At 33.4% G+C, this 72,089-nt stretch overlaps 4 protein-coding genes across 6 annotated transcripts in view; 3 read left to right on the top strand and 1 right to left on the bottom strand.

Annotated features, from left to right (window-relative positions):
• The first annotated feature begins 21,412 nt into the window (after positions 1-21,412).
• Positions 21,413-32,988, top strand: LOC136221707 (SNF1-related protein kinase regulatory subunit beta-3). Of its 2 annotated transcripts, none has more exons than XM_066009134.1 (4): positions 21,413-21,661; positions 21,919-22,004; positions 32,200-32,292; positions 32,360-32,988. In XM_066009134.1, the coding sequence occupies exons 3-4, from the start codon at positions 32,266-32,268 to the stop codon at positions 32,684-32,686; spliced, it is 354 nt and encodes a 117-aa protein (XP_065865206.1). In that variant the 5' UTR covers positions 21,413-21,661; positions 21,919-22,004; positions 32,200-32,265; the 3' UTR covers positions 32,687-32,988. The 2 variants fall into 2 exon arrangements, with proteins under 2 accessions (XP_065865206.1, XP_065865207.1); XM_066009135.1 differs by lacking the exon at positions 21,413-21,661 and adding an exon at positions 21,709-21,774.
• A 25,458-nt stretch (positions 32,989-58,446) lies between these two features.
• LOC136223845 (high-affinity nitrate transporter 2.1-like) lies at positions 58,447-60,897 on the top strand. Its single transcript, XM_066012012.1, has 3 exons — positions 58,447-59,448; positions 59,540-59,655; positions 59,748-60,897. The coding sequence occupies exons 1-3, from the start codon at positions 58,639-58,641 to the stop codon at positions 60,415-60,417; spliced, it is 1,596 nt and encodes a 531-aa protein (XP_065868084.1). The 5' UTR covers positions 58,447-58,638; the 3' UTR covers positions 60,418-60,897.
• A 3,588-nt stretch (positions 60,898-64,485) lies between these two features.
• LOC136223807 (high-affinity nitrate transporter 2.1-like) lies at positions 64,486-66,681 on the bottom strand. The gene is made up of 3 exons (XM_066011980.1): positions 65,772-66,681; positions 65,577-65,692; positions 64,486-65,495 (listed from the first exon to the last, which is right to left on the bottom strand). The coding sequence occupies exons 1-3, from the start codon at positions 66,579-66,581 to the stop codon at positions 64,826-64,828; spliced, it is 1,596 nt and encodes a 531-aa protein (XP_065868052.1). The 5' UTR covers positions 66,582-66,681; the 3' UTR covers positions 64,486-64,825.
• A 4,426-nt stretch (positions 66,682-71,107) lies between these two features.
• The window catches only part of LOC136222268 (dolichol kinase EVAN), an 8,086-nt gene continuing 7,104 nt past the window's right edge, over positions 71,108-72,089 (top strand). Inside the window, exons 1-2 of one of the 2 annotated variants that reach the window (XM_066009849.1) lie at positions 71,108-71,530; positions 71,841-71,953. In XM_066009849.1, the coding sequence (XP_065865921.1) occupies positions 71,337-71,530; positions 71,841-71,953 (307 nt within the window). In that variant the 5' untranslated portion in view covers positions 71,108-71,336. The remainder of the gene's footprint in view (positions 71,531-71,840; positions 71,954-72,089) is intronic. The other variant, XM_066009848.1, reaches the window with a different exon arrangement.

The raw sequence follows: 72,089 nt of genomic DNA, 5'->3' as shown, positions 1-72,089 counted from the left end.
CCTTTAAACTCTAATGCATCTGAAATCAACTTTGAGTGTTCTTGTTCTTAATTTTCTTCTTAATCGTTCAAATTCGTAAGCGTTGAGTCTGTTCTTTTTATTGTTCTCCATGCAAATAGCTTCTTCTTCTAAATTGGATTACTCTTCTGAAGTTTGAAGGTAAATAGTAAAGGGTAATTTAGTCATTTTCGAAGTCATAAACGGTAAAAAATGTAACAAACAGACGGAAGGACTAAACAGTTCACTGAGAAAAAGGTTAGGGACCTTACCATGTGTTTTTGAAAATACAGGGACTAAACAGTATGTTTTGTCAAAATATAGAGACTAATAAATTAATTACCCTTTTCTTTAACCAGAACATACTTTTATGTATGCATCTCTCTCATCTACGCCGCTTCCTCTCATTTCTCACTCATTTAATGCTTTTAATAATTAATAACAAAAATATCAATACACATTCCACCATACAAAAAAAAAAAAAACTAACATTTTCAGAAACAATAAAATATAATCATAAATTACCTATTTAATATTTTGTTATCAAATTTTGTAGTAATAAATTGTTTATGAATTAAAATTTGTAAAAAATTGATAGTTTATGTTAGAAGATAAAGATAAAACTAATTGTTTATAAATTCAAATTTATAATTTGACTTAAAGTGTTATTTAGTTCACAATCTTTTTAAAACTTTGTTAATTGACTACCGTTTTATTATTTAATCACATTTGACCCTTGAATTATTTCAATATATGAAATTTATTCAATTTTGTTGGAGAATTGACAAAATCGTTATTCCTCTGATATATGATGATATTTTGACATATGAATTTGACACGTCGCATGTCTTAAAGTTTATTTAACACATAGATTTTCATAAACGAAAATAATTAATTAGATTACAGCAAGAAAAAAAATTAAAAAATCTCTAAACTAAAATTTATTAAGCCTAATTGTTAAAATATCGTTACGTGCCAATAGAATAACATTTCTATCAAGTTTTGATCCAAATTGGGTGAAATTTTACCAATTAGGATAAGTTAGAGGCCAAATGACAAAAATTTGGATAAATCGATGGCCAAATAGTAGTTTATGCCATGTAATTCATAATAAATGCACGACTCAACCAATCTCTAATCACCAAGATAAATTTTTCTCTTTCTCTCTATAGAATATTGCGATTAGGTTCGTGTTCAACCGGATTAGTACTTTATCGTCTGCTTGCTGCTCTCCTAACTGGTGAGAAGAAATTTGATTCTATACATATAAAAATAGAAGAATAACAATTTCTTAGCTTTAGGTTATTATTATTTGATTTTGATTGTTAAAATTAATATATAATTTGAATTGTAGTTAATAATATATTGATTTTAGTATTTGGTATTTATTATTTCTAAAAATAAGATTAAAATTAGATGTGAAAAAAATACAAAAATTGCCTAGGGCCTCCAAAATATCGGAGACGACCATGGAATGGAGGTTTCTAGCATGTGGGAGCTTTGTAACGGGGATATTGAAGATAATTGACATATGTTTAGTCAGATTGGCATGGTTTGTTAGGACTGATCGAAGCAAGGCAGTGAACATGAACAACTTCTTAGCATTTTTGTTCTTTTTTTTTTTTGGTGTAGAGTCTCGGCTGATCACTGGAAATTTCTTGATGTTGTTGTGGAATATTTGGCATAAGAGGAATGACAAGCTTTGGAACAGTGTGGTTGTTTCTCATACTCGAATTGCCACAATAGTGTAATGTTTGTGCCATCAGTCTCAGCCAAGCAACTAAAGTTCATGCTCTCCTCCTCCATTGTTATTGTCCTATGTCACTTATGGCATATCCCCCATGTTGATTACTTAAAGTGTAATATGGATGCAAGAAGTTTTTCAGTCTTCACGTGAGGGTATTATTATTGTTTTCGTGACTCCTTTGGGGTGTTCATTGTTACACGTATTTTCAAAATTGATGGAACACCCACTGTTCGTGAATGCAAGATCCTCACACTCCTTGGAGCTATTTTTTTAAAGTGCAGCTTATGCGTATCAACCAGATACTTTAGAATTAGATGTGAAGCTTGGGGTTGATGCAATTCAGTCTTCTCAAGTGGATGATATTATTAAACAATGTCGTTTTCTTCTCCATGATCGTAACTCCTATTTGGTCATTTTTACTCGATAAGCTAACTTACTCATACTTTAGTTAGAGAATCATGTTTTGCTACTTTCCCGTACTTTTTCCTATCATACTCTAATTTTTTTTGTGATGTGATGATTTTTTTTTTATATATTTTTGATGGCTCATTAATGCGATATACTTAAAAAAAAAAAACGTAAACAGAATAAATTCCAAAAGAGCTAATAAATAATAATGAGATTAAAAATACATGGGCCAATTTGGCACAATGGATATTTATAATGGATTAGAAAGCTAACTCACTGCAAATTTGTCTGTACCGCCCCATTACTGCATTGTAAAATCATACTTAATTGTCGTTGTGACATTTCCCTTTTCCATTTAATTGATTTTGTCTTATTTTAAATAAACATCGAATATTTGGTGCTATAAATTATCTTGAATAATGGCTGAAGATTTTGATCAATAAAAGAAAAATTGATTGATAGAAATTCAAGTTGCTTGTAGTTCCAGAAATTACATTAGTGTGTCACACATTATGCTATTACTAGTGTTGAATGCAGGGCCGGCTCTGCCATAGATTAAGAGTCCGTTTGTTTTACCTACTGTTTGTCGTTGCTATTTGCTGTTATGGTTTGCTATTTGATGTTGCTGTTTGTTGTTTGTTGTTGGAAAAAGCTGATTTTTCAAAAAGCAGAGATTCTCTGCTTTTGTAAAAGGCTGCTTTTCGGATGTAAAAGGCAAACAGGAGGTCACTAATCAAATACCTAACGCTACTTTTCAGACATAAAAGACAAACAAGAAATCACTAACCAAACACCTAAAATCCTCCTTTTTGAAGTGGAAAAGCAAAAATGAGCATGAAAAGTAGCAACCAAACATCCTCTAAGAGTGCGGCCACTTAAGATCTAGGGTTAAAGGAGACCCAAATTTATTTTTTTAATATATATATAGTTATTTTTTTATATTATAAAGATAGTTATAATACCAATTCAAATCTAAAAGGTGATCACGATATTTTAGATTTAAAAAATATAAACTTTTAAATACAATTGTTTTTTTATTAAGGGAAAATTATAAAACTAGGTCAAATGGGAGGCCCATTTACATATTTAATCCATTTACTCAACCTACTACATATCTAGACTAATTTTGTGTGACTTTCCCGTAATACCCCTAACCTTCCCACTTCCCACCACAACGCGAACGGCCGCTCCCCCCATCTCCTTGGTTACACAAAAAGTTGGCTCCTCCATTAATGATTTCAAGACTTTTGATCTTCGTTTCTTCCTTTAAATTGCACAAAATCTGCACCATCTCGCCAAATCACAATGAATTTCTCTTTTTCCTCTCTTCATCTCTTTATTCTGCAACTTTCTAATCCTAGAAAACGAAGCCATGGTTCTTCATCTTCATGTTCGTTACTTGGTTTCTTTCTTCTTGTTATCATCAAAGAAATGATTATTCTACGTTATTTCCTTCGTTTTCCCTAGTTTATCATATTGTTATTGTCGCTTTTAAGGGTGAAATGCGCGAAAAATGTAAGTATCTGTTGTTTTTTCTGCGTTTTTTCATGAATACACTTCGTGAATCGATGATTTCGCGAAGATTTGCAAAGAGAAAGAGCCTGGAACGTGACGATCTACTTCGTGAATCGATGATTTCGCGAAGCTCTGCGAAGAGAAAGAGCCTGAAAAGTGTGGATCTGCTTCGCGAATCGATTATTTCGCGAAGTCTGTGAGTAGAAAAGTTCATGATTTGACTCGCAGACTTCGCGAAAGCATCGATATGCGACGTAGATCGTCACGTTTCAGACCTCGCATACCTCGCGAAAACATCGATTAGCGAAGTAAAATCACCTCTTTCCCTGCACATTTACATTCGCATGCTTCGCTAATCCGCATTTCGTGAAGCCAAAATCGTCTTTTTCCTTGTCTAACACGATTAATTTTTTCTGAAGGTGGTTGATTACATAACATCCCTTTCTAGAAGGCGGCGTCCTCGGATACAGGGGAGATAACTTTCCTTCTTGTACAGGGAGAAATTCCCCTCAAGATTGACACATTCACTCCTAAAATGGTTGGTTAGGAGAGATGGTGCCAATAATCCGGTACCAATTCTGAAGCGAGTAATCTTGGTGTGCACCATGGGACACATTCATCCCAAAAGGTCTGGACTTCCATTTCTCATCCCAAAAGGTCTGGAAGTCCATACCTTTTGGGATGGATGTGTCTCACAGTTCACACCAAGATTACTCATCCGCTTCAAAATTGGTACCAGATTATTGTCACAATCTCTACTAACCAACCATTTTAGGAGTGAATGTGCTTTGTTAGGAGTTTATTGCGGCAATCTTGTTGTAAATTTTGATGTTGTTATTGTGGCAATATTGTTGTAAATTTTGATAATGTTATGATTTTAATGTTGTTATTGTGGCAATCTTGTTGTAAATTTTGATAATGTTATGATTTTAATGTTAGAATTCGTTGTTGTTTGCCATTTTTTGTTATATACCACTTCGCGAATTAGCTTCAAAACACATCCAGGTTTCGCATATGCGAACTAAATTCATCAAGTAAACCAAACTTTAGCTTCGCAGGCTTCGCATATTGCGGGTAAATTCATCAAGTAAACCAAAGATTAGATTCACAGGCTTCGCATATAAACCCAAACATTAGCTTCGTAGGCTTCACATAATATGGAATCTGCGAAGTCAGACGGGAGGGGGCGAGACGCGCGTAAATATTGAGGGTATTATGGGAAAGTCACACAAAATCAGTCTAGATATGTAGTAGGTTGAGTAAATGGGTTAAATATGTAAATGAACCTCCCATTTGACCCATTTTTATAATTAACCCTTTCATTAAAAGTCTCTTTAACTTTTAATTAAATTTAGAGTGTTAATATTTTATGGCAAAGAGGATCAAATTCTTGATCAATTATTTTTCCACATTGAGTCATTGCTATTGATTTTGTTATGAATTTAGTCTTTATTTATTTTCTCCGTCGAGTTTAGGACATGAGAAAATCGATTTGGCGATTCTGGTGTTGAAAATCAGAAAATGGGAGAGGAGAAAATCGAGTTTCGAAGAATATACTGGAAATTAATTTCTATAATTTCGTTTTAGTTTTTAATTTTTTTTTATCTCTCCTAGTCAAGGAATTATTATTTTTATTTATCCATATCAATAAACCGAATCGCCCTAACGATATATGTAGTCCAAACTCGATGAAAAAGTTAAATAAAAAACTAATCCATAAATGGAAAAAAACAATATTGGATAAAATGTAAACAGCATATATATGACCAAAGAGCAATTGAATATAAATTGTATGAGAAAGTACTATTCACCTCTGTTTTTGCAGACAATATGTTAAGAAAAAAGGTCAAGAAAATCACAGCAGCTGCTATATGGCCATTGACGGAGGCAGCCAGGTAATAATATGAATTTTATAAATTCATAATTTTTGTTCAATATTTAGTATTTAATTTTGGTAATTTAAGTGTTTATTAGGTGATTGATTAGTATTTTATCTTTATTTTATTATTATATTTTGTGTAGGAAAATTGCCGAATCAATGCATGAAAAATCATATTTTGAGGTGAAAATCAGCTGAAACGTGCTCGTGGGAAAAAACACGCTCGCGTTATAGGATTGGGAAAGAAAAAGAGCTTGGATTTTAGGAATTTTCAGAACGCACTCACAGAAAAGATACCCTTGCAAAAAATTTCAAAATTGCTGAAAAGTTATGTCTTTTTGTCAAAAGTTTTTGGGCATCGATTAACCCCATTACCTCATAAAATTACTCTACCTCACTCCCACCACTTCAATGTGTAGATTAGGAGTAGGGATGTAAATGGAGCGGGGCGGGGCGGGGATTTGGTTTCCCATCCCCGTCCCTGCCTAAACGGGGATTCCCCGTCCCTGCCCCCGTCAGCTAAACGGGGACAAACTTGTCCCCGTCCCTCGGGGAAACCGCGGGTATGGGGAATCCCAGTTTATCCGTTTACCCCTTTATACCTAAATTCCAATTATAGAAGCAGTAGTTTCTAAATTCTAAATCACCTAAAAATTGAAATGTATCATATTCATAATTTCATAATTCCATTAAAAAAATACCAAATCACATAATCACCTAAAAATACCAACAAAATTATCCATAACTAGTTGAAAACCCGTGCGATGCACAGGATATGAAACTTTTATATAATTTAAATAAATAAATAAATTGACATATTTTATTTCGAAGTAATTTTATGTCATGCTATAAATTTTTTTATATTATGTATATATGAAACTAATATATATGTTTTATTAATAATTCAAATCAAATTAAATTAATTTAAAAAATATTCGATTAATTTTTTTATATAATTTTAATTAAAGGTGAATGATTTATTTGTTTTTTCAAAATTCAATGATTTGTACTTTTTAATAATTTTATTACATTTTCATTTTTTATAACTGGAATTCTGTGAAACAATAATAATAAAATAGGAGATTAATTAAAAAATATATATTAATACAATGAAAAACCAAAAATTGAATTAAACGATAACTAAAATTAAATATTATATCTATGATATAAAAAAATTACAATCTATGTTAAAATGGAAGCAACATCAATATATTATGCTATAAACTATTAGAATCAATACTTTTCTAATGTTGCACATGAAGAAACTATATCAATTCAATATATTACATAAAAAACTTCAATTACATATAAAAAAAATAAAATTCATAAGAATTAGTCACAAAATTCATGTTGATGATAATCATTTTTGCTTGATGGAATTTCATGATCACAAGTATTCGAATTCAATTATTCATTAGACTACAATAACCCATATATCCAATTGAATCAGCTTAATGTGATCATTTCTCCTATTTTCATCTCGTAACATCCCATCAAGACATTCAATCAATTTGATCTTCATTCTTTCACTGCATAGAATATCAGTCACGCTCGTAGATATCACTTCTTTGACTTCATTAATATTTTCTAATAATTATATATTCTTGAATTTCGTAAGCAATAACATGAAACAAATAAAGGAATAAAAAGCAATAATGAAGGGACAAAAAAGTTAATTAGGAGAGAACTATCTTCATTTTTTTCGAAAATAAGAGAGAATGTCAAGATATAGACATATAAACAAGAGAGTGAAAATATTTTTTTGTCCATGTCTCTTTTATTTCCATCAAATTTCTTCAATTGTAGATATCAAAATCTAAATTCTGACATTTCCGGAAGAAAATGCTATTAATATAGTTTGTTAATGGAAATCGCTCCTAAATATATCTGAACCTCTTAATGAAGTAAAAAAAATTATAAGACTAAGAACAAAACTAATAGATAATCAAAATTAAAGGTTGATGAGGACTTTGATTTTCGATGGGCAATGAATGATGGAATACTATTATATTATCTATCATGTTTTATATATATGTATTTTTGTGACTTTTGGATTTCCTTCGCTTTGTGTTTTTTCATCTTCCTGTAACTCTTACTTTTTTTTTTACTTTAATTGATGGCCTATTAATTTTACCTTGGAATTGCAGTCCTTGATAATCACAGATCGTACCCATAATTCATCATCTCGGGATCTACTTTCTTTCGTTTCTTTTCACTAACATCGATCTCATTGGTCGAGTTTATTGCTGTGATTCTTCCAACAACATCTGCAAAATTAATATCTTAAAATCAATTGAAATTAATATTTAATTTGAAACCGAATTAAATTATAAAACTATATTTCAAATATCTCACCAGTTAGAACAAAATTGTTTTCACATCTATCAATAAGCTTGTTAAAAGTAACAAACTCAAACTTTTTGAGAGCAATTTCGCAATCAATCTCATCTACTTGTGTTACTTTAGTTGTTAGAAGAAACACAATCTTATGCTCATTAGGAATAGGCCTATAGCTTTGCGAAGCTGTTATAATTTTGAAGTTCTCAATAATATGAATTTTGCCTTCATGTAATTTGCTTCGAAATCTATCAATTTGAGCTTTACGGATAATTCCATGAATGGTGCTACCCTATTTTGCAACAAAAAATTATATCAATGAATTTTCAGTTTTAATGAATATATAAAAATATTACATAAATACCTCTTCATCTAGCAATATCATATCCAAACTCATTACGGAATTTGCTTTCTTTTGAGTGCTTCCCATAACCTAATAACTCTGACTCTTATTCTCCACGTGTCTTTTTCGGTAGAGAGGTAAATAATTTGGTTGAAGCGAGCCTTAATTTGCAACATTGCCATACTGCATGAAAATATATTCATTCAAAAACAATTCATAAAAAAATCATATAATTCTAACAAAATTCATCATAGCCGTACTTGAAGATTTAAGTTTGTGGGGATGTAAATTTGTGAAGAAAAAAAGCACAAGCTCCTTACATTATATAGTACAATAAATTGTAACAGTTGATGTAATAATAATACTTATTAAATACAATTAATTAATGCAATATCTCTTTACCTACCCTGAATTATTATATGATTAAATTTACAATTATTACTTAATTAATTAAATGAGTATCATTACTTTATTATTATATTTAAGTATACAAATTCTCTACATATTGTAATTGGTAATGACCATTAATATACATCCAATAACTATACAAATTTACAATTATTACTCGAATTTCATATGCATTAATATAACTATACAAATTCTAATTGTAATGACCATTAATGTACATCCAATAACTCGAATTTCATATGCATTAATATACATCCAATAACTCGAATTTCATATTTCATATCTAATGAATTATATTATTTTATTAAATATAAAATTTTAATTAATTAAAATCATTTTTAATCTAGATTTTTAAATGTTTGACAACTAATGAAATAAGCCTCTAAAACACTTCTCTCATTTTCTCTCTGCTTCCGCTATTATATATAGTATAGATTCATAATTCCATAATCACCTAAAAATACCAACAAAATTATCCATAATTCCATTAAAAAAAGTACCAATTTACATAAAAAAAAACATTCATCCATAATTTCATTGCTTCTTGATCATTCTCATTCATTCTTCAAGATTGACTTTTTGTTGTAATCTGTTGGTTTAAAACTTCTAATATTTGTTACTTAATTAGTAAATTGTTAACAAGAAGCAGAATGGGTCCAAATGGTTAAAGTGATTGATGGTGTTTCATTTGGTTGGAGGTTCGATTCTCCATATCTCAATCCAAGTAAAAAAATTTCATTTAATTCTTATATATATATATAGGGATTAATCGGCATCCAAGTGAAATTCGTGCATCATTGTCGAAGAAAATGGCATAACAAATGCCATTAAAATAGTTGTTCGTGAGTTGGATTTTGTGTTTTCTAGTGCAACTTCAAAACTTCATATCTCCTTCGATACAATTCCATTTTAGCTCCATAAATAGTCTCTAGATTCATTGGCACATATAGTTTCAGAATTCTTTGATGTCGTTCCAAAATTCGATCCTCTAGTACCTCAAATATACTTGTTTTTATTGGACGAATATGTAACGTCCAAAAAAAAACAAATATATATATATATATATATATATATATATATATATATATATATATATATATATATATATATATGTACAGTTATTAAGTTTATGCGAATTTATTAAAGTTAGAAAATAATAACAATAGTTATGATAATTAAAATAGATATAGGGATGATAATTTATTTTAATTAATATTATTGTATATAATCAGATTTTATACTTCCTTTTTATAAATAATTTCCGAAAAAAAAGGAATATAGAAAAAGTGGGGAGCAGTTATTACTATTTGAGTTTAAGTAGGTCTCCTTCCTATAAACACATAGATAATTAAAGAAAACCTCCTTTCTATTCTATTAGCCGCAAAAGCAAAAAGACACCAGTTGAGGGTTCTTCTTTCAAGGTCAGTAAATATTTTTTTTCAAGTAATATGATTTTACAAGTTCTTTCTTTCAGTAAGGTTTTTGCCAAATTTTAAAATATAATCAACTGACATTGTGGCAGAGACCCAATTCCTAGGTTGCATACTAAAACCCAATTTTGGTTTTTATCAATTCATGATGATTCTTACTATTTAAACTTTTTATTATTCTTATATGAACAAAAGAAAAAGAAACATGATTTGATATGTAGACTTTTATCAAACCAAGTTCCAGGATACATGAGTTTTTGTCATTTTCTTCTTTTAACTTATACATGTTTATACTTTACAATTTAATCAAATAATGTTTATACTTTACATTTTAACCTTACATTTGTATTGTACATATTTACAGGTTTACGTGTGTATATATATATATATATATATATATATATATATATATATATATATATATATATATAAATAGTTACAGTGAACTTGAACCTATGATAGATTAATAGATGATAATTATATAGGAATACCTTACCACTGATGAATATTGTGAACACGTGAAATATAAACACCGGGTATTTGTTACGACAGGGTGTTAAGGTACCGGGTATTTGTTACGACAGGGTACCTAGAGATATGAGACGGGATACCGGGTATTTGTTACGATAGGGTATCCCAGGATATGATTTTGTTGGCCAAGCAACCATTGGGTATTACTAGACTAGAGTAAGCAGGGCCCTTTGAATAAATTAATAGTAATTAATAAATTATTGGATCGTTTGCTTGATAACTAGTATATTTTTTTTAAATACTAGAAGATCATTGTATGCGTATGTGATTGCACTGTGTATTTAAATAACTATTTACTGAATCGGCAGCTCACCCCTTGCCATCACCACCTTACAAGAATAAGAGTTTAGGGACGCTCGTTGGGATCGTCAGTACATGGAACAGTTATTCTTAGAAATTTATCTTTTGCTAGAACTATTCTTGTTTTTAATTTAATGTTTGGAGGTTTGGTTTGTGGAATTTTAATGCATCAGATTCCTTTGTAATTTTGTAATTTGGAGTTAAGGAAAATTAATATTATTTCAACAGGTTGTTGTTGGAAGTTTTTCATGAATTTAATTCTATATTAATAGGTTGTGAAAAGATCTTCCTTATACCCTTATGTGTACAAATATATATAAAGTGGTACACAGCAAAACCAAAAGCTTCATTATTTTATATATATATAAATGTTGCTACCACTTTCATGTTATTATTGTATATATATTTTCTTTTTATTATAATCTACAAACTTTCTGTGGCACATAGGTATAATATATATATACATTATTCTTAATATTATTATTTTCATAAGTATTATTAGAAGCTTATGTTTGGTATTAAAAAAAAAAGGGTGTTACAGAATATATTTCATTCATTTTATTTAGAAAATACTTCTTAGTGTGATTAAAAGAACAAAATTTCTAGTTGAGAGTTTTTTTTTATAATATGTTATTAATTTTCTTTGAAAAAAAAAGAATTTAATTTTGTTTGTATTGCCTTTTATTTTTGTTTTGGTCAAAAAGAGTTTATTATTTTCTGATTCTAACTTAATGTGTTTGAGTTTCAGAAAATGGTTGAAATTAGAGAAATATCTTGTTGTAAGAATAATTCTGACAAACAGATTAAAAACACGGCAACTATAGAGACTCACTACAAGAAAACAGCTAGTTAGCTACCGCAATTCTGGTAGCTAAAGTGGTTTACCGACTGAATTTATTGGTGAATGAAAGGTCAAAAAATTCATTGGAATTAAAACATGGCAGCATAAGATGTTTATCTAACAAATCCTAATTTGGCTAAGTTCTTGAAGGATGATCCTCTTGCTATAAGAGAGTATGAGGTGGATGCTACTACCACCTTCAATGAAACTGAGGCTTGGAGGCATTCTGACTTCTTATGTCTTAACTATAATTTAAACATGTTGATTGGTGCACTTTACCATGTTTATCAAGCTAAACAATAAGGAGCCGTGGGAATCTCTAGATCATAAGTACAAATAAGAGGATGTAGGGGCTAAGAAATTATTAGTTGAGCAATTCTTGAATTTTGCTATGGTAGATTCCAAAAAGGTTGTAAGTCAAGTGCAGGAATTACAACCCATATCCATGAGATTCATGCTGAACGTATGGAAATTAGTGAACCTTTTCAATCGGCTGCATAATAGAAAAATCTCCACTAAGATGGAAAGACTTCAAAAATTACTTAAGCACAAGCAAAATGAAATGACCGTTGAGAAGCTTATTATTAAAATCTGAATTGAGGAAGATAATAGAGGCATATAGAAGAAAATATCCAATGTGGCAAGTTAGTTAGTGGCTATGCTAATATGGCGGAGGTAAAAAAAGACCGAAGAGAGGCAATCAACCTTAATATGGGTCCAAATTGGGTCTTGATGGTGGAATTTCCAAGAAGCCAAAATTCAATGCGAAATGCTATAACTGTAATAAGAGTGGCCATAAGTCATCTGATAGTAGGCTACCATAGAGGGTCAAGCCAAACGAAGCAAATGTCTGTTTGACATCGATCTATATGATGTGGTCTCGTAAGTAAACATGGTTGATTCCAACCCAAAGGAATGGTGGATGGATACTAGTTTCGCACGTCACTTTTGTTGTGACAAGTAGTGCTTTGTTGAACTGGCTCCTAATACTGAAGAGAAGCTCTCTATGAGAATTTTTGCTACATCTAAGAGAAAGGAGACCAAAGTTGTGATTCTAAATATGATTTATAGGAAAGAAGTGAAGCTGCAGAAATGTCATGTACGTGCCTGCCATTCAGAAGAACATTGTTTCAAGAAGCCTCCTTAATACTCACGGCTTTAAGATGGTTTCAAGTTTTTTTTTCTAGAGGGGGGATGTATGTGGGTAAGGGTTATGTATCCAATGGGATGTGAAAATTCAACGTAATTACTTGTAAGTCAAATTCAATGAATATTAATAAGAATACCATTCCTTTTATTTATATCATTGAGTCATTTAACTTATGATATGGTAGACTTGAACATGTTAAATATGACACATTATGTAGATTGATTAATTTAGAATATATCCTTTCATTCCAAATTGATTATAAATAAAAATGTGAAATTTGTGTTGAGATAAAATTAACGAGGTTTTCATTCCATACAATGGAAAGAAAAACAAAACCGTTTGATAAGATATAAGTGATATTTGTAACTTAAAGTTATTCAAACTAGAGGAGGTAATAATAGTTTATTACTTTCATTGACAATATTACAAAATATTGCTATGTATATCTGCTTAAAACCAAAGACGAGGTTATAGAGAAATTTATTCTTTATAAATAAGAAGTAGAAAACCAACTTAATAAAAAGATTAAAGTGGTTAGAAGCGACCGTGTTGGTGAATATGTTGAACCATTTGGCAAATCTTGCTCCCAACATGAAATTATTCATGAGGTAATACCACCGTATTCTCCTTAGTGAAATGGAGTAGTAGAGCGTAAGAATCGCACCTTGAAGGAAATGGCGAACAATATGCTAAATAGTTTTGGGTTGCCACAAAACATGTGAGGGGAAGCTATTTTTATCAGCTAATCACCTTTTAAAATGGGAGCGCCCTATGAGAAATTAGACAAGACATCACATGCATTATGAAAAGAAAGGAAACCTTTCTATAATTACTTGAAAGTGTGGGGGTGTCTTGTAAAGTAATGACTCCATTCTTAAAGAGAATGAAAATAGGACCAAATATGATGGATTGTATTTTCATTGGCTATGTACTTCATAGTAATACATATTGATTTTGTGTGTATGAATTTAAGAATTCCAAGATTCATAAGAACACCTTCATTGAGTTAAGGAATCCCTCATTCTTTTAAAAAGTATTTATATTCAACAAAAATGAGGGTGGTTTGACCCTAATAGAATCTAGAAACTGTTGATGAAAACAATCAAGACTTTTAATAAAAGTTAAGGTTGAAGTTGAGGGAGATATGGGTGGACAAAAAACCGAACAAACCAAAAACCGAAAAATTAAACCGAAAAAATGGTTAACCGAACTGACGGTTTCGGTTTCAGTTTATAGATTTAAGTATTTTCGGTTTTCGGTTTCGATTTTCAACCTAAAAAACCGTCGGTTAACCGAACCGTATATATCTAATATTTAAATTTTTTATATGTATAATATTTAATATTTAGTATATACTGTACTATATTATATCATATTGCTTTTTCTCTCAAACCCTAAATCTCACACAACAGCCGCACACTCACCACATCCTTTCTCTCTCTCTCGATTCCTCTCTTCCTCATCTTTGCGGATCTCCATCTCCTTCCTCTAGATGTTTTTTTTTGCCGGAAGTTCTCGATCTCCTTCCTCACGTTCAATCTGGATATCCTCTGCTTCCTTTAGGAAACCCTATTAGATCGTCCTTCAAACACCAGGTGGGCTCTGCTCTTCGGCTGGTCCTCCGATGGAATTCACAATTGATTATATGAATCCTGAATCGGAAGTAGATCGACCTAGATCTAAGTTCTCATTGGTTTGCTTCACAAAAGAGAAAGCGAAGCAACTCCATTTATGAAGGTTTATGTATAGAATAGATTTGTAACTATGATGATGTTTTGGGTGTTTTATTATAACTATGAAGTTCTTAAAATAGAATATATCTGTAACTATTCTTTGTGTTTTTTAGACCATGAATGTTTATTGTTTGTAATTTTGTTGTGCAAGTTTGAGTAGAGATCTATGCTTGATCTGTTGCATGGGGGTGTAAAAATTGATATGGCTGATCTATTTCGAGTTATAAAAATTATGGTTATGGTTAAAAACTGTTAACCGAAAAATCTAACCGAAAATAACGGTTAACCGATTTAAATGGGCTGGTTTTGATTTTAGTATATGAAAAACCGATATGTTCGGTTCGGTTAATAAATATGCCTAATGGACCGGTTAACCGAACCGTGTCCACCCCTAGAGGGAGAGGTAGAGCCTAGTAGGAGTAAAATATCAGGGTGGAAAAATATTTAGGAGTATATTTTCTAGCCTAAATGATAGAGGTTGAACATTAAACTTATAAAGAAGTTGTAAGCTCAACAGAAAGCCCTTCATGAAAATAGGCTATAAGGAATGAAATTAATTCCATCTCGCATACTAATATGTGGAAATTAGTGAACCTCCCTCTAGGAACGAAACCACTAAGTTCTAAATGGATTTTCAAATGAAAAATGAAAGAAAATGGAACAATTTATAAGTATAGGCAATATTAGTTATAAAATTTTATATACGAAAGGATGGCTTTGATTACTTTGACACATACTCTATCGTGTCCATGATAATGTTTTATTAGGATGGTACTTGTAATCGTCACTTTGCAGAATCTTGAAGTACATCAGATGGATATGAAAACAACTTTGCTGAATAGAGATCTCGATGAAGAGATCTATAAGGAGGAACCTGAAGATTGTGTAGCCCCATGTCAGGAAAGAAAAGTATGTAAATTGGTGAAATCCTTATATGGATTAAGGAAGCACCAAAACAATGGCATATATAAGATGTTGATATGAATTGGGAATTTAACTATCAGCTTAAGATTTTATTTTAATTAGTTTCATGACATGATATGAGAGCCTCTTTGACCAAGTGACCAAGGGTTCAAATCCTTACAACCATATTTGTTATTTAATTGCACGACATGGTAATATGGGCCTATGTTGTGCAAGCTTCAAGTCTAGTTGGTATTCACATGCAGAGATGTGTCAGATATTAATATGAATTAGGCCTTTAACTGCCAACTTAAGCTTTTAGTTCAATTGGTTCAATGACGACATAAAAAGTTTGATGATGTCATGATGGCTAACGACTATCAAATAAACAAGTGTATTTATGCAAAAACTACAAACAAAGGATATATCGTTTTGTGTTTATATGTTGAGGACATACTCATTGTGGGAAGTAATGACAAGATGGTGAAGTGTACCAATGGCATCTTAAACTCGCGGTTTGATATAAAAGATATAGGACTCGCATACGTGATTTTAGGCATCAAAATCAAACATTCGCCTAACGGTCTAATCTTGATTTAGTCACACTACATGGACAATATACTTGGAAAGTTTAGTAAGGATGATTTTAGTAAAGCCAAAACTCCAACCGATACTAGCCAACATCTATATAAAAATAAAGGTGAAAGCATTGACCAAGTGGAATATGCAAGGATCATAATTAGTTAGATGTATCTCATGAGTTGTACAAGGTCTGATATTGCTTTTACTATCAGAAGTTTAAGTAGATATACGAGTAATCCAATGGATAACCATTAAAAAGCCATTAAAAGAATACTTAGATATTTATGGTACACTTAAGATTTAAAATTGCACTATGCAAGAGAAGTTGATGTATTAGAAGGACTCTATGATGCTTGTTGGATATCTGATAAAAGATTCCAAAGGCATGAGCGGATACATGTTTACTCTAGCAAGAGGAGTAGTGTCATGTAAATCCTCTAGACAAATGATTATAACCAGGTCCACTACAGAGTGTGAGTTTTTAGCCTTGGATAAAACTGAAGAAGAAATCGAATAGCTACAAAACTTCTTGAAGGATATTCTAGTATGGAAAAATATTGTACCTTCAATTTGTATACATTGTGATAATCAAACAATGATTAATAACAAGGATGGAAAGATTTGATGGTGGGGGATTTGAGTTTGGAGGTTAGGAATGATTGAATTGTTACTCTTTTAGAGGAGGTCTTCGATCCAATTGATGACAATGACATTTTTACTATTTTAGAGGGTAACTTGGAGTTAGAGGATATATTGATTTGGCACTTAGAAAAGAAAGGTTGTTATTCGGTCCGTTCGGGTTGCATGATTGCATTTAAACAATGTTTTATAGATGGTGCTTCTGATTTGGCTGGGGATTGGGCTGAGGTTTGGGGTCTTACCATTCCTCCTAAAGTTAAGAGCTTATTGTGGTATATTTGCAATGATTTTCTTCCAAGTAGACAAACGTTGCCAATGAGTGTGAGTTAAGTGGAGCTTTAGGGGAGCATAATTTCCACTTATTCGTGGACTGCCCTTACACGATTGATTACTAGAGAGTGGTGAAACTGAATCCGGCCTCATCCATTCGAAAGCTACTCCCTTAGTTTTTGTCCTTTTTTGAAATAATGATTCTGATCTTGCCAAGGAAAAAATATGCATGGTTTTGTGGAATATTTGATTTTAGAGAGGTAACAAGTTGTGGAACCAAAACCATATCCCACGTCGAGCTCTATACGCAACTATATAGTATTGCTACATGGTTTTCAAAGCTGTAATGCGTAGTAATGACTACTACACGCCAATCATATGAGGGAGCCTATCATTTCCAACCATTGGCTAGGTAAAGGTCAATGTAGACAATGTGCTTAATTTTATTGGTCAAAGATAGGGATGGCAACGGGTAGGGTACCCGCGGGTAGTGCCAATCCCAAACCCTTACCCTTTTATTTTTTAATTACTCGTATCCGTCCCATTACCCTAACGGGTATACTTTTTGCATCCCATATCCTTCCCATTTAATTCGCGGGTATCCGCGGGTACCCTTACCCGTTAAGAATTAATAAGTAAAATAAAAAATATTACAAATTTAACATAGTATAAATTTAATAAATCATCAATCTAAAAATTGAACAAATTGAACCTTAATCAATAAGAATAAAATAATTTAGTGGTATCACTCAATGGTTGAAAAACAAAAGTTTGAGGTTCAAATATCACATCTTACGTCTAAAAAATAATAATCTTCCTTAATATATAAAAACGTTATAACGGGTAACGGATACCGGGTACCCTAGGGGGTATTCCCATACCCGTCCCATTACCCTAACGTGTCACATCCGTGTCCCTAATTGTAGCTATTATACCCTAATATAGGGTTAAATTATAGTTGTTTATTGTTTGGAGAGTTAATTGAATATTATGTATATAGTTTGGAGGTTAATTTCGTGCTCTAAGTGTAAAATTAAAAGTTTAAGATAATTTTTAAATGATTATAAAAAGATGGAGGACCAAACCTGATATTTTCTATATTGATATATATATATATCTCAAATCTTTCGGTTGATCATTATCTATTATTTTATTTTCCTTTTCTTTTCTTTTTCTAATCTTTTCAGATTCATCAATTTTCTTTGAACCGTTTTTCCACCGTTTCTTTAATTTACGAAGATTTCACCGTCCGAATCACTCGAAATTGAAACCATAGCATCTTTATGCATAGATCTAAATCCTAACCGAAGAGTTTTTGAGTTTTGGAAGTGTTTGGAGGGGAAACGTCTTAGACAGAATTTAGAAGGGAATCGATCCGGTGTATTTTCTTCAATTAATAGCAAAGGTAAGTAACTATCAACTATATTTCGAGTTTTATGTACATGGATATATATATATATATATATATATAATCAAAGAATTTTCAGACAGTGATATTTTAAGGTTATGCAGGAATTTTGTAAATTTGGGGTTTTTCACGATTTTGCATTTTATTGTGAAATTACGGTTCAAATGAAGCTATTGATTATGCTTTTACGTGAATTTCAGATTTTACTTGATTATGTTGATTTAAGGCTTAATTTAGTTGATTTACATATATACATATATGTTTTTGGTTTCAATATATATCTATATTGAACAAAATGAATTTGATGATTTCTTACGAATTGTTTTTGGATTGAGAAATCTATTGCGATTATTGTTGTTATTATTTTGGATTGAAGTTCAAATATAATTTTTATGATACAAAAGGGCTAATTGAAGCCAAATGATTTATGGTTATGAAATAGTTTGGAATTTGATTGTGAAAGGAAATTTGAGCACGTTATGATTTTATGATTTTATATCCATCGAGAGTTATCCGGATCGGTGGTTTTATATTTGAAGACCATGTTCAGCGAGGGACATGGCCTGTGTACACAGTTTGAAAGACCTATTGGGTAGGGCAAAGAAGTGTTGGGTAAGACCATATGGGATAGGCAATGTTAAGAGACGTCTCGACTATATATGTGGTTATGGATTGATACTTAAGGGGAGAAACTCGAGGATGGATACAATGTTTTAAGTTCATTTGGATTATGTTTTCGGTTACGATTGATTTTGATATAAGGTTTTACGTTTGATTGATTACGAGTTGGTTTGATAAAATATTTATTTGATTACAAGTTGGTTTGATAAAACATCCATTTGATTATGAATTGGTTTGATGAAACGTTTATTTGTTTTGATTTGTTTTGACAAGATGCTTTATATATATAAAGTTATATGAACTTAAGTTCTGAGTAGATTTTATAAGATTTTGATTAAATCCCTTTAGAAATGTATATATGTAGCTATGTTAAGTAAAGTTGGTTTTTATGGCTGATAGTTTCTTACTAAGATTTTTGTCTCACGTTTTTAAATGTTTTAATGTTTTTAGGTGAGAAAGTACAGGATATATAGAAGGTTACCGACCGTTTAGGCGGGATTTGGAAGTTGGCTGCTTATTGTGAGAATTATGGTTAGAACTTTGATAGTTCAATTGTAATATAATGACATTGGATAATTTGGAGACTCTTAAGTATTGATTATGATCTTTCTATTTCACGTCCGATACCGATTGAAGTCGTCTAGGGTCGGGTGTGACATAACGGGTAATGGTTTTGATCTCATACCTGTCCCATACCCTTTTATACAGGGTGTGGGTAGTCCCATTAGAGTCGGGTAGTGCCGGATAGGGCTGCACAAAACTAACCAGAAAACCGAAAAACCGATTTCCGAAACCGAAACCAAACCGAAAAATAGGTTAACCGTAACCGATGGATTAGTTTACGGTTTTTATTTTAAAAACCGATGGTTAACCGAAACCGAAAAATAAACCGATTATGTATTAATATACATAAAACTAGTTTAAATATATGTAGAAATTTAATTATCAATCTATAAATATACATATTTATATTTAATTTTTAAATTAAAAATATCAAAATAACTTAAAACTTATTTGTTTTGGCAATTTTGTAAATTAAATTTGAAGTTGCATATTTTTATTTAATATTTAAATAATTATATATTTATTTTAAAATGAATAATTAAAGATGTAAAGTGATATTTGCTACGAAAAATCACTAATGGTTAACCGACCGAAATATAGGTTAACCGACCGAAATTTAGATTAACCGAAATATGGTTAACCGAATTAAATGGACTGGTTAATGGTTTTTGTTAATGGACTGGTTAACCGACCATGTGCACCCCTAGTGCCGGATACCCGCGGGTATAGTACCCGTTGCCATCCCTAGTCAAAGAGTTGGACTGGGTATGGTGTGACATGTCTCTGTTGGTCGGATTGTTGCTTGCCAAACAAAGCTTTTCCCAGGTACTTGGATTGTGGATATGGTAGAGGCTATTGGCTAAAGGAAGCATTGAGGTTTGAATAATGTAAAGATTGAAATGGATGCTATAGGAATTATGCACAACTTCTCCAAGACCATTTATTTTTCTGAGTTGGGTGGTGTCATAGATTCTTAGGCTGTGTCATGAATTCTTGTCGAAGACCGGCTAAACATTACATAAGTTTTTACCTCTTTCCTAGCCCATCATTTTGGGACTGAACCCCTTAAAGTACGAGGTCTCTTATTATCTTTTATGTAAATTCTGCTATTTTTTTTATAAATATCTTCCCTTTTTCAAACAAAAAAAAGACAACCTCAATTTATAAGTTAATTTGTATAATTTCAATTCTGATAATTAATCTAAATACTAGATCAAATAAAAAATTAATCGGAAATAGTTGACCGAAAAAGAGAGGCCAGTGGCCAAAAGAGTCGACGGGAGGGAGGAGGGCGACTGGCGCTAGACCAACAATAGTTAGGTGGTGCGAACTGCAAAGATAAAGGAAGGAAGGGTGAGACTATTAAGGGCCAAACAATGTGATTTGTTCCTTGGTAGGCAAATCTTTTTTATGGGACAAAGCCACATTGTTTGGCTCTTGTTTAGCCTCTTATTGGATTAATATTTTAGATAGCTTACTCTAGGGTTGGGCTGCCTCAACCCTTTATGTTGGGAGTGTAATATTTTTTAACTCTCAACTCTGTCACAAGAGGGCTGAACCATCAGAACCAGGGATAGTTTTGGTGGCCGGAGGTGCTCCCGCACCCGACCTCCTGTTTCCGCCCCTATTAAGACTCTTTATTCCTTTATGCAATGTATTTACGAGAACTCAATCTCATATCACAAACTCATTCTGCATTAATCAACCCTTTTTTTCATTTATATAGAGGAAGGAAAAACCATCATTTTATTTGTTTTTAATTACATATTGACCCAAAAAGGAAAAGCAAAAAAAAAAAAAAAAAGGGTTCAACTTTGTGGTCTCTCCACAGATAATCGCTTTATATTTACCATGTCCATGTCCAGCTTCAATTGGTTTTAATAGCGGGACACTTGAAGTTACCTTCTCACTGGCAAGCTGCATGTCAGATTCTGTTGACGGATTCCCCTAGAAAGAAAAAAACACTCTCTTCTTCCTCATATTCTTCTTTTTGTTTTCTTCTTTTCTTCTTCCCCCTTTTTCCCCTTTTCATATTTAAAATCGAAACAATTTCAGGTATGCTGCTTCTTTTTCTTTTTTATTTATTAATCTATTATCTTCAAACTCATATCATGACTTCTCTCATTTTTTACAACCGAATTCTTGTTTAATCCCCGTTTGGTTAAAAGGTATTGAGTGTTTAATTTCTCCTTTTGATAATTTGAAGATTCAGACTGCTATTGATAGGGTTTATGTGTTTAGGTAGGTATTTTTGTTCAACTAGATGTCGAAATTGCATTTGATTTCATCTGGGTTTCTTTTACTTCTTGTAGTGAGAACGAATCAAGGATTTTTCCGTTGCTGGGTGGCACTGAGGAACCTTAATTGGTAGTTCGAGCTGGAGCTGTTGCTCAATCAGGTCAGTGTCTTCTTCAGAGGTTTCGGGTGTATTTAGAGTTTAATTCAGAGTTTTCACTTGAGAATGCATTGTGGCTTTGGCCCCTAAGGATGTTCTATTTTACTTGGCTCTCAGATGTTGACTACAATTGCATTAGCCTCTTCAGAATATCTATGCTTGATTTGTTTTTCCTTCTGTTTTGAGATTTTGGGTAATGTTTTGTCAATGAATTCTATTAAGGTTGAAATCCTCTTAGCAGGATATCAATTTGTTTTGAAGGTTTTCTTGTTTGGGTTGGACTGTTTGCATATCCTTCAGAAGAAGCATTAACATCTTTATGCTGTACACAAGCCCTGTGTTATTTGTAGTTATCATTTCTTTCAATTTATAAGAATAGTTTTGTGTCTGTGTAATTGTTATTCCTCACACTTATTTTTCATTGGAAGGTTGAAGGTTTTTTGGATCTGTGTATAACCATATACAATAAATGGTATTATCACTCAGCAATAATATATATTTTTGTCATGGATATGCATATAAGCATAATTTGATCTTCTCAATTGTTTGTGGAGTTATTATCAGATGGTCATATTGGTTGTGTTGGTTGAAACTTACTGAAAAAGGTTTTTGGAGAATAGAGTCTGATTTCCCATCTCCATATACAACCTAGATTACTTTGGAAATCTTCATTCCCAAACGATAATGTTAGAAATAGAAACCATAAGTCAAGGTCAAGCAAAGATGAGAATGTGGAATACTTGCTTTGTGCATAGTTGTTAAAGGCTCAAGGCGCACTAAGGGGTCCTGGAGCTCAGGATCAAGGCGCAAGGCGAGGCGCGCGCCTTAGGAACACAAGTGCGGCTAAAAAAAAAATATATTCTTTTACTAGTTTAGCATAAACCAAAAAAACACACTTATGACCACACAAATAAAACAAAACCACATAAAAATATAGTACTAATCATAAATGTCAAAAGCAACAAGTTAAGTTCATACTTCATAGAGACATTAACATATACTTACTTAACGTCTTAACCTAAGTACCTAACTAGAACTAATGCTACTAAACTACTAACCATTCTCTGTTTGTTCTTCAGTGTTCTGTCGTTTATTTTTGCGTGGAGTGGAGAAGACTCTTTTTTCTTTACGAAACTGCTCTTAATCGTTCTCTATTCTTTCTATATTTGTTATGACTCTTGATATTCTTATTTAGATAAAGGGTTAACATTAACCTTATTTAAATTAGATTAGTGGTTGAGATTAATCAAACATTTATTTACAGAAAACAGTAAAAAAAAAACCCCTTGTGAAAACCCTCAGGCGCGCCTTGATACAGGCTCTGTGGCGCCGGCGAGGTGCACAAGGCGAGAGCCTTTTGTATATAGCCTCGCTTTCTGCATTCAAGGCTCAAGACCTTGAGCCTAGAGTGAGGCGCGCCTTTAACAACTATGACTTTGTGAATTTTATTTCATGTAATTGAAATAATCTAACATTTTTTGGGGGGTCAGTGAACAGAAAATTTAAGAGTTTCGAAAATTATTTATTGAAATGAAATAGTTTGAAGCTCACAGATTATAGTATCACCTCTAATGCGGGACAGTCCTCATTTTGATCATGCGGTGATCCTAGAAAGGCTTCCCTTCCCTCGAATACAAGTTCTTTTAGAAGAAGAGTTTTTCTGAATCTATTGAAACAAATTTTTTAGATTCCATAGATTTCAGAAAATCCTCCTGCCAACTGTGATAGTGATAAATATTGAACACAATAGACAAATTGCAACAAAATGCAAAGAGTGTTTGTTATTTAGAATGTAAACTGAGGAAGCTTTAAATAGCTTTACAGTGAACAGAAATCCAAAAACAGAAACTAACGTATTCCACATATACAGGAAACGTGATTACAGCAAAGACCAAATCAAACTCTAACTTATTCCTAGTTTCTAGGAACTTATTGTTAATAGCAAAGACTACTTCAAAGAAAACCAAACAAGAAGACACGTTACTTAACAAAACTCTCCCCTAAACTAAACTTGCTTACAGCAAGTTAGTTTATACCCAAACTGCTTCGAACACCAAGTGCTTCTCTAAGCTTCTCAAATTGATCAAGCTTTAACGGTTTTGTCATGATATCTGCAACTTGCTCATTCGTGCCACAATATTCCATTTTAGTTGACCCATCATTTACAAGATTTCTTAAAAAATGAAATCTTACATCAATATGCTTGCTTCTCCCATGAAGTATCGGATTCTTTGCAAGTTTAATAGTAGAAGAATTGTCACAGAGAACCTTCACATAGTCAATTTTTGTACCTTCAATTTGTTTCAGAATTCTCTGCATCCAGACACATTGACATGCACATGAGGCAGCAGCGATATATTCTGCCTCTGTAGTTGACAGACTCACTACAGGTTGCTTCTTGGACGCCCAAGCTACAGCTCCTCCACTTAATACGAAAACATATCCTGATGTACTCTTTCGATCATCTATATCACCAGCATAATCACTGTCTGTATATGCCATTAACTCAGTTGTGCAGCCTCGTTTGTAAACAATGCCAAAATCAGCAGTACTTTGAATATATCTCAAGATTCTCTTAGCTGCTAACATATGTATCTCCATTGGTTTTGACATAAATCTGCTTATGAGACATACACTATACATCAAATCTGGTCTTGTGACAGACATATATAGCAAGCTTCCAACAATCTGCTTGAACAAGGTTCCATTTACTTGAGTGCCTTCCTCCTCCTTTGATAGTTTGTTTCTTGGAACAATTGGATTTCTGACTCCATTGCACCCTTTCATCCCGAATTTTTCAAGCATTTCACTGGCATATTTCTTCTGGCTGATGAAAATGCCATTTACTCCTTGATGAACTTCCACTCCCAAGAAATACTTCATTTCTCCTAGATCAGTCATCTCGAACTCATTCTTCATAGAGTTTTTGAAATTTTGTATCATAATCAAATCATTGCCTGTAAAAACAAGATCATCAACATAGAGACTTATAATTAGAATCTTGTTATTCTCCTGTTTTACAAATAAGGTAGGATCACAGCAGCTTCTTTCGAACCCTTCTTTGACGAAGTATCCTTCAATTCTACTAAACCACGCCCTTGGAGCTTGCTTTAAGCCGTAAAGAGCTTTGTTTAGTTTGTATACTTTGTTCTCCTCTCCCTTAACTTCATAGCCTTGTGGCTGAGCGACGTAGACGTCTTCTTTGAGTTCTCCGTGCAGAAATGCGCTTTTAACGTCTAGTTGAAACAACTTCCAACCATTTTTCGCTGCTACTGCAATTACCATGCGAATAGTATCCCATCGTGCTACTGGTGCAAAGACCTCATTGTAGTCAATTCCCTTTTCTTGAGCATACCCTTTTGCCACGACGCGTGCTTTACATTTGTCAATCTCTCCATTTTCGTTCAGCTTGGTTCGATACACCCACTTGACACCTATCACCTTCACTTCCAAAGGAGCCTTTACAAGTTCCCAAGTTTGATTTTTCTTTATTGCTTCGATTTCAAGATCCATTGCATCCCTCAATTTCTTCAATTTTGCTGCTTGTTCATAAAAAATGGGATCAGCAGATATACATAGAGCAAAGTTTTGTACCTCATCTTCAGAGAATCCTTCTCCACTTGTGTAATCTTCTAAGTAGGCAGGAGCTCTTCGTTCTCTGATTGAGAAAGATGATTTAGAGGTATTGTTGGAGCTGGAATTCAGTGAGTTAGAGCTGGAACTTGCTGAATTTGGAACATCACTATTGGAGACATCACTATTGGAGCTTGAATTTTCTGCATCATTGGAGGTGATGTCTTCATCCACATCTGTTGTATTTTCTTCATCTAAATCTGCTTCTTCTTCACTTTCATCTCTTTGATTGTGGGCTTCTTCATATTCTTCTCCCCAATCAAGTACATCAGTAGTCTCCTCTTTTGTTTTTACCCAATCCCATCTTTCATCTTCTTCAAAGATGACATCTCTGCTGATGGTTACTTTCTTTGTGAAAGGATTAATCAGCTTATATCCTTTGGACTCCACACTGTAGCCGATCAGGACTAATTTCCGACTTTTTGCGTCTAACTTCAATCTCTTAGCATCAGGTACATGTACATTTCCAATGCAGCCAAAGACCCTGAAATATTCAATGTTAGGTTTCAAATCACTCCAACATTCTTCTGGAGTTTTATTTTTCACAGAGGCAGTGGGACTCCGATTGAGAATGTGACATGTCCACTTCGCAGCATCTGGCCAAAGCATTTTGGGCATTTGTTTTTCTTCAAGCAAGCATCTCACCATATTGAGGATTGTACGGTTTTTACGCTCCGCAACTCCGTTTTGCTGAGGCGTATACGCTGTAGTAAGCTGTCTTCTTATGCCTTGTGTTTTGCAAAATTCTGAAAATTCTTTGGAGTTGAATTCTCCTCCTCTATCTGTTCTTAAGCTGCACATTGATAGACCACACTCTTTCTCCACCATTATTTTGAAATTTTTGAAAGTCACAAAAGCTTCACTCTTTTCGTTCAGAAAATAAACCCACAACTTTCGACTAAAGTCATCTATGAATGTTAATATGTACCTCTTTTGACTGTAGGAGGCAGGCGAAATAGGACCGCAAATGTCTGAGTGTATGAGCTGTAATTTCTTTGTGGCTCTCCAATTACTCTTCTTTGAAATGGCTACTCTGTGTTGTTTTCCCATCATGCAACTTGTACATTTTTTTGTTGGGGTTTTGATGTTTGGCAGCCCTCGAACCATCTCTTTGTTGTGCAGCAATGCTAGATTTTTATAGCTCAGATGCCCAAATCTTTGATGCCAAATTTCACTCGATTCTTCAATTTGTGCGTTGAAGCAAGAAGGTGATTTCATGAGAATGTTTGCAATAACTACAAACATTTTGTTTGCTGTCATTTCGCTTTTCATTATAACACCACGGGTCGGATGATATAACTTGCACACTCCATGTTTGATAAGAATGGTGATTCCTCGTTCTTGTAATTGACCTATACTCAGCAGGTTATTACGCAATTCAGGTACATAAAAAACATCACTCACAATTTGGATTTGGCCTCCAACTTCGAGCTTGATACTCCCTTTCCCCATCACCATCAGCTTGGAATCATTCCCAAGTTTAACAGAATGCTTAAAAACTTCATCAAGTCGTGTGAACCACTCTTTGTTTCCTGACATGTGGTTCGAACATCCAGAATCAAGAAACCAGATCCCTTTCCTTTTGTCTTGGTTGAGATCAACTTGCGCCATTAACAACATCTCATCTTCATCATCAATTTCGGCATAGTGAGCCCGTTTCTCTGAATTTTGACATTCATACTGAAAATGTCCCAAATTGTGACATTTATAGCATTCAACAGCAGATTTGTCAAAGAACGATCTGCCTCTGCCTCTTCCTCGACCTCTAAACGTGCCTCTGCCTTGTCCACTTCGGTCTTCATGTGTAACTTTCAATACTTGATCTTCTTCTACAGATCCTTTCATCCTTTGTTCGTGAATTAAAAGGCTGCTTTGGAGTTCATCCACAGTTAAAACATCAACATTATTTGATTCTTCAATTGAACATACCACATAGTTGAATTTTGGAACTAAGGATTGAAGAATCTTTCCTGTAATATCAGCTTCTTTGAGACTTTCACCACATGATTTCATCCTCTTGGCAATTGAGAGTGTTCTTCCAAAATAGGCATTGACACTTTCCCCTTCTTTCATCTTCAGAATTTCGAATTCAGTTTTTAGGGTTTGAAGTTGTGCTCTTTTAACCTTTGTTGACCCTTTAAATTTCTGCTTCATCGAGTCCCAAATCTGCTTGGATGTATCATCGTTCAGAATGGTTTCCATAATTTCTCTGTCAATGGCTTGATAGAGATAATTCTTCACCTTCTTATCTTTCAATTGCTGTTCTGCAATAACTTTAGTCTCTGTTTCTGATGGCTCTCTTCCTGCTGGAATCTCTGTTATTCCGTCTTCTACTAGGCTCCAGAATTCCTTTGCTCGAAGGAAATTCTCCATCAATTTTGCCCAATGTTCATAGAAGCCATCAAATTTTGGGATAGCTGGTTGCACAAAACCATTATTATTGTTGCTTTCTGCCATCTCTTCACACTCTTCTCTCGTGTTTCTCTCACGCTCTTCTCTCTCAATCAGGCCTGTTCAGGCTCTGATACCAAATGATAAATATTGAACACAATAGACAAATTGCAACAAAATGCAAAGAGTATTTGTTATTTAGAATGTAAACTGAGGAAGCTTTAAATAGCTTTACAGTGAACAGAAATCCAAAAACAGAAACTAACGTATCCCACATATACAGGAAACGTGATTACAGCAAAGACCAAATCAAACTCTAACTTATTCCTAGTTTCTAGGAACTTATTGTTAATAGCAAAGACTACTTCAAAGAAAACCAAACAAGAAGACACGTTACTTAACAGATAGTTGGGTTCCCATCTCATTTCTGGTGATGCAATCCCTAGTTTTGTGTCAGTCTTTCTTCACCTTCTTGAAATGGGGAATTCTCTCTATTTTTTTCGCTGCACCTTTGTAAGGATGCAATTTTCTTTTTGCCAATTAGAAGGATTTAATGGATTTATGTTTATTGATTCATTTTTACAGATAATACTGATTATTTTAAAAACGTTGTTGCCGTGTGACCAGAGGTCACGGGTTCGAGTCTTAGGGGCGGCCTCTTGCCAATTAAATTGGCAAGGGAAGGCTTGCCCCCAATACACCCTTGTGGTGGGACCCCTCCCCGGACCCTCGCTCAGCGGGGACGCGTAATGCGACCGGGCCGCCCTTTTTTTTTTTTTTTTAAAGGCTTCTTCTAATTGAGATGTTTCAGGAAAAACAACTCAAATGAACCACAACCCTCAAATCAATGTCAAGATCAGACAAATCTGTAGGACATTGTGCTGTGCTACAAATTTCTTATGACTAGTTTTCTGAGTCTAATGTCTTACTAACCTGATATCGTTAGTTTACCTGCTAGACTACAAATGTTTAAAATTACACTTTTACAAGCGATTCATTGGTTTTGAATTCTATTTTTGCGTTTTTGCCCCCTAAACCCATATCTACAAAGTGAGTTAGTCAACAAATCTTCAGCATATATCTTCTGAGGACAATAAATGTTTTGTTATGAAGATTTCTTTATGCAAGGCATGATGGATTGTTCATATTGTGACTCCTACGTGTCAGTTCACTTAAAATTTCAGATCATAGTAAATGCCTTTATTTATAGCTTTCTTATTTGATGGTGAATAGATTTCTAGAGAAAGCTTCGGGTGATCGAAGCCAAGGTGAGGGATATTCATCTATCATGGTTCCTAAGAATTTGAGCCAGAGTTGATTTATTGGGGAAATTTGCAAATGATTTGCATAATCATACAGTAAGATGTGCTTCACTAGTAAGGTCTAATCTGAACCTTTATGTATTCCCAGACTAGAATTGCAAAAATATAAACTAAAAATCCTCAAGCAATTGGACATATTAAAGATTGATTGAATGCTGCCTGCAAATTAGGAACTCAGATTCCTATATTGTGCTAGAAATTGTGAAATTACAGACACTTCTAACTTGTAAGCCATGTCAGATTAAACATTCTCTTTTGTTGTCTGTCTTAAATAAAGTTACGTCAAAGCTGCATGGTTGATAGGAGGCTAAACATACGATTTGAGAATGGAATTGCTTATATGAGAAAACCCCCTTCCGTATTTGACACTGTTCTTTCATCCCCATGGTCACCATTGAGCCACATGTTATCCATGAGATTATTCTGTAGCCATGTCAACAAAATTTTGACTTGGATTTTTTAGTTTTCCAATCTTTTAGTTGACCTGTTGAAATACCTCTATAATGGATCTTGAAGGCCCATGGTAAACACTATGGATGTGAAAATATGGGCATATCCAGAAAGAGGCTGAATTTTGTTCAGATGCTTTTCTTTGAACAATGAAAACACCCCCTTATTACTTTGTGTGACCTTGAACCTATAGGACCACAAGTGGAATCACAATATTCTTTCATCAACTGATAGCCTCAAGTTGTTTGTCAAAAAACTTGTTAATGCATTCTCATGAGAAAGAAGGGACGGAAATGGATGCGCTACTTACAAACTAAGATTGTTCTTATCTTCATTGTTTTGCTCCTTGCCCATTACTGTCTGCTGTGTTGAAACCTGAGAAATGGATCTCTAGTAGTAATCTGCTATTGCCTAAATGTGCTAAAGTCTTCATTGTATTACTGTGCTGTTGCATTATAGGTATATTTTCTTGTTATTATTATACTTATTATTTTATATAGGCTGTAAAATTAGGTTGGAGTTTGAAGAAATAGTAGTAATATTGTTAATTGTAGTTATTCTTTTTCAGCTGTAGATAAGAATAGAGAAGATAGTCCATGCTCCTGATCTCTTGTGCATATTTAAAGATTCTGTAAACAATTATCCTTCATGTCAATCATTGACTTATAGACATCAGTGCAAATGAATAATGATGTCGTAGATGTCTCACATCTTTTCCACTTATTAAAATCTCTGTAGCAGGCTGATGATTTGGCATCAACATGCCAAGAATTTGAAATTCATTTAATTCTTGCATATGGATTTCAAACATAAAACATTTGATCACAAGTAATTATCACTGTCACTTGGGGTGATTCCATGTGCAATTGTTCCTACTTCAAAGAGAATTTTATTATATGTTCTCCATAGTGTGAAACCAGGTTAGCATATGATTGGCCATGCCATGGATTACTTAGGTTGACTTCCCTTCAGTCAAGATCACTTTCCTTAAAGGAATAAACAGACTATAGGTCAATTGCCTTGTGGACTTATTGTTAATTTTTACTGCCAGATTGGTCATTAAATTTCATCTCATGGCCACTCTAGTTTAGTTTATGACTATTATTGAGAAAAAATGTATTATATCTAAGATAAAAGTTTAAAATGAACAGTTTAAGTTTCTTTTTTTTTTCTTTTTAATTTTTTTTAATCATCTGAACTTGAACTATATTAAATATTTTTAATTGACGTAAATTTTGTTGATTATTTAAAGATTTGGATAAAATGATATGAATTTGTGGTGTGTTTGTTTCGAGGGAAGTAGGCAGGAGGCTGGGATATGAAGGAAATATGGATGTATTCGGACACATATCTGGATACATCCATATTTCCTTCCTTTTCCTCTCTGCTTCCCTCCAGACAAATACAAGATAAAATTATACTTCAAAATTTATTTTGAGTAAAATTGAACTTTGCTCACAAGCTCTTAAGACCAAGTAGTTAGTCTTATCATTATTAAAAAAAGAAAAAAGAAAAAAAAGCAACTGTGACGTTGAGAATTGAAGTTTGTGATGTTAAAGCCTTGAAACATGGTACTAGCATGGAAGTCAGTTTCAAAGAAGTTGCTTTGTTTTGTATTTGCCTTACATGCCTCTTTCTGTGAAATGCACCAGCATGCTCTGCATTCTACAATCATGTTGATTCGATTCTTGTAGGGGTTTAGAAATCTTATGTAAAACTAACTATTGCCCTGTGATTTGACAAATTTAGTTCTGAACTTCTGATGACACCACTTGGAGAATCAGTGTAACCTTTTGCCGTTTAAGTAAAGAACGTACCAACCTTGCTCATGGCAGGCTATGTCATTTAATAGTTGGGTGTTCAAGAACACACAAAAAAAAAAAAAAAAGAAAGAAAAAAAGAAGAAGCTTTATTGTACTTTATGCTTTCTGTAAGCCTAGCAGAGACATCAGATGAGTAGAAAAAGAAATACAATGTTCATTTTGTGATCTTATCACACTTAGGTAATAGCTAATGAAAAGGAGAAGATCTATCAGGTTAAGCCAAGTGGGTTGAATTAGAACTATTTCCTATTGAACTTCAGCTATAGTAATACAATTTCCGAAGGTTCTCTTTGAATTGCATGTATTGGCTGCTGCACTCTGTTTAAAAGCAAAAATACTTACTGTGTGTGCAAAGCCTTCCCTTTTGGCAAAGTCTCAAATAAGCTATAAAGATGATTCTGTGTCGGATAGGCTAGGCCAGCATATAATTCTCAAACCTCAATGAGTGAATGATGTGGCGGACCACTAGTTTTTGTGTATGCAATTTCTGACCGTGAAATGTAGCAGCAAGTGTAATTTGCATGTTTTCATTCTATTTGTTTATCTTTCTCACGGAAAAAGAACTGTGTTTCCTTTCAGATCTGCCGGCATTGCAAACTTGATGATTTGTTGCTGTTAGGCAGTTGCTTTCACATCCGATCCAACATGAACAACCAACATACCACCGATCACGTAAGTGAAACCATGGTTTTCAGGACATTATGTGGAAATAGTAGTTGATAATCCAGTTGTCATGTAGGAAGACAACACCGTAGTGGGTTTTGAGGTTCCAAGATCACCAGATTCAAGTTACAACAATCCCTACCCTGGAAATGAAGACGAGGCACGAGACCCACCTGCAGTACCTCCACAGCTTCAGCATTCCTTGCTTAGCTACCCAGCAAGCGCAGACACTTCGGAAACAATTCCGGCACCTCAGAATGTAATTCTCAACCATCTTTACATTGAGAACCGAGAGGTCCCACGCTCTATGGTGGCACTTGGTTTCACTCATCGCTTCCGTTCAAAATTTGTGACTGTTGTGCTATACAAACCTGTTCCTAGGAGGGGAAGTAGTAGCACATAAAATATGCATATAGACTAACTGAACCTTGATTAGAGTTGGGGTTGGTTCCCTGATGGAATTAGTGTGATTGAGTCTGCATACAAAATTAGCCACATGATATGATATTTATTGTCTCACATCAGTGCATGGAATTAAGCTTTGTTTTATGGAAGTTTTCTTTGCCTGAATTGTGATGCGAGGAATGCTTATACATAAGAGATTCTCCATTTTACATTCTTCTGACTTGTGTATGGTGTGAGATCCAGTTTGCTTGATAATATGAAAGTTGAAATTTGCTCCTATTCATATAGGATTGAGAAATTTGAATGGACTGTGCTAGGAATAGAGTATTTTGCAATTAGCATGTTGTTCATGCTAATTCAGTTTTATTGTATCGTGGGATAAGATATAAATTTAGCACTATAGTTATAGAGGGAGAGTGGATTTAGCATTCACATACAAAACAATGTAATCACAAACACGCATTGTTAAGGGAAAATGATTTACATTGTCTGGTAAGAGTTATGTTTAAGATTGTACTGTTTTAGAATTTGAAAGATGTCTGCGACGCTGTTTACTCATCATAATTACATTCCAGCTGGTTGTTTAAGAAGTTAGCTTAATTGTAAAAGTCAGGTTTGTCAGGATTTTAATAGTTGCTACTTGTCTATTTTGGTGATAATAATTGGGTATCATATATCATCATTAAGCCGCCTGATTCAAGCAAACTTTTGAAAACACCTTCAATTTGTCGGCATAATTTCTCTAATGCAGTCGTGGGTCCAACTAAAATTCTTTTCCTGCACGACTTTGAATCACACTATTCATAAACAAAATTAACAGATTTACATGCTGTTAGACCAAATTATATAAATTTGTTGGTCTTTTTCTTTCCGACAGATTATTAAATTATGAGCTCGGTGATGAATTAAAATATAAATGTCACACGTGTAATTATTTCATATATCTTCTAATGGTTACTTATTATTTATGTTTGATGGACAACTCTCGTACAAATGAGCCCTATAGCATGTAGGTGCCGTTTGGTTTGCGGAACGGAATAGAATAAGAAAGAATAGAATAGATATTTTTTTTGGAATATTTATTACTATGTTTGGTTGGTGGAATAAGATAAAATGTAATAGATAATTTTTTATTTAAAAGACAACATTAACCTCAAATGTAATTTTTTATTTATTTTAAAATTTTAATTATTACTATAAATTATTCAAATATTTAATATATATTATTTTAAAAAACAGAAAAATGTAAAACATGAAAGACGAAAAAAACACAAAAAATAGAGAAAAATATTAAAAACGAAAAATGGTAAAAACACGAAAAACGAAAAAATTGTAAAAATGAAAAAAAAGGAAAAAGAGGTGGGGAATAGTAAAAACACAAAAAACAAAAAAAAAACGCAAAATAATTATCAACATTCATATAAATAAAAATTCGAAAAACAACAAAAATAAAGAATATTTCTTTAATGTCACCACTTTATATAAGTAGAAGAATAGAGATTTAAGTGGAGGGTAGAATTGTAAATTGCAAAAATAGAGTGTTAGGAATAGTTATTCCTTATTTTTGTGGAATAGGTATTCCGTGGAATAGTTATTCCGCGGCCAAAAGACCAACCAAATGTAGGAATAGGAATAGGCTAGGAATAACTATTCTATTCCTAGCCTATTCCGCGAACCAAACGAGTCAGTAATGTAATGATTTATTCCTTAGCTAGGCAGTTTTATATGGTCAAAAATATGAAGCTACAAACTCATTTACCATTTCATCCCACGAGTTGATCGATCTCGCCTCCAAAATATAGCCATTTCGTTGTATCGTCTTTCAATGAAAAGGGAAACAATTTCAACCACATAACATCAGTCGGACGTTGTTCCGTTTAGACTGTTGGAGATTTGAGGTGAAATGGCCTTTTAGTCATTTGCCTTTACTTTTGTAACTTTATGTATCCCACATGAGAAACTTATGAGATAGTTGAAAGGTTTATATTGGGTTGCGCTTTATGTGATATCAAATTGTGTTAAGTGAGTTTTACAAAATATACCACACGCGCGCGCTCGCTTGTTCACACCCGACCCGACATGTTGAAGTCATATCTCCACTATCCCTTATTTTATTCAACAAACCACATTCTTCTCTCATGAACGTTGTCCACTACAACGCTCGTTTTCAAAACTAAATTAAAAGGGTTTTTCAGAGCATCCAAAAGATACAGTTTTACGATTCTAATAGTTTTGCTCTCAAAATTATTTCTTCTCTGGGTAAAATACTTTTGTTGTTCCAAAGCTTCGTCCTGGAGTGCACTAGGTCGAAGTTTGCTGTGTAAACCTTGGTTGACGACCGGACTTCCAGATTGCACCAGAGTCTGCCGTAATCGTTTTCAACTCAGTGGTTTTGTCCACGACACAACGATTCCATTCCGATAAGTTGTTTCTCTTTCCTCTTTTGTTTCTACAATTTGAAAATGATTATTTCTATCCGTCATCATGTCTGCTCTAATTTCAAAGAACATTCCCGATCTCTTTAAATTAGAGCCCTTAGACGCTCTCAACTACAAAAATGGTCTCAAAAAATGCTTATATTTTTTGAACAGCTAGACCTCGATTATGTTGTTCTTTCTGATCCCTCTGTCGACCCAAACGGTAATGCTATGTCACTTGTTGTTCAACAATACGATAACCAGTCTGCTAAGTATGAAAAAGATAACAAAACAGTTAGAGGACATCTCCTTAATCATATGTCAAACCCACTGTTTGATATATTTGTGAACAAAAAGTCTGCGAAAGAAATTTGGGTCTCATTAAAAGATAAGTATGGATCCGATGATGCTGGAAAAAGAAAGTATGTTGTTGGCAGGTGGCTACATTATCAGATGGTTGATCAGAAACCGATCATTGATCAGATTCACGAATATGAGAACCTTGTTGCTGAAGTTCTCAGTGAGGGGATGAATATGTGCGATATGCTTCAAGCCAACGTTCTGCTGGAGAAGTTCCCTCCTTCCTGGAGTGACTTCAGAAACCACCTGAAGCACAAAAAGAAAGATTTCAGTCTTCAGGAGCTTGTTAGTCATATGCGAACTGAAGAAGCAAACAGAATGAAAGATAAGCAACTTTCCTCTATTTCAGTTTCTATTAATGCTAATGTGGTTGAATCTGCTGTGATTCCAAAAGACAGATCAAAAGGACATGCAAATAAGTCTCAGAAAGGCTTCAAACAAAATAAGTCTTTCAAGCATGGAAAGGTCCAGAAGCGAAAGGTTGAATGCTTTGTGTGTGGAAAATTCGGGCATAGAGTATTTCAATGTTTCCAAAGGAAGAACCAACAGAATTCAAATCAAAATGCAAACACAAAGCCTACCATACAATCCAATATGGTGGAGAACGGTGAAATCATTACTGCTGTGGTGGTAGAATCGAACTTAGTGGAAAACAAAACTGACTGGGTGCTGGACACTGGAGCTACCATACATTTATGTTCGAACCGAGAGCTGTTTCATCACTTTGAGGATGCTACTGATGGAGAATGCGTCTACATGGGTAACACCGTAACTGCTGGTGTTGTTGGTAAAGGAACATTCTTACTCAAATTAACTTCTAGAAAAAGTTTGTCATCGAATAATATTTTGTATGTGCCTTCCCTTCGTATGAATCTTATCTCTGGTAGTTTATTGAGTAAGACTGGTTTAAAAATTACTTTTGAGGCTGATAAGGTGATTCTTACTAAGAATGAGACTTTTGTAGGGAAAGGGTATCTAGGTGATGGACTCTTTATTATGAACACTGAACTCTGTTGGAAATAATGCAAGTTCTTCTGGTTCTGCTTATTTATGTGAGTCTTTGGATGTTTGGCATGATAGATTAGGACATGCGAACTATGCTTCTATTAAAAGGTTGAAAGATATGCATGTTATCGATATTATTAATTCTAAGCATGAAAGAAAATGTCCTATTTGTGTAGAAGCTAAATTTTCCAAGAAGCCTTTTCCATCTGTTACTAAAAGAAGTACTGAATTGCTTGAATTGATTCATTCTAATCTAGTTGACTTTAAGAATTCCATTAGTAAAGGCGGTAAAAGATGGTATATGACCTTTGTTGATGACTTTTCTAGATACACCAAAGTATATCTTTTAAGATCAAAAGATGAGGCTGAAAGTATGTTTCTAAAATACAAAATGGAAGTAGAAAATCAACTAGATAGAAAAATAAAAAGGCTTAGATCTGATAGAGGCGAAGAATACGGAACTAATTTCCTTAAAACGTTTTGTGAAGAAAATGACATTATACATGAAACTAGTGCGCCATATACACCACAACAAAATGGTGTAGCTGAAAGGAAAAATAGAACGCTTAAGGAAATGATGAATGCCATGTTGATTAGTTCTGGTATGCCTGATAATATGTGGGGGGAAGCTGTTTTCTGCATGCTATATTTTAAATAGAGTTCCTCATAAAAAACTAGACAAAACTCCTTATGAGCTTTGGAAGGGATTTTCGCCTAATTTAAATTTTTTGAGGGTTTGGGGTTGTCTTGCTAAAGTTGCTTTTCCATCTTTTAGAAAACCCAACATAGGGCCCAAAACCTTTGATTGTGTTTTCATTGGATATGCTTCTAATAGTGATGCCTTTAGATTTATGGCACTAAATGATTATACCATATATGAATCTAGAGATGCAGAATTCTTTGAAAATATTTTTCCTTTAAAGAAAATCTTGTGTGTGATGATGTTGGTTCCTCTAATTTTGTGCCTGTTAGTGATTCATGTGCTTCTAGTTCTTTGGACAATCATGATGAATGTGAACATGAACCTAGAAGAAGTAAAAGAAGAAAAATAGCTAATAGTTTTGGACCCGACTTTGTTTCCTCTTTTCTGTTAGAAAATTCAGATAGAATAAATGATGTTTTTATATCTGCCTATCCAATAGAAGAAGGTCCTAAGACATATAAGGAGGCCATGACCTCTGTAGATGCTAACTTTTGGAAAGAGGCAATAAAAAATGAATTAGACTCTATTATGGTAAATCACACTTGGGATCTAGTTTCTTTGCCTAAAGGGTCCAAAACTATAAAACTTAAATGAATCTTCAAAAGGAAAAGAAGACCTGATGGATCCATTGAAAATTTCAAGGCTAGATTAGTTGCCGTAGGCTATAGTCAAAAGAAAGGAATTGACTATTTTAATACTTACTCTCCTGTTACTAAAATTTCTACTATTAGAATATTAATTGCAATTGCAGCAACACATAATTTGGTGGTACATCAGATGGATGTAAAAACAACTTTTCTAAATGGTGATTTAGAAGAAGAAATCTATGTGCAACAGTTTGAGGGAAATATTGTACCTGGTCAGGAAGATAAAGTATGCAAACTAAGGAAGTCACTGTATGGCCTGAAACATGCACCCAAACAATGGTATGAAATGTTTAACTCTACTTTACTTTCTGATGGGTACGTTGTTAATGGATCAGATACATGCGTTTATTCTAAATCATTTGGATCAAATTATGTGATTGTATGTCTTTATGTGGAGGATATGCTTATCTTGGGCACTAATTTAGAAGTAGTGAATAACACTAAAGCATTCTTATCATCACAATTCGACATGAAAGACATGGGAAAAGCTGATGTAATTCTTCGTGTCAAAATTACAAAAAGTGAAAATGGTTTTTCCTTGGGACAATCACATTATATTGAGAAATTATTGAAAAAGTTTGATAGTTTTGATGTAGTGCCAGCTAGAACACCCTATGATCCTAGCATATGTCTTACTAAAAATAAAGGAAATAATGTTTCACAAGAAGAATATGCTAAGATTATTGGGAGTGTTATGTTCTTAATGACTCATACTAGACCTGACATTGCATATGCTGTAAATAGACTGAGTAGATATATTCACAATCCAAATGATGAACATTGGAATGCACTTCGTCGTTTACTTCAATACTTGAGAGGTACCATGAATTTTAATTTGCACTTTAATAAATTTCCTGCTGTGTTAGAAGGATATTGTGATGCAAATTGGGCATCTAAAAATGATTTGGTGTGTTCCACTAATGGTTATGTGTTTGTTTTGGGTGGTGGTGTCGTTTCTTGGAGATCATGTAAACAAACTTGTATTGCACGCTCAACCATGGAATCAGAATTTATAGCACTTGAACTAGCTAGTCAAGAAGTAGATTGGTTGAGAAGTTTATTGGCAGATGCCCCATTGTGGGGGAGATCTAATGCACCTATCTCACTTCATTGTGATTCCCAGGTAGCCATAGGTACTGCAAAAATCAGTGTCTATAACGGAAAGAAAAGACACATTCGCATTAGATATAGTGCAATAAGACAACTCTTTAAACATGGGGTAATTGCCTTAGATTTTGTGAGATCAGAGAAGAATCTAGCTGATCCATTCACCAAAGGATTACCTAGAAGAGTTGTTCTAGAAACGTCGAGGGGAATGGGCCTAAATCCCACTGATTAAAGAAAGTATGGTGGATACCATACGTGGTCAAACGAAACCATACTATCTTTTTATACACTATCCTTTTTACCCATTCCTATGACATATGATAGTGTGTGTATAATCCATAGCCCGTTGTGTGGTGGTTCATTTATATGAACTTGATGGATGCTCTTCTTTTTGAGGAGTTATGAGAAACTCTTAATGGTCTCTTATAGAGATCACCTACATGTGTGTGAAGGTGGGCCGCCTTCTATGGAAGACTTTGGGCTGTCTTTCTAGAGCACTCATGAGATCCAAGGTGTGCGTATGACCATTAAAAGCGCTATTGTTTTTATCACGGAACATCAAAATTTTGTTTAAAGGTTTTCTTTATGTGTTGTGAGGGTCTCAGTTAGAGTTGTAGAAGTTCAAGAGCAATTCACTTCTAAAACTATAACATGTTGCCTCACATCACTATGTATCAATTCAATCGGAAGATATTGGGGTAAATTTCATATGTAGTGTACAACCTTTGCTCTATTTCACACTTTGGTATACAACCTTCAATTTGTCTCACTAATATATACGAACTTAGGGGTGACCTCCCATTGTGGTGTACGGCCGGTGAAAATGACCGGTCAACACAAAAGTCAACTTGCCATGTCATCCATTTGACCGGTCAAAAAGTCAATATTTGACCACTTAACAAAAATTTACATCTATGCCCTTTCTTCCTTTTTTCCATTTCCATTACTCTCTCTCTCTCTAACTCTCTTTCTCCACCTTTTATAGTTTCAGTTGCAGATCCATTGCCCCCTCTCTCTCTAACTCTCTTTCTCCATTGCCTTCTTTTCCATTTCCCCTTTACTTTATTAAATCTTACCACTACTAGCATTTCTGGAAATGAACAATGGAGTGTTTCATCCCTTAAATCCCCAAAATCAAGGCTTTCTACAGTAAGAATAAAGCTTGCTGAAAATGATGATTTAGACGGATCTAACGGAATCGGAAGAAGTTCGAAGCTTAAGGCGATCCGAGCTCTCCTCCGCCCATCCTAAAGCTTTCCCAAGTTTTAAGCGTGGGAAAATAACAAAATAAAAAACTACAGTAGGGGAATTTCTTCCGCCATACCTGAAGCTTTCCCAAGTTTGAAGCATGGAAAAATAAAAAAAAAATCAAAACCTAGAGCATGAGAATTTCTGGGTAATTTGATTTTCCCAATTAAAGCCTCCACTAATGAAGACATATTAAGAGTGAAATTTCATCAAACTTTCAATTGTATTACCTGATATTTCTAAAACGAATGGAATTTATTTAATACTTTGAAAGATCTTAAGGATTAAATTTCAAATATCTATTAGTGAATAAAAATGATATTTATAGATCAAAGAAAACCCACTAATCATTTCTAAAGCAATTAGAACAGAAAAGTGATATTTCATTCCTTGAAATTGATGATTAAGTAGAACATAAAAGAAATACATATGAATAAAGCCAACATTCATAAAGCAGATTCCACTTGTTCAGGTAATACAACTGAAAGCTGGGCAATTTTGTTGAACAAATGGAAAACCAGAGCATGAGAATTTCTGGCAGTTTCATTTTAGGTTTTGATTTTGAGAAATTTGAACCGTGAATGTCACAATTTACAGATTTCAGGTTTTGATTAAGCAAAACCATGTTGTGGGTCAAGGACACTTTTGTGTTTGATTATTAAATTTAGAGAGAGAGAGAGGAGTTAAGGAGAAAAGAGTAGTTAGAGAGAGAAACTAGAAAATAAAATAAATGAAGAAGAGAGTATATATTTTTTCTAATTAGGATAAAAGGGCTATTTTGATAATTGCATGTGAGGTGTGTTTAATTAAAGTTGAAAAATGGTGAGGTGGAGCGTTGACTAGCGTTGACCGGTCATTTTTACCGGCTATACACCACAGTGGGAGGTTACCCCTAAGTTCGTACATATTAGTGAGACAAATTGAAGGTTGTACACCAAAGTGTGAAATAGGGCAAAGGTTGTACACCATAGGTGAAATTTACCCGAAGATATTGATACTTAAGTTTTGAAATCTGTAACTTATTGCCCAGAAAAGATTTATTTTTTAAAAGTGTTTTACTAAAAAGCCATTTGTGGGGGATTGTTGGAGATTTGAGGTGAAATGGCCTTTTAGTCATTTGCCTTTACTTTTGTAACTTTATGTATCCCACATGGGAAACTTATGAAATAGTTGAAAGGTTTATATTGGGTTGGGCTTTATGTGATATCAAATTGTGTTAAGTGGGTTTTACAAAATATACCACACGCGCGCGCGCTCGTTCGTTCGCGCGACGCCCGACCGGGCTGGGCCCGATTTTTATTTTGCTATTAAATATTTTAAACCTTTTGACTAATTCTTTAGCTATTGAAGTCTTATCTCCACTATCCCTAATTTTATTCAACAAACCACGTTCTTATCTCATGAACGTTATCCACTACAACGTTCGTTTTCAAAACTAAATTAAAAGGGTTTTTCAGAGCATCCAAAACATACAGTTTTACGATTCTAATATTTTTGCTCTCAAAATTATTTCTTCTCTGGGTAAAATACTTTTGCTATTCCAAAGCTTTGCACTGGAGTGCAATAGGTCGAAGTTTGCTGTGTAAACCTTGGTTGACGATCGGACTTCCAGATTGTACTAGAGTCTGCCGTAATCGTTTTCAACTCAGTGGTTTTGTTCACGATACAACGATTCCATTCCGATAAGTTGTTTCTCTTCCCTCTTTTGTTTCTACATTGACATTGGAAAATGCAAAAGGAATTTATTGAGATTTGCATTTGGATCTTTTTGAACCCAAAATTATAAGTGTCTAGATCGAAGGTTCCATGATTCTAGAATTGAGCTGGGGTCTTAACATCTTTAAAAGATCTATGGTTACTGGTTTAGTGTCTGCCATTTTTTCTCTTTTAATCCTACTAATATTATGTTCAATTTCATAATCAAATCACAATAGATAATAACTTCTACTTCCATGCTGAATAAATAGACAAATTTAAAATGAAAACGCATAGACTAATAAGTGTAAGTGTTGTATGCCCTAGGCCTTTCTTTTTGTATATTTTACAGTGTGAATTTTGTATCCAAATGACAGTTAATAAAATATGTATTCATGTGTAATTATTTGTATTGTTTTTTTACTTAATGAATATATATATTAGTCCAACGATTATTTACAAAGAAATAATATTATTAAGAGTTAATAATAATGAGATAGATTTCTTTGGTAAAATAATAATCTTAAATGTTCATAGTCGGTGGATAATGAATTGGACACTCATCTATCCTTAGACTATCACCTCTGTTTATTTTCTCGGTTAGTATGAGATATTAATCAGAAACAGAAAATCTCATTCTGTTTGATATGTTGATATCAGAATAAATATGTGGACATTCGAAGAGCCGAATGGTTCGAACTGTGACGTTAGATAATAATTGCACAAAGGTTTACTCATAGTCAACATAATTATTATCTAGGTCATAATAGTGCATATATTCATTTGACTTGAGGAAACTTAGTTGTTCTTGCGCAGGTAATTATAGTTTGTTCCTGCTTTGTACTGGGATCTTAATTCTGGTAATCCGACAGTGAATCGCTATAGTTAGTTGTGTAGTGTAACAAGAGTTTGCTAAGAGAGGATTCATTACTCTAAGTAAATAGAGATAAATCCTAAGATAGTTATTGATTAGTTTTTTTATGGAATGAGTTCCTGGCCACGACAATAAGACTCATCTTATGAGATAAGTATCAAGGAATGGTTCCTTGATGAGAGTCTTATTTTATCAAAGATTTAATCAATATTTCTTAGTATCTTGACGATTAGAGTTTGACACTTTAGTCAAGATCGGATTTTTAATGAAAGGACTTTAGTGCATGGAAATTATGATCGATGGTTCATAATTAGTTTAATTATAAGTTCAAGTAACTTCATTCTTCAATTGGGACGTCATGACGCAGTGTGTTAGCTGGAGATCATGATCTTTAGAGGACTATAAGTAAATATAAGTTAAACTTATATAGGATACACTTATAGTATATGGAATTGGATTCCTGACATACTTACTAAGAGTTAGTATTATGCCTCTAATGCCAGTTAAAGATGAACCTAGAAAGTCACACACTTATAAGTTGTCTGTATCTAGCCTTTGTTAAATTGATTAATTAAAAGTGGTTTAATTAATTAATTGACACAATTGAATATGTAAATGAGATTGACAAAACATTCTAACACTGTTTGATATTCAATTGAAATGAGGAAATTATAAATTATTATTCTAGCTCAATTTAAGTTGATGGTTTTTTCCGAATACAATAGTCAAAGGTTGACTGTTGGACTTGAGATATAATAATAATTAATTAAGTTGTTAATTAATTATTATCAGATATATAATAATAATATAATATAATGATATTATTATATATATAATAATAAGATTTATTATTATTAATATTTAATATTAATTATTATTATATTTAATATTATTATTATATATAAATATATATATTTATATATATGTGAAAGATGAAGTAGGACACTACGTGTCCTACACATCCATCACACATATATATATATATATATATATATAACTTTGTAAAAGTTATCAACAGATGACATTTTACAAAGTGATATACATACAATCAAAAACGTTTTTGATTGTTTTGTGGGTTCGATCAACTTTGAGCAAGATTAATCAATTTTTTCGAGGCTTGATCTAATCGATTTAGTGGACTGGTTAGAGGCTTCACCACTAGAGAAGCTTTAATACTCGATTGGAATCTACAAGAGGTATTTATTCCAATCTCGTAGTATAAATATCAATTTGATTATTAAAGAACTTAATGATCTTGGTTAAGGATTTGATGTCAGACATCAGATGTTTGACTGTTTATCAGAGTGATTGGATCACACTGATTGTTTGTTTAGGGAAATTTTTTGAAATTCGCTTCCTAAATACCAACATGCTTCCCCTTCAAATCCTTCAATAAGATGAACTCATTCAACTCAATATCAAATTAAAATAGTCCCCAATCCAAAAACTTGATGCTTGATAGAAAAATCTATGATAAGTGCACCCTATCACATACAAATAATAAAAAGCAAGAACGAGTTGATCCTGTAAGAAAAAGATTAGGGTTGCAGAAAATACGGATTGGAAATTGAGAACAGAAATCGAACTGTGCCGTGGCGGAGGCCACTGCCTTGAAAGCGATTTCGGCAGATCGAGGTGCAATCTGTAATTCCGGTCACTCCCCAAGGTTAACACAGAAACCTTCGAACATGTCCACTCAAAGCCGAAGATTGTAGAACAGCAAAAGAGTATTTTTAATTGCCCAGAAAAACGATTGAAAGAAAACTGTGTTTCCAAAGCTGGAAACTGGTTGTATTTATAGCCTTCAGAAATATGAACGTTAGAATGTTCATATACACGTTAGAACGTGGAGTAAGACCAGGAGAAAAATAAGGTTCTGTTTTTTACTAAATAAAATGTTGAAGAAAAATTCAAAGAAGTTAAAATGGATAAAAAGAAAAATAAAATTCGGGCCCAGTCCAGTCGGGACGGGCGGGCATCGCGCGAACGAACGAGTGAGCGCGCGCGTGTGGTATATTTGCTAAAAACCACTTAACACAATTTAAAGGCTTCTAAAGCCCAACTCTATATATACCCACTCAAACCTTTGTAAGTTTCCTATGTGGGATTGTGAAAGTGCTCTTGAAAGTAAAGTCCTTAAAGACAAATATACCCCCCCACTTCAAATCCATTTTATTCAATCACCGAAGCCATTTATTCCAACAATCCCCCACAAATGGCTTTATAAAAAACATTTTTAAAATAGTATAAAGAAAATGATTTTCTGGGCAAATAAAAGAAGTAGGATAAGGTTATGAAGAACTTAAGTATCAATGTCTTTCGATTGAATTGATACGTAGTGAGATGAGGCAACAGAGTGACGTTTTAGAAGTGAATTGCTCTTGAACTTCTAAAACTTCATCCGAGACCCCCCCAACACGTAAATAACCTTAAAAACTTTTGTTGTTCCGCGATAAAAACATGACAACGCTTTTGAAGGCCATGCGTACACCTTGGGTCTCATGAGCGCTCTAGAAAGACTACCTAAGTATTTCATAGAAGGCGGCCCACCTCTACACTCAAGTAGGTGATCTCCAAAATGAGATCATTAAGAGTTTCTCGTAACTCAACCTTCAAAACACATCTATCAAGTCCATGATCATGAACCACCACTTAATCGGGCTATGGATTACACACTCACTATTATTTGCCATAGGAATGGGAGAGGTATAGTGCATATCAAGGACAATATGGCTTCATTTGACCACGAATGGTGTCCACCATATTTCCTTTATTCAACAGGCTTTAGTCCCATTCCCCTCGACGACTCAAGTACAACTCTTCTAGGTAACCCTTTAGTAAAAGGATCTGCTAGATTCTTTTCCGACCTCACATAGTCTAGGGCAATTACCCCATTCTTCAAGAGTTGTTTCAAAATTCCATGTCTAATGCGAATAAGTCTTCTCTTTCCATTGTAGATAATATTCTTTGCAGTACCGATAGCTGCCTGTGAATCACAATGCATTGAAATGGGTGTAGAAGAATTCCCCCACAACGGAACATCTGCTATTAGAGCCCTCAACCATTCTGCTTCTTGACTAGCCAGTTCAAGAGCTATAAATTCAGATTCCATGGTTGATCGAGCAATACAGGTTTGCTTGGATGATTTCCAAGACACTGCACCACCACCTAGAACAAAAACATAGCCACTGGTGGAACTCACCTTATCATTGTTAGATACCCAATTTGCATCAGTATATCCTTCTAAAACAGCAGGAAATTTAGTAAAGTGCAAACAATAATTCATGGTACCTCTTAAGTATTTCAATAAGCGATAAAGTGCACTCCAGTGTTCATTATTTGGACAGTGAGTGCACTTTATCCGGAGACACTATTTCCTCCCTTATTACTTGTTAAATTTACACTAGGATCATAAGGAGTTCTAGCTAGAACTACATCAAAACTGTTAAACTTTTTCAACAGTTTTTCAACATAATGTGACTGTCCTAATGAGAACCCATTTTCTGTCTTAGTAATTTTGATGCCAAGAATTACATCCGCTTCTCCCATGTCTTTCATGTCAAAGTGAGAAGAAAGAAAGGATTTTATGTCATTAACCATATCTAAGCTTGTCCCTAAGATAAGCATGTCATCCACATATAGGCATATAATCACATAATTCGAATCACAAGACTTAGAATAGACACATGTATCTGATCCATTAACCACATACCCATTGGAAAGTAAAACACTGTTAAATTTTTCATACCATTGCTTGGGTGCTTGTTTCAACCCATAGAGTGACTTTTTCAATTTGAACACTTTGTCCTCGTGTCCAGGTATGACGTGTCCTTCTGGTTGCTGTACATAGATCTCCTCTTCTAAATCCCCATTTAGAAAAGCCGTCTTTACATCCATTTGATGTATCACCAAGTTATGAATTGCTGCAATTGCAATAAGAACTCTAATAGTAGAGATTTTAGTAACAGGAGAATAAGTATCAAAATAGTCAATTCCTTTCCTTTGACTATAACCCACTACAACTAATCTAGCCTTAAATTTTTCAATGGATCCATCAGGCCTCAATTTTCGTTTAAATATCCATTTACACCTTATAGGTCTAAAGCCTTTTGGCAGATCAACTAATTCCCATGTATGGTTGGCCATAATGGAATCTATTTCACTCTTAATAGCTTCTTTCCAAAAATCAGCATCTATAGAAGTAACAGCTTCTTTATATGTTTTTGGGTCTTCTTCTATTAGATAGGCAGACATAATTTCATCAGTAATGTTATCTAGATTTTCTAATAGAAAGGCTGAAATGAAATCTGGTCCAAAGCTATTTTCTATTCTTCTTCTTTTGCTTCTCCTAGGTTCTAAAGCAACATCATTTTCATTCTCATCCTGAGGTAGAGATGAAGCAGGCACAATTGGAGTAGGAATAGGTAATGAAGCAGAAGCACTAGTTGCATCACACTGTTTGTCTTTCCTTAGGGGAAAGGTGTTTTCAAAAAACACTACATCTCTAGATTCACATATGCTATAGTCGTTCAGATTCATGAACCTATAAGCGGCACTATTTGAGGCATAACCAATGAAAACACAATCAAAGGTCTTGGGTCATATGTTTGGTTTTTTAAAGGATGGAAAAGCAACTTTAGCAAGACAACCCCAAACTCTCAAAAAATTCAAATTGGGTGCAAACCCCTTCCACAATTCATAAGAAGTTTTATCTAACTTTTTATGAGGAACCCTATTCAGAATATAACATGCAGATAAGACAGCTTCCCCCCACATGTTATCAGATAACCCAGAACTAATTAACATGGCATTCATCATCTCTTTGAGAGTTATATTTTTCCTTTCAGCTATACCGTTTTGTTGAGGTGTATACGGTGCACTAGTCTCATGTACAATGCCATTATTCTCACAAAAGGACTTAAGGAAAAAAGTTCCATACTCTCCTCCCCTATCGGACCTAAGCCTTTTTATTTTCTTGTCTAATTGATTCTCTACCTCTGATTTAAATTCAATAAACATATGCTCAGCCTCATCTTTTGATTTTAATAAATATACTTCGGTATATCTAGAGAAGTCATCAACAAAAGTAATGTAATATCTTTTGCCACCTTTGCTAACAGAGTTTTTAAAATCAGCCAAATCAGAGTGAATTAAACCAAGCAGTTCTGTACTTCTACTCTCAACAGGTAAGAAAGGTTTCTTTGCAAATTTTGCTTCCACACATATAGAGCATTTGGAATTAATTTCAGAATTAGTAACATTTATAACATGCATATTTCCCAACTTTTTAATGGAAGCAAAATTTACGTGTCCTAATCTACCATGCCACAAATCGATGGATTCACTCAAGTAAATAGAAGCAGATGTAGTTGCATTAATTCCAACAGAATTCACATGGACGGTGTTCAAAATAAAGAGGCCATCAGCTAGGTACCCTTTTCCCACAAAAGTCCCATTCCTAGTGAGAATGACCTTATCAGCCTCAAAAATAATTTTTAAACCAGCCTTATTTAGCAAGCTACCAGAAATAAGATTCCTACGAAGAGCAGGCACATACAACACATTATTTAAAAACAAGCTTTTTCCAGAAGTTAACTTAATTAAAACTGTTCCTTTACCGACAACACCAGCAGTAGTGGTGTTTCCCATGTAGACGCATTCCCCATCGGCAGCGTCCTCAAAGTGATTAAACAGGTCCTTATTTGAGCATAAGTGCCTTGTAGCTCCAGTATCTAGAACCCAGTCCGTTTTGTTTTCCACCAAATTAGCTTCAACCACAACAGCAGCAATAATTTCTTCATTTTCCACCAGATTGGATTGTGGAGCAGCTCTGTTGTTTGGATTATGATTGGTGTTCTGTTGGTTCTTCCTTTGGTAGCATTGAAATGCCTTGTGGCCAAGTTTACCACACACAAAGCATTCCACTACTTTCCTCTTCTGAATTCCTCCATTCTTCTTGAAAGGCTTGTTCTGGTTTGAGCCTTTTTGGAATTTGGTTGAAGGTCCTTTGTTCCTGTCTTTTGGCACCACAGCAGATTCAACAATATTAGCATTAATTGAAACAGACTTAGAGGAAAGTTGCTTATCTTTCATTCGATTTGCTTCTTCAGTTCTCATGTGGCTGACTAGCTCCTGGAGACTGAAGTCTTTTTTCTTATGCTTCAGATGGTTTCTGAAATCACTCCAGGAGGGTGGAAATTTTTTCAGGAGGACATTGGCTTGCCGCTAATCAGACATTGTCATGCCTTCACCCAGAACTTCAGCAACAAGATTCTCATATTCATAAATCTGGTCAATGATGGGTTTTTCATCAACCATTTGATAATTGAGCCATCTTCCAACCACATATTTACGTTTACCAGCATCATCAGACCCGTATTTTTCTTTCAGAGTATCCCAAATTTCTTTGGCAGACCTTTTATTGACAAAAATATCGAACAGTGGGTTCGACATATGATTTAGGAGATGACTCCTAACTATTTTGTTGTCTTTTTCGTATTTTGCAGAACGGGTGTCATACTGCTGAACAATCAGAGACATGGCAGGACCATTTGGGTCAGAGGGTGGATCCTGGACAACAACATAGTCCAGTTCGAGTTGTTCAAAGAAAATCAGAATTTTCTGCAACCATCTTTTATAATTAAGACCGTCCAGAGGCTCAAGTTTGGAGAGGTCAGGAAGGGATTTCGCAATTAAGGTAGACATGATTGCGAAATAGAAAATCGCTTTCAAATTGTAAGAAAAAGATTAGGGTTACAGAAAATACGGATTGGAAATTGAGAACAGAAATTGAACCGTGCCGTGGCGGAGGCCACTGCCTTGAAAGCGATTTCGGCAGACCGAGGTGCAATTTGTAATTCCGATCGCTCCCCAAGGTTTACACAGAAACCTTCGAACCTGTGCACTCAAAGCCGAAGATTGTAGAACAGCAAAAGAGTATTTTTAATTGCCCAGAAAAACGATTGAAAGAAAACTGTGTTTCCAAAGCTGGAAACTGGTTGTATTTATAGCCTTCAGAAATATGAACGTTAGAACGTTCATATACACGTTAGAACGTGAAGTAAGACCGGGAGAAAAATAAGGTTCTGTTTTTTACTAAATAAAATGTTGAAGAAAAATTCAAAGAAGTTAAAACGGATAAAAAGAAAAATAAAATTCGGGTGCAGTCCAGTCGGGACGGGCGTCACGCGAACGAACGAGCGAGCGCGCGCGTGTGGTATATTTGCTAAAAACCACTTAACACAATTTAAAGGCTTCTAAAGCCCAACTCTATATATACCCACTCAAACCTTTGTAAGTTTCCTATGTGGGATTGTGAAAGTGCTCTTGAAAGCAAAGTCCTTAAAGATAAATATACCCCCCACTTCAAATCCATTTTATTCAATCACCAAAGCCATTTATTCCAACAGATCCCACGAGGACTAGTAACTTGAGGACTTATTCTCATTAAGTTTTTACTGTCTAAGCGAATCAATAAACAGAGAGTTGAGTTTTAAGCTAAAAGGAAATAAATAAACTATGAAATATTTTTGATTTAAATAATTATAAATACAAACTAGGACTTCAGATCCCGTAGCTAACACCTATGAATTTATAAAGATAAACAAACACTTTTTTTGAATTTTTTTAAACAAGAGACGGTTATTCTTCCTAATAAAGCTAATAATCAGTTTAGGACTTATTACTCTCCTTCCAATTTACACAAATTATTACGGGTTAGGTCTCAAGTCGCAATAGATTGTAAAACATGAAGTTCGATGAAAAAGCTTGACTTACACCAATACGTCGCACTAATCGGGTTAAGACCTAGGTCTAATTAAGCAATTTCCACTGATCAATAACGGTTATAACTCTCTCAATCAACTATTTTCCTTATCGGTTTTCATGTCTATAAGCATTAAGCGTGCTTAACTAATCCTCTTGTTAAACAAATAAAACATAATTAGTTAAATTTATAAACTCATGCTCATTAACTAATTTGACTTAGGTCTTAGGTATGAAGATTTAGTTTATCTCTAAACTAAAACAAGAATGCATGATTGTGATTGTGTGTGAATGATTCATATATAATGAATAAATAAACAAGTAAGAAGTGTAATGGAGGAGATGAAGATGAATGTGACTTCAAACTTGAGAAAATTAAACACTACTTCAATATTGAACTTGAATGGAAATTAAAAAAAAAAAACATAATCCTAACTAACAAAGCAAAGACAACATTTTAGATTCATTAAGGACACTCATAAAATAAACTAAGAAATATGTTCAACTACAAATGAAGAAGCCGAAATCGAATCTAAATCTTCCAAAATAGTAGAGAAGATGTCTCACACGTCCTTTAAATCAAATCTCGGTAAAATAAGAAGCAAAATCTGAACTTAAATTCATCTATCCAATTTTTTAAATCACATATCGTCGAAGAGTGACTTATAATCGCTTGTTCTTTTAGTGACACTACTTTTGCTCATCGAATAACATACTTGCTTGCCAAGTAGAGCACAAAGAAGATCATTGAATGGATACCAATGCTCATCGAGTATCATGATTGCTCATCAAGTAATGAAGCACGATCCATCCTTCATCCGAATCACCTGAAAACTCTTGAAATCACTTAAAATTGATCAAAACACGTAATGAGAAAAAAAAAACTAGAACGACTGAAAAAAAAACTAAAATAAATCTAAAATAATCCAAAAATAACTATAAAAGCGCTATGAAAATTAGAGAACAAATTTCTTACCATGCTAGAATAAATTCATATTAGCTACAGAAATAAATATAAAAAGAAATAATTTGTATGTGGAAGACATATATAACCCCTAATATTATGGCATGTTAATGCAATTAAAAATAGCCATATTCTCTTGTAAGTTGTAATTGAATAAATAAGTATAAATTTCCCTTTCATAAGTAGGATTAGTAAAATATTCCAAGCAATTTGGGTTAATGATGATATAATCAACAGAGACACGTCATGTTTTTATATTTTAGGTATTTTTAAATTGGTACGTGTGTCCTCCCATTCCGACGAAACTACAACTGGCCTCCTTTCTGTCTCCTTCAATTCCAGCAATTTGTCAACTATAAACTAAGTCAAAATGCCCCCTAATTAAGTGTTAATCAAAAGGTTATTATGTGGATATTATCATATCATTTTATTCTCTTTCAAACCAACAACTTACAAGACTATATGCATTATGAGACGGATTTTAACATTAATATTCATTGACATAAGAGATAATTTTTGGATTTTTAAAGAGCAATAATTGTTGCTACTTACTTTTTTTTTTATCCATCAAACTTATTTATTTTAATAGTTATTTGCAGTCGTCATTGTTTATTTTAACTTTGATTAAAGTGACCATTCCAATCTATAGCAGATAGGTTATTCATCATTGTAGAATTGATGAAAATAATATTTCAAGCAATTTTACTTATGGGTTATTTTGTTTTAAGATCATTTAAATGTTGTTTGAGTAGGAGAGAGAAAACGATTTTTTAAAGAGTGAAAACGCCCAAATTGTTTGGAAAATAAAATATAGTGATTTAATGAGATATGATTCCAAACAACTTTAATTTTTAATTTTTAATTTTTAATTTTTTTTCTATTTAAAATCTTTATTGAAAATTTTGAGTTCATCAAAAGTAAAAAAAAAAAAGCACAAAAAGATATAAAGAGCAAAGTTAAGAGAAGTTTATAATTAGTCATGAAGTTTAGAGACCATTGAGTAAAGTTAGAGGCTTTGAGTGTAATTTACCCAAGATTCGCAAGTTAATTAAAATTAAAAAATTTGCTATTTGAAATATACATGAAGCTCTACTCTGGCAACATTTTAGAGGGAGAAAATTCTTTGACAATAGAGAAAAATATTGTCTTATTCATTGCTGATATATTTGTTTCGTCACCTTTTGCAAAATAAACCCACAATTAAAAAATTTACTAATTTAGAATAAAAATAGTTGATATTTTTAGAAACAAATTAGTACTTTTATAAATAATTTAGTAATATGAAAAAAAAAAGATATTTAAAACAAGTTCTCGTACGTATTGAGGAAAAAGACGCACCACTGTTTATTTACTTTTAAAATTGACATTTTTGATAACTTATTGTTAACTAAAATTGGGTTATATTGATTAGGCTTATACTTGTCAATGGGGTGGATACCTAACGAGTCTGACATTATTAGAATCGGGAGAATCCTCAATATCTATTTTTATAGAGTTGGAGATGAAAAAGAAAATGATACATACTTTTAGGAATGAATCGGAGACGGTAATAACTATTTCCATCCCATAAGCAGTGGCGGATATAAGATTGACCGGTTGGGGGCTGATTTTACACGTGTATATGTATTTTTTTATTTTATTTTTTTCTAAATCAAACTTTTTCAAATTTTTCCTAAGTACCAATGTAAAACTTCTCAAAATTAAACTACATTATGTTTAAGATTCTTAACATGTAATCCAAAAACTCGGATTTAGAAAAAGCCTAATAGTCCAAAAAATTTAGAAATTTGGATTTAAGAATAACATAATAAGCCAAAAACTTTAGAAATTTGGATTTAAGGGGGATCTAACCAGCCAAAATAAATAGAATTTTAGGACGGTCTAATACGGTTCATTTTGAAATTTGGATCCTCAATCCATGACTGTTAGGGTTAATCATGAGGATATACGTAGGTATTACCCATTAATATATAATAGGTTAATACATCATTTACCTCTTGGACTTTTAAATGTCCCGGTAGCCCATTCAACTTACATAAAATATCCAGGTAGCTTCATGAACTTGCGTAAAATGTAATCAATTAATCATTCAGTTGCAAAAAAAAGTAAGTTAAATGCTGAAGATGTATTGCACGAGTCTGAAGAAAAAAATAAAAGACCAAGATCATCGGGTATCAGTTCTAATATTAGAAAAGACAAGTTTTATAGTTTGGCAAATATGAACTTCCTTTTTAATATAGGCAAAAAGCATCATTAAGCCCTCTTTCATTTTTCGTTTCATTAAGCTCTGATCTTTTATTTGGATACATTAAGCACATGCTCATTTATTTTTGTGAGCTGCTAAATACGGCTCCCAAATTTCTTTTCACCGCCTCTTTTGGACTTTTTTGCTATTCTCATAATTTGGATCAAAAAGTGAAAATTCTTTCTCCAAAATCATAAACTCGAACAACAATAATTGAAATTATGAAAATAATTGATGTGCGACAATTCGAACCCTGAAAATGGATGATTACGAGTCGGAAACATTAAGATTTACATCTTTTTATCAAAGAACTCATGAAAATAATACATATTTTTCATAACGATTTTGCATTTTTCGTCACAAAAAATAGGAGAAGTTTTCATTTTTCGTCACAAAAAATTGAATGATATAGTATTTTTCGTCACTAAAATTTTTACGATTTTGCATATTCAAAATTTGGCCTAAACGTATACGTTTTGAATTTTCTCTCAATTTTTTTTTGCCAATTTTGACCAAAAAATTATGCCAAGGGCAAAATTGTCCGATGGGACGGTGATAAGGAATTTGGATGCGGTATATAGCAATACTCTTTATTTTTTATTTTTTTTATCTCATTAAGCCCTTGATGACATAAAAAAAAGTAAATTTGAACATAAAATTCGGTTAATGGACTGTTATTCATTGCACATGCATTCGAAATTTATATTTTTTCACTGTTTGAAAGAAGTTTTGGATGTGTAATGTGGCTGTAAGAAAACTGTAAAAACATTAATTCAAACTGTAAAAAATATTTTTTTTAATAATTTCAAATACAGATTGGGTTAATAACATATTTTTTGAACGGAACTAGATGTTCATAACTTACTAATTTGGTCATAAAGGGCTTAATGAGACCAAGGTCGGGGTATCATTTCTAATATTAGAGAAAACAAATTTTACAGTTTGGCAAATATGAACTTCCTTTTTAATATAGGCAAAAAGCATCATTATGTCATCTTTCATTTTTTGGTTCATTAAGCTTTGATCTTTTATTTGGATACATTAAACACATGATCATTTATTTTTTTATCTCATTAAGCCATTGATGACATAAAAAAAAAAGTAAATTTGAACATAAAATTCGGTTAATGGACTGTTATTCATTGCACCTGCATTCAAAATTTATATTTTTTCACTATTTGAAAGCAGTTTTGGATGTGTAATGTGACTGTAGGAAAATTGTAAAAACATTAATTCAAACTGTAAAAAATATTTTTTTTAATAATTTCATATACAGATGAAGTTAATAACATATTTTTTTAACAGAACTAGATGTTCATAACTTACTAATTTGGTCATAAAGGGATTAATGAGACCAAGGTCGGGGTATCAGTTCTAATATTAGAGAAGATAAGTTTTACAGTTTGGCAAATATGAACTTCCTTTTTAATATAGGCAAAAAGCATCATTAGGCTCTCTTTCATTTTTTGGTTCATTAAGCTCTGATCTTTTATTTGGATACATTAAGCACATGATCATTTTTTTTTATCTCATTAAGCCATTGATGACATAAAAAAAGTAAATTTGAACATAAAATTCGGTTAATGGACTGTTATTCATTGCACCTGCATTCGAAATTTATATTTTTTCACTGGTTGAAAGCAGTTTTGGATGTTTAATGTGGCTGTAGGAAAACTGTAAAAACATTAATTCAATCTCTAAAAAATATTTTTTTAATAATTTCAAATACAGATGAAGTTAATAACATATTTTTTTAATAGAACTAGATGTTCATAACTTACTAATTTGGTTATAAAGGGCTTAATGAGGCAAAAAAAAAAAAAGACCAGTGGCTTAACGTATCCAAATAAAAGATCAGAGGCTTAATGATGCTTTTTGCCTTTAATATATTCTGTTAATTATGTAATAACATTCTAAGGCGCATGCAACAAATCTTCCGCATGCGGCTTATTTTTTTTACAACTGAGTGATTAATTGATTACATTTTACGCAACTTCAGGTGGCTAACTGAACATTTTATGGAAGTTAGGGGGGCTATTGGAATGCTTTGAAAGTTCAGGGACCAATTAAACTTTTTGAACAAATTCAGAAGGCAAATGATATATTAAGCTTATATAATATTAATATTATTAATTTCAAATTTAACATATTAACTAGCTTTTGGTCCGTGTTTTGCACGGATTTAACTTGAACATATAAATACTAAAACAATTTGTAATTTAATAACTAAAATTAATGACACAAATGTGTTGTCTACATTAAATTTATTATTTTATTTTAATATTGTCTTTAAATAATTTTTTATAGATAAATATAATAATATAATTAAAAATTAATATATTAAAAATTATATTATATTTTTTATCAGTAAAAAAGAAGAAAGTGACACATTATCTCAATCGTTACTGTTATATATATATATATATAACAAATGTTATATATATATATATATATATATATATATATATATATATATATATATATATATTGTTTCGCACGTTGCGCGGGTCGATTAAATTTTTATACAAAAATTTAATATTATATATCATTTGTATATATGATAATAATTTTTGTTTTTTTTTAAAAAAAATTTTGCGCACAATGCTCATGACCTCCCGAGACATAGACTAAGAGCTTCACCACGATAATAATTTTTGTTTTAAAATGATTTTAATTTGCAAAAAAGAAAAAGCTTATTTTAAAAATAACTTTGTATAATTTTTTATTCTTAAAAAAAGGTTAACGACAAATTTAATGTATGTGTAGTAATTGTATTGAAAATAATATTTTTTATTAATTAGATTATAAAATAAAATAATAAGTAGTTAATATTTTATTTTATTAGAAAAACAGATCATAATGATTCGAACAACATCTCGCTCCATACAACATTTTGCTTCATATAACATTTCGCTCTATAAACTTCATAACTTTCTGCATTAAAAAATAATATAATAACCTGTTTCCACCTCATGGTTGTTGATACACCCCTCACATCTGATTCAGGTTCTCCAATTGACAGTGTAACGGATTATTGGACAATTCTTGGTAGCTTATAATACTTGTCCTTCTCTCGCCCTAATGTGGCATACACTGTCAACAAATTATCTCAGTATGTTTAGTGTCCTAAGGAGAGTCATTGGCATGCCTTGAATCGCCTTCTTCGTTATCTTAATGGGGCTGCTAATCATGTGCTTCTTCTTAAAAGGAACTCTCCATCTTAACTCCATGCTTTTACGGATGCTGATTGGGCCGGTGATCGCGATGACTATGTCTCTACATCTTGTTACATCGTTTATCTTGGTTGCAACCTTATTTCATGAAGTTTCAAAAAGCAAAAGGCTTTATCTCGCTCATCCCGGGAGCAGAGTTTCGGGAAGTTGCTGACACCACCGCTGAGGTATTATGGTTGCATTCCCTATTGACTGAACTTGGCATCCTCCTGTTGGACGTCCAAGCATTTACTGTGACAATTTGGGAGCTACTCACTACTCTGCTAATCCAGTCTTTCACTCTCGAATGAAGCATATGGCAATTGCTTTTTCATTTCGTGCATGAGCAAGTTCAACATGGGAAACTTCATTTTGCTCACATCTTCAGTCATGACCAGCTAGCTAATGTTCCGACAAAACCATTATCTAAAAGTGGGTTTTATCAGCTTGTTTCCAAGATCGTTCTTACTCTTCGAACGTCTTGCGGGAGCTTGTTAAGGATAAAAAATTAATATAATTTTTTATCAGCTTGTTAAAGACGTTATCCTCACATAACCAATATAATTTCAGTTGCAGTGGAATTAATATAATTTGAAGAATGACAAATGTTGGAGTATGTAGACAATTAATCAACTAAATGCTATGATTAACAATCTATTTCCAAAATTGAAAGGGAATTTTAGCATGCATGTGCCATGAGAATTAAACCAATATCTATTATATATCAAATTTTTCGTTTAGCCATAGGATTTTGTTTTTGTAACTCACCCCATTGTGAGGAATAGGGATTTAATGGTAACATTATATCGACGTTATATCATCGCTTGAGATTGAAGAAACATTGTATACAACACTCTTAATGATAATATTATATTGACGTTTTAATAATAACACGTTCCTCACATCCAATTCATTTGATACGTGATGTTAATATCATGAATGAGCCCAACATTGAACATTTACTCTGATACCATGTAATCAAATGTTAACTCTCAAACGATACATCAAATCAAATAGGAAAACTTTCTTCATACATTTAAAGAGTTATATAGCTTTTAAATTTAACAATTTGTGATATTTAATAATTGTAACTTAGACTTTGTACAAAACTATTTCAAGCTCTAAACAAAAAATGATAACTTTTGTAATTATATAAAAAATAAATTTGAATAAACAAAAAACTTACTGTTTTTGTGTAAGACAATGAAAATCAGAATCAAGAATATATTATTTTACATCATATAATAAGGTGGTTGATGTTCCTTGTGCACATTATATATTTCATATTCCTTTCTTTACAGCATTATAATAGCTAATTAGTCAAACCTTCAGCAGAAAACCTTTGGCCTCCTTTGAGATTCCAGCTTGAGAAATGGATACCATTAAGAGCTAGAATATGCAAGAAAATAAAAGGGTTTTGCCGTGAATTTTTGACTAAGTATCTTAATAATTCACCCTATCCTTTGGGATATACCATCAGACTTTACCTCCTCAAACCTTAACTAGATGCCCGCGGCGCAATGGATTCACTTCTCTCTGACTCTGAATATTCTTTTATATTTTTCCACCAATGGAATCTCCCTTGCCCTTTCCACATTAAATACCACTTCTTAAAATGTCAACTCTACGAAATATAAATACCCTTCAAACCTTTATTTCTCTACACACTTCAGTTTATCTTCCAAAGATCAAGAAGAAATTGAGTGAAAATGCCTGAAATTGAGGGTTCTCCAGGGAGTTCTATGCATGGAGTCACAGGAAGAGAGCAAACTTTTGCACTTTCAGTTGCTTCACCGATGGTTCCAACTGATACAACTGCTAAATTCGATTTACCTGTTGATTCTGAGCATAAAGCTAAAGTTTTCAAACTCTTTTCTTTAGCTAATCCTCATATGAGAACTTTCCATCTTTCTTGGATTTCTTTTTTCACCTGTTTCGTTTCAACTTTTGCTGCTGCTCCTCTTGTTCCTATTATCCGAGACAATCTTAATCTTACTAAGAGTGACATTGGTAATGCTGGTGTTGCATCTGTGTCTGGCAGCATATTTTCCAGGCTTGCAATGGGTGCTATTTGTGATCTATTAGGCCCAAGATATGGCTGTGCTTTTCTTATAATGCTGTCTGCACCTACTGTGTTTTGTATGTCTTTTGTTTCGGATGCTAGTGGTTACATTGCGGTCCGGTTTATGATTGGATTTTCACTTGCAACATTTGTGTCTTGCCAGTACTGGATGAGTACTATGTTTAATACTCAAATTATAGGACTTGTTAACGGAACTGCGGCCGGATGGGGAAACATGGGTGGAGGTGCAACTCAGCTGATAATGCCATTTGTGTTCGACTTGATTAAGAGAGCTGGTGCTACTCCTTATACTGCTTGGAGGATTGCTTTTTTCATCCCTGGTTCTCTTCATATCCTCATGGGTATTTTAGTCTTGACTCTAGGCCAGGACTTGCCTGATGGAAATCTTGGTTCCCTCCAGAAGAAGGGTAATGTTGCTAAAGACAAATTCTCCAAGGTAAATTTATAATTTTAATGTTCTTCAATTATGATAATGATAATGATCAATCAAATACTTAATTTTTTTTATATGTTGTGTTGTGTTTCAGATTATGTGGTATGCCATCACAAATTACAGAACATGGATCTTTGTGCTACTGTATGGATACTCTATGGGTGTTGAGCTATCCATAGATAATGTGATTGCAGAATATTTCTTTGACAGGTACTTTTAATTAGTACTTAGTTTGATGATTAAATATAAAAGATTAACTAAGACATATAAATAACAAGGTGCTGATGAAATGAACGGTGCAGGTTTAACATGAAGCTACAGACAGCAGGAATGATAGCGGCAGCATTTGGAATGGCAAATCTTCTAGCACGGCCGTTCGGAGGATATTCATCAGATTTAGCAGCAAGACACTTTGGAATGAGAGGAAGACTTTGGGTTCTATGGACTCTTCAAACAATGGGAGGAGTATTCTGCATATGGTTAGGACGTGCTAATTCACTTCCACTAGCTATACTAGCAATGATGCTTTTCTCAGTAGGAGCTCAAGCAGCCTGTGGAGCAACATTTGGTATCATTCCATTCGTCTCCAGAAGATCATTAGGAATTATATCAGGATTAACAGGTGCTGGAGGTAACTTCGGATCAGGATTGACTCAATTGATATTCTTTTCAACCACAAGATTTTCAACAGCAGCAGGATTATCATGGATGGGAGTTATGATTGTTGCTTGTACTCTTCCTGTTACTTTGATTTACTTTCCTCAATGGGGTGGAATGTTCCTTCCTCCTTCAACCAGTGTTCAGAAATCTACTGAAGAACATTATTATGCATCTGAGTGGAATGAGGAGGAGAAGCAGAAGGGCTTGCATGAGGGAAGCCTCAAGTTTGCTGCCAATAGCAGATCAGAACGCGGCCGCCGCGTTGCAAGCGCTCCGACTCCACCAAATACTACACCTATCCATAATGTTTAATTTCATCAGATGACGTGATGCGCCAAACGTATACTAAAATTTCTCCAGTGGTAGAGGGTCTAATAGACTTGGATCACTATAGAATTTTCAGGATTTGATTACTGAATTTAGATTTTTTTTTCGTTTTTGGCCTTTTGACTAAATTATACATCAATGAGAATCTACATAAATGATATTTTGAAGCAAAAGAATCTGTACTCCTTAAGAACAGGTTGATACAATTTAATATTTATGAGATTAATTATGTATAGGGGAGCAATTAATAGGGGCAGGCTTCATCTGGATACTGATCAAATGTGTGTAATTTTTGTACCAATAATAATATAATGTATGTCATAAAAAACTTTAAAATTATTCTGTAGCTCCATATATTAATGCTGCAATCATAAAGAGAATTGTAGATGCAGATCCAGAATATATGAAGATATTAATTATGTAGCCATAGGGCGTTGTATAATAGGATGTACAGGGAAAGTTGACCTGTCCTTGATTACGAGACATACTTATAGAGTTAATGAGTCATTTATACGTGTGATCTTCTTCCTTTTGTTTGTTTTTAGTTTGCTTTTGCATGTTCTCAGGTTGTTCCTATGAGTTTATGTTTTACCTTTTTTTAATTTTTAATAGTATTCTTGGTTTTAAGGAATATACAAAACTTGAATCGACCATTCCAATAAATCCTCCATATAATGCATGGTTTCGAAAAGCTCAAACTTTATTATCCTTGACCTTTGCTCTCTTACTGAAAAAAGGATGACTAGAAACAATCCTACTTTTCATAAAACCAAACAGAGGCAGCGAATACAACTAGTCCCATGCAAGTTTAAGCCCATATGCACAAGCTAAACAAGAAAAGCAGTACAAATGCCCATATTCAAATACACACCCAAGCAAATACCATTATACTCAAATTGGACACCCTAACTGAAGCATAACTAGGGTTTCCTTTTGGCTCAACATGTATCTTGAGGGACCCAACCGTGTTATCTTTAACTCAACATGTATCTTGAGGCTTTTTGAAAGATAAATCAATCATGTCCAAGACCTTCTACCAACCGTCTCTTGGGATTGGTGCGTGTAGAACACGTCCTCATCCCATTATGTGTTTTTAATTCCACAAATTAATGAGGGTATCATGATTCGAACCCTCTACCTTTTGGTTCAAGAAGCTTTGATAACATGTCATGGAACCCATTGACTTAAAAGCTCAAGCTGATAGTTAAGTTCAATCATAGATATTATATTAATCTCTAACAATCACAAGTATTATGAGAGAAGAAAATATAAGACTTATCCAGACTCAATCGTTTTCTAAAATTGTTGTAAGGACAATCTAGGACCTCTCTCATAAGAGTAGCCTACTCCCTACTAGCCTCTGCAAAACAAACAATATAGTAACAGTTAGACCATTCATGGAGGCTATAACAAGCAGCCACGTGTTGTCAAGATTCGAACTCATAACTATTTGGTCCAATAAGTGATACCTTGTTGTGAAACCATTTAAACCAAAAGATTAAGGCCTAATAATAGTCTCTTTATATTAATTTCTGACAAAAATGAATGAAGTCTACAAAAAATCAAAAAGATGACACTTAACTCTATATAATAAGGTGTGACGGAGCTTGGATGATAATTTTGGGGGATTATATCAAGGCATTGTGTTTTTGGGCTCTTCAATCGTTTTCCTCTCAAAAAACGCATCAATATTTTTAGATTTGACCATGGTCACTTATGAGTTCAGTTAAAACAAAACTTATTTAATTTTTATTCTCTAATTTGTAATATATAATAATAATATGATAAAATTTACTTGTTAATATTCAATTAAAAAAAATTGTTTAAGGGGATAATGATAAGAAGAAGAAGGAGGTAAGAGGAGGAAGAGTTTAATTAGTTATGATAAAAATAATAGAAAAAGTTGAGAATATGGTTTCGACTTTAAAGAGTTCTGTCGGGGAATAATTAGGGATCTGTTGGGGATCATATCTCCATGTTGGGGATCATATCTCCATCCCATCCTCTGCACGGGGAACAAAATTATTCTCATCCCGTCCCATGAGGATTTTTTTCCGCTATGGGATAAAGTCCAAATTTTCTCTTACTGTTTTTGAGAAAGTGCAAATTTACCCCTAACATAACTTTAAAAAAAAATCAGTTTTACTCATCTCTCACATAAAATTTATACGAATTGATTTGACATTTGACTATCACATGAAACTTTCCAAACAAATTTATTGATAAACTAAAACAGTTTATATATTTTATCAAGTTAATTATAATTGCATTAATAACCTAATAAACATTTTATACATTTTTTTAAAATTAATTTATATCTGGTAGATCAATGAGGTGTTTAGTTAGTCTTTTTTTTTTTTCCCTCATGTTTGCCTGTTTGCCTTTTTATTCCAAAGGAGAGACGTGTTTGGTTAGACACCTAACTTTTTTTTCTACAGCAACGGCTAAACCGCAATATTAAATAGCTGATAAAACAAATTGAACCTAAATTTCCTCCATAACATATATAGTTAAATCTCTAGGTTTGACATCAAACATATATTGTTATTGTGAGAATATACTGAAGCTACCTTTTTTAAGTTTATGTTCACTATAGGTTGGTGCATTTCTGATGTCTTTTTAAGTTTATCTTCACATCAAACAGATTTCCATACCGTCTTGATTTGCGGGAAAATCTTTGATTCAAACTCCTGAGAAAGTTTTATTTATCGATTTGACAATGACCTAGTTGACCGCTCTTGCATCGACTATTAAAAGATCTTTCCTTTTTTTGGCTCTACCCTCAGCGTTAAGCGACGGTTCGACGGTAAGCCATCGTGGATTGACGATTCCTACTAGGCGGAACCAGTTTTTCAGGGTATGGAAATATCCACCTTTGATGACTTATATTTGGTTTTATTTGTTCTCAATTTTCGTTTAATGGAAGGAACTGCAAACTTTTGGGCTTATTTGTATTAATTTCCATGTGCACGATGACTTGAAAGTTGATGATATCATGCACTTTTCCATTTCAACACTTAGTTATTTTTAAAATACTGTAATTTGTGATAATTTTACGGTACCTTTTAGCAACTTCAAAACACTATTTAGGCCTTGAAAGTAACAACTTTTGGACATCATCCTTGGCTGCCAATTTTCGGCAGAAACCATATTGAGCTTAAGGCTCTCTTAGCTGATACCATTTTCTTACTTTATTTTTCATTTCTTCAAGTTTGATAATGCTCAAAAGGTAAATTCAATTTAATTCCAAAGACTAGTTGGAAGAATGCTATTTTTTGGACGGTACTAGATTTGATATTTTGTCCGGAGTTGGCAGTGACGGAGCTAGGAATTTACGTTTGGGGGGCTAATTTTAGCCTTGCGGTTACTGTCGGAGTTAGCTTCAGAAGTTCAGGCTGGAAAATTTTTTTGGTCTCGAACACTCTAAAACTTCATCGTTTTGGTGCAACTCAACTATCTTAAAGTACTATAGTAATGCTACAAATACACCCATATGAACGAAAATTAGGAGGCTGCAAACTACCGAAACACCACTACTCAAGGGTGGAGCCGGCAGCCGGGGGACCGGAGCCCCCAAACCTTGGGCTGGCTCCGCCTATGGGAGTTGGTGTCATCATTCGGTACATTAAAACGCCAACAATGACTTACATAAAGACAACTAAAAAGATTTTTTGGTATGTTAATTTCAAATCGTTTGGTTTTCACCACAGATTGGAGTGGAGATATTAATGACTGGAAAGCAGTGGCGTCTTTGTCTTTCTTTTTTTTTTTTTTTTATGGGACACTTCTTTATTTTTGAGAGTTTCATAAACAACCAATTATTATTTTCTCAACTTGTGAAGCTGAGTATATGTTATTATTTGGTTGAGAACATAAAATAATTATTTTGATAGTCTAAATAATATTTTATTGGTAATATTACACTGTATAGTTGGTTTTGGGTGAGCTTGAAGTCAAGATTTTAATCACATTATTCCTATTGTAAACAAATAAATTGAGAATTCAAATTCGTTATATTGAAGCCTTGAAACTTGGATCAGTTTCAAGGAAATTGCCTGCTTTTGCTTTATTTGCATTACATGCCTCTTTCTGGGAAAAGCACAATGTACCAGAATCACTTACATGTAAACTTAATTTATAGATACATATAATTGATGCATGCAATAGCTATGAAAGGAAAAGGAAAAAGATATTCCTACAAAGCATATAACAATTCAGTTCTGGAATCCAGCTACCGTTTCACAGAAAATTTCTACAATGATCCACAATCAACACTGCTCATTGACCATTTAGATAGTGACATGTCAACCACCATTGACATGTCATCTTCTGAACGGTTTAGAACTAGTTGGTCCTGTATCACAATAGAATTTCTCACTTTCATATAATTAAGTTAAACATTATGGATAGGTGTAGTATTCGGTGGAGTCGGAGCACTTGCAACGCGGCGGCCACGTTCTGATCTACTATTGGCAGCAAACTTGAGGCTTCCTTCGTGCAAGCCCTTCTGCTTCTCCTCCTCATTCCACTCAGCCGCATAATAATGTTCTTCAGTAGATTTATTAACACTAGTGGAAGCAGGAAGGAACATTCCACCCCATTGAGGGAAGTAAATCAAAGTAACAGGAAGAGTGCAAGCAACAATCATAACTCCCATCCATGATAATCCTGCTGCTGTTGAAAATCTTGTTGTTGAAAAGAATATTAATTGTGTTAATCCTGATCCGAAGTTACCTCCAGCACCTGTTAATCCTGATATAATTCCTAATGATCTTCTGGACACGAAAGGAATGATACCAAATGTTGCTCCACAGGCTGCTTGAGCTCCTACTGAGAAAAGCATCATAGCTAGTATAGCCAGTGGAAGTGAATTAGCACGTCCTAACCATATGCAGAATACTCCTCCCATTGTTTGAAGAGTCCATAGAACCCAAAGTCTTCCTCTCATTCCGAAGTATCTTGCTGCTAAATCTGATGAATATCCTCCGAACGGCCGTGCTAGAAGGTTTGCCATTCCAAATGCTGCTGCTATCATTCCTGCTGTCTGTAGCTTCATGTTAAACCTGCACCATTCATTTCATCAACACCTTGTTATTTACATGTCTTAATTAATGTTTTATATATATAATCATCAAACTAAGTACCTGTCAAAGAAATATTCTGCAATCACATTATCTATGGATAGCTCAACACCCATAGAGTATCCATACAGCAGCACAAAGATCCATGTTCTGTAGTTTGTAATTGCATACCACATAATCTGAAACATATAAAAACAAATTAAGTATTTTAATTGATCATTATCATATAATTGAAGAACATTAAAATTATAAAATTACCTTAGAGAATTGATCTTTAGCAACATCACCCTTCTTCTGAAGGGAACCAAGATTTCCATCAGGCAAATCCTGGCCTAGAGTCAAGACCAAAATACCCATGATGACATGAAGAGAACCAGGAATGAAAAAAGCAATCCTCCAAGCAGTAAAAGGAGTAGCACCAGCTCTCTTAATCAAGTCAAACACAAATGGCATTATCAGCTGAGTTGCACCTCCACCCATGTTTCCCCATCCGGCCGCCGTTCCATTAACAAGTCCTATAATTTGTGTATTAAACATAGTACTCATCCAGTACTGGCAAGACACAAATGTTGCAAGTGAAAATCCAATCATGAACCGGACCGCAATGTAACCACTAGCATCCGCAACAAAAGACATACAAAACACAGTAGGCGCAGACAGCATTATAAGAAAAGCACAGCCATATCTTGGGCCTAATAGATCACAAATAGCACCCATTGCAAGCCTGGAAAATATGCTGCCAGACACAGATGCAACACCAGCATTACCAATGTCACTCTTAGTAAGATTAAGATTGTCTCGGATTATAGGAACAAGAGGAGCAGCAGCAAAAGTTGAAACGAAACAAGTGAAAAAAGAAATCCAAGAAAGATGGAAAGTTCTCATATGAGGATTAGCTAAAGAAAAGAGTTTGAAAACTTTAGCTTTATGCTCAGAATCAACAGGTAAATCGAATTTAGCAGTTGTATCAGTTGGAACTATAGGTGAAGCAACTGAAAATGCAAAAGTCTGCTCTCTTCCTGTGACTCCATGCATAGAACTCCCTGGAGATCCCTCAATTTCAGGCATTTTTACTGGATTTCAAATGTAATAGACACTTAGACAAGCTGAGAGATTATGAAAAGAAAGTGGGATTTTGTGGTATTTATATATTTTGCAGTAACAGTTGACATTTGTGATTAAGTTGACAAAGCATCTATTAATTATCAAACTAATTGAGCTATTATAATTAAAAATTCTAGAAAAACATGTCCTCGCATCTCAGTTGGCTTTTGTGGGGACTTATCGGATCTCCCAAAGGATGAATTTGGCCTTCCATATGTTTCAAATGTTTTTTGACAATATAGAAATCATCTCTTATGGACTTTCTTTTTTTCGTTGTCTGTGTTCCAGTCGAGTTTTATCTTCTCTCCGGTATAAAAAAAAACAAGAACAAAGCTGAGCATATTATATTATAATCTGTAATTTGTGTGGAAAAGCTGTGATAGATGATATATGGGTCCTCTTTGCAGATAAGCACGTACGGTTCGTAGAATTCTATGAAATTGATAAGCTGGACACAGATATCTTGAGTTAACACATTCCATTAGGTTTTTCTTGGACACCATATAATAATATATAATATGGGAGTTGAAAATTTCACAGATTAATAATGTGAAAGAGCCGAGTCAGCATATATATATACAGCCAAGACATACTCTTAACTTGAGAAATTCGTACATGTATTATAAAAAGATGTTTTGAATAATTGAGTACGGATAATTTAACATGAATCTTCTGCTTTAACTAATTATTCCTTCGTCATCATATCAAACCGTTGTTTTAATTGCAAAAGCCAAGTTTTAGACTTTATCATATTTCGTACAAGTTTTGTACAGCTTTTGCCCCCTTAAAAGTGCCCTAACAAAAACTAAAATATTAGTAATCAACAACACTAATAAATCAATCGAAATAATCTAAGTAAAATAGATCAATGGATTAGAGACTGTACAAACTATGGCTACTTAAAAAAAAAAAAAGTTGTTTGTTTATTGCATGTTTTTAATATTAAAAATGAAAGTTTAAAATGTTTCATCAAAGAATTATTATTTGACATTTTATACCCAAAGAATAGTTCTTTTCCAAAAGTAGCAAATTCTTGATTTTTCAACACCAAACAGCAAACAACACGTAAACCAAACGGGCTCTAAAACTGGTTACAAATATTAGACTCAAACTATGGGATATCAACCAATTTAATATAAATATACATGGAATAATGAGCAAGGCAGATCCTGAGATTTTGGGGGCTTAGGGATGAAGTAGCAAATGAGGGCCCTAATAAATAAGCACATGTAACAAATAAAGTAGAAAAATCAATTATATAAAAGAAAATTATTTAAAAATGACATTATATTTTATACTTAACAAGAAATCTAATAAAAACATTCAATTTTATATGTAAAAAATATTTTATTTCGCTTTAAGTACTCAATTCTCATACAAAATATTATCTACTATTTATGGATGCACAGAATCACTATATTAATATAAATATTTCTCTCAATATATAAAATTGCTAAATCATTCAAACTTTCTTGTGACGTTGATGATTTCAACTAGTTGGGCGAAAGAATTGAATGGAATTTAAAGGAAAGTTATTAATACACTCACCTCTAAGAACCATGTTCGTCTGTTGTTATCGTCTTAGTGAACAAAGCTCTGCTCAATGGTGATTAATTCTTCAAATGGCTAGGGGATTAGTGTGACATTTCTATCAAAGGGGTACACATGTGGTTCCCTTGGCCAAAGCGTCCATGGTGACCTGTAAGTTCATAGAGTTTACTTGGGAGGCCATGTGATGAAATAGGCCATGTAGCTTCTCAGCGGCTCAGTGGTGCGTTAACGAACATCTTGAGATATTAGCTTATTCTCTCGACTTTCATGACGCATATGAATCTTGCGATGAAGAGGTCTTCGAAGGAATCAACGGATTCAACTTCTAATCACTAGTCCTTCTTGTGCCACCCCTACATAGGTTGTCAGGAAGACATTGCACATGATGTGATCATCATTGGAGTAAAGGTTTTCATTCTTATAAAGGTTGTATAGTGCTCGTTCGGGTCTTCAGTTCTGGTAGAATGACATTCTTTACATTGCACATGATTCAATGATCTGTTGGACTAATGATGTTTTTCTAAAGGTGGCCTTTCCTCCGATCTTGCCGCCAAAGGCCTTCTTGTCTAGTAACTGTTGAAATTTGACCTCTCAGTGTTCGCCCTGTTCCATGGGAGACTTATCAACGTGTCTGGTGGCTCGTGGAACATTTGGGATAACATGCATGTCTATGGGTTGGGCTCCCGTGGGGAGCCTTTCGTTATCTAGAGTTGTTTAGATAGCTTCACAGGTCTCATTTTTTGATCGACCGAGCTCTAAACTTTGAAGAACTCTCATATCTTATAGTTATCTTCACTGGGAGCGGTTCCCTGAATACATTTTGATGGTCAAGTTAAAAAGAGAAAGGGTAATATAATAGTGAGAGAGAGAGAGAGAGAGATAGGGGAGATTCGACCCCTTAATGGATGTTACCTACTCCCTTTCATAGACGTGTGTTAACGATGATATGTTCAATTGTCTTTAAACTTCGATTGGTTCTAAAATACCAGTGCATTGAACATGTCTAGCATTAGGCTCTTGCAATGGGTCTTGCATGGATGATACCTTAATATGAGTCTTATGTAAACTTTCTAGGCTTGAACCCGTACATTGTATCATACATGTTTTTTTCTACTAAATTATTTAAATTATTCCACAACCGTTGCCTTCAATTTCTTTCTTTCTCTCTTCCAAACTTCGCTTCATTTGTAGATTTAAAGACTAACCATGAACAAAAGTAGCTAGATCTACTTAAAGGAAGGAGAAGAAAGATTGGCTTCATTCTTCCTCCTCCCATTTATGGCTTTATCTCACTTTTTTAGTTTTTTTATCGGTGTTTTCCTTTTGTTTCAGTCGAAATCCATATCGATCATTGTACTTTCTCCGTCTGATTTGCATTTGTCAGCTATAACTCTTTCATTTATACTTTTTTTTGGGTTTAGCAAGGGCGGAAATGTATTATCTTATATGTAGATCTACGGATCTACGGTGTTGCACTAGTAGAAAGGACTCAAATTTGATTGGTGGGAAGAAACTAAATGGTAATGATTAGTTTACAACTGCTTTCATGCAGAGTTGGATTTATGAGAAGTATGCGATTTGTCGTCTTTTTGTTTTAATTGTAAATTTTATGGTTATCTACTCGTTGTAGTCTTTTTATTTTTTTTTATGGATCTTGTAATTGGATTTAGCCTATACTTGTTTAAGGTTTTATTTCTTACCATTTTCATGATGTACTTATACTTATTTACTTAATGAAATAAACTAAAGCATTATTATAAAAAAAATTATTTAAATTATTATTTTCAGCCAATATATGCATATGGTAAAATATACTTATACTTATTTACCTAATGAAATAACTAAAGCATTATTATAAGAAAAATTATTTAAATTATTACTTTCAGCCAATATATGCATATGGTTGTGTTTTAAAAGTGATAGAGAGATGAGTTGAAGGACAGATCAGATGAAAAAAATGGAAGAAGAGTCGCAAAAAAGACGTGAAGAAGAAGAATGATTAATTCTTTTTATCTTTTTGCCTTATAATTATAATTGTTTTAATATGCTGTTAATTTTTTGTACATGTGTTATTTTCTTATAGGTTAGACATACCACATCAATTTTACAAGATAGACTTATACTTCTTTACTTAATGAAATAATTAAAGCATTATTATAAGAAAAATCATTTAAATTATTATTTTCAGCCAATAATATAGGTATATGGTCATGTTTAAAAAGTGATAGAGACATGAGTTGAAGGACAAGTCGGATGAAAAGAAATGGAAGAAGAACCGCATAAGAGACATGAAGAAGAATGATTAATCCTTTTTCTTTTTGCCTTATAATTGTTTTAATGAGCCTTTTTTTTTGTACGGATGTTATTTTCTTATAGATTAGATATACCACATCAGCTTTACAAGGTGGTATGCGAAGCGTAAAATAAAATTTCTCCTCTTTTGGTGACAATCATATATTAAAGGGATAAAGTATCAAAAATATGCCTAACGTTTAAAATAGTACTAATGTAAGTTTAACGTTTAAAAAAATTACCAATTTAGGCTCCATAATGAAATATGACATGTAATTCATATTGATCTGTTAAGTTCTGATTTCTCTCATCATGTACAATTAAATATCTTAATGAAGTAATGTGAATAACGTATCACGTTTTGTTATCAAAATCTAAATTGATATTTTTTTAAATATTAAACTTATATTAATGTTTTTTTCCAAAAAAAATTATATTAGTGTTATTTTATATAGATTCTTTTCGGGGGAAAAAAACAACACGTTAGACATATTTTTGGTACATTATCCCGTATTAAAACAATCAAAATCCAGCTAAAGTCTTATCAAAAAAAAAAAAAAATCCAGCTAAAGTGGCAGCATCTGATTGGTTTAAACACGTAGTTGTCGGGTCAACCACCGAAGTTAACAAACGGCAACAGCCGCCTAACGGGACAGCAGCCCGCAGTCCAATACCCGCTTGGTTTTGGGTGCCCGAAGTTTATTTCCGATTCTCAGAAGAAAATTCTTCCCGCGAAAACAAAATCCACCATTTTCTATCTCATAATTCTACGAATTTCCTTTCAACCTTCATCTTCCTTTTGAAATTGCTTCCTTGTGTTTTCTCATTTCGATTCCGACTATCAGTAAGCGGATAGATAGATCTTTCAGCCGCGTCATGTTTGCTCGCTTCTCGCCTTTATGTAATGGCGAGAGAGCCGTGGTTATGCTTTTCATAGGTTCTGTGCTCTTCTCTATCCCCAGTACTTTGTTTCACCACGGCATCGCTCTCTTTCTCCTCGGTATCGTCGCTCTAGGCATCGAGATACGCGTCGAAACTTTCTCTTCTTCCCTTAATCAGTTTAAAACAAGGTATGCTCGGTCATCATTTCTTTTTTTTTTTTTTTTGGATTTTGGTTTTATAGTAGAGCTGGAGGGTAGAAATTGAGGTTCATTTACAGCAGCAATTGAACTAGATAGTTACACCTATCTTTTTATTCATGTTTCGATTCCATTGGTAATCATTTCATGCAATTAACTAGAAATTTAGAATTCAAAAGTGACCGAGGTATTCCTTAATATCAGACTGAGATGTGAGTGTCATTACTTGGTCTAGTTTACAGTGCTGCGTAATAGGAAGCATATGTTCTTACCTTTTCTTTTTAATTATTTTAATTTTCAGGCCTGGTGCTTCCTCGGGGATTTTACTAGGTGCAGTAACATTACCTACTCTTATGCTTTCAAAGTTGATACAACTGTCAAGAGCTATCCCTCCGTATGAAATTCAGTATGAAGGTATCACTATAACACTCAGATTTGGTCTCTTTTTGCATCATTTAGATTTTCTATCTTGTCCAAATATTATGAATCACTTGCATTCGCTTAAGTTATTTCACTTCCTATTGATTAGTAATAATTTGATTTATGGTTG

The sequence above is a fragment of the Euphorbia lathyris genome, chromosome 3, assembly GCF_963576675.1.
Source record: "Euphorbia lathyris chromosome 3, ddEupLath1.1, whole genome shotgun sequence".
In the NCBI taxonomy this organism is placed as follows: Eukaryota; Viridiplantae; Streptophyta; class Magnoliopsida; order Malpighiales; family Euphorbiaceae; genus Euphorbia; species Euphorbia lathyris.
The sequence above is the reverse complement of the archived record's forward strand: the minus strand, read 5'-3'. Positions and strand labels throughout refer to the sequence as shown.

Bases quoted from the DNA above. Each gene is read 5' to 3' on its own strand.
- LOC136221707 (XM_066009134.1), top strand. From the start codon at position 32,266: ATGAACAACCAACATACCACCGATCAC. The intron at 32,293-32,359 runs GTAAGTGAAACC...GTTGTCATGTAG, and splicing joins ACCAACATACCACCGATCAC to GAAGACAACACCGTAGTGGG.
- LOC136223845 (XM_066012012.1), top strand. From the start codon at position 58,639: ATGCCTGAAATTGAGGGTTCTCCAGGGAGTTCTATGCATGGAGTCACA. The intron at 59,449-59,539 runs GTAAATTTATAA...GTTGTGTTTCAG, and splicing joins CTAAAGACAAATTCTCCAAG to ATTATGTGGTATGCCATCAC. The intron at 59,656-59,747 runs GTACTTTTAATT...TGAACGGTGCAG, and splicing joins GCAGAATATTTCTTTGACAG to GTTTAACATGAAGCTACAGA.
- LOC136223807 (XM_066011980.1), bottom strand. From the start codon at position 66,581: ATGCCTGAAATTGAGGGATCTCCAGGGAGTTCTATGCATGGAGTCACA. The intron at 65,693-65,771 runs GTAATTTTATAA...TATATGTTTCAG, and splicing joins CTAAAGATCAATTCTCTAAG to ATTATGTGGTATGCAATTAC. The intron at 65,496-65,576 runs GTACTTAGTTTG...TGAATGGTGCAG, and splicing joins GCAGAATATTTCTTTGACAG to GTTTAACATGAAGCTACAGA.